Genomic DNA, 72,089 nt, shown 5'->3' with positions numbered 1-72,089 from the left:
TAATATATACATGTAGCGTGACAATATGTAGCCTATATGTTATATATATATGCCTGTAGCCGACCTCTAGTTAATATCGCAAATTTGAATTAAATTTATTCATTAGTTTATCCGCCACCGGACCGCACCAAAGTATCGCGCACTCGGTTGGTCATCTTCCTAACTATAAAAATATTTGTCCAAATGGTAAAAGTATTTTTTTGATATAAGAATCAATTTGGAACTACCCAATGTTTTGAAATAAATTATCAATTTTTATTATATTTCTTGTTTACTATTTTGGCGATACTGGCCTAAAAGATGTCTTTGTAAATTATAGAATCAGTGTTATTCTGATGTGTAAGCTATATTTGTAAAGTTTCATCAACATCCATACAGTAGTTTTTGCATGAAAGAGTAAGAAAGATTACTAAACAACTTTCGCGCTTATAATATTAGTAGGGTATATTAATGTGTTGTATTAATTAAGAACTGTCTGTGCGAGTTTATATAACTGACATGATATATTTTATGTGTCAGATTTTTAACAATAGTAAGTTAATCAATGTTACACCAGAATGAGAGCTTTGCGTAGTACATAATATATTGTGTACAGTTAGTCACACAGATTGCTTCAGACAAAATACTTTTAAAAAGATCGCGTGTCTATATTAGATATATAAACAAATAAAATAAATTTAATCTATGAAAGAGGAGTTCAAATAATGTTTTAAAAATACTTTTCTTAACAATTTAATAAGTATTTCATTTATATGTCTTAGCAAATAGCGTTAACAAAATAAAATACGACCTCGAAAATCCTTTCTCTGAAGTTGTCGCTAGAATTAATCATGTACTTTTGTATATATAAATAGAAATGAAGTGATAAAAATATGAATGCTTTACCGAAATGGCTGGACTGATTTTGACGGATCCTTCACTGGTAGAAAGTTCATTTTGTAAAGAGTTACGCTACATGGAAATGAAATAAGGGATAGAAGTATGAAATAAATAAATAAATCTGATGATCATATCATTGAAAACTAAGTGAGCTTAAGTTTTTTTTAAATTGAAAGAAAAACAAGCCTACGGGGTGTTCTGATGTTAAGTGATCACCGCTGCCCACATTATCCAGTAACAACAGAGAAACAGCAGCTTTGCCGACCTTTTTGGAAGTACACGTACTTTTTGTGACAGTAATCTGACTTTTACGGTTGAGTTTTTGTTTGGGAGTAGGTAGCAATAACTGTTTATATAACTGTTAATTTTGTATTGTTATAATTGAACCAAAAACTATTATTGCTACCAATCAAATCTAAATTTTAATGCCAACACGCAATTTAAAGGTTGCGCACTCCAAAATATAATACACTGCAATAGACAGGGGCGGATCTGGTTATTTAAGGGTTTATTGTACTGCAGCACAGGGTACCATGAATTTAAAGGGCCTCAGTGCCCTTTAAGTTACACAGTATAGGTGAAAAAAATAACTTCACAAAACCTATCTTCTATACTTTTGCAGTAATGTCTTATAGTTTCGTTTTTATATTATGTATAAGTTTTTTTATCGTAGTTGATTAATCAGAGCTCAGAAATTAGATAAGTTGCTAAGTAGTATTAGGGGTTAAAGTATGAAATTGCCGATTTGTACAGAAAAAGTGAAATTGGTTTTTTTCTTATTATAACATTGCCAACTTAATTTAATCAAAATAATTACCATTATTATCTATACATTACTGCCATCTAATAGGAAGCTCATTTATGCCTTTGCGATAGAACTGTGGTGATCTAGGTTCGACAAACAGTGTGAAAGAATTTTGCATTGCCTCCTGAGAAGAAAACTTTTTATCACGTAGAAAATTGTCCAAATCAAGAAAAAAAATGGTAGCCCGTTGGAGCAAGGTCTGGTGAATACGTAGGGTGACGGATAGTTTCTAATTGCAGTAGAGTTAAAACGGTGTCTCGTGCTGTATGAGGTCTCGCGTTATCATGGAGCAATAATCGTGGCTGTTTCACTGCTAGTTTTGCTATCATTGACCGGAGTTTGGCACAGTACACATCTGCCGTTATTGCTTGATCAGATCGGAAAAAGATATAGTGAATAACACCATGCTGAGACCACCAAACAGTTACCATTATCTTTTTATGGGTAAGCTTTGCTTTAGGACGCGGCGTTAGACCTCTGCCATTACATTTTTCGCTTACGGTTATCGTAAAGAATCCATTTTTCATCGCATGTCACAATTCGATCCAATATTCCTTCATTTCTGTATCGATTCAACAAGGCAACAAATTTCAAGATACGTTACTTTCTGCAGATCAATCAAATCATGAGGCACCCATTTTTCATATTTTTTTATTTTATTGATTTGACACAAATGAGTCAATATTGTTGGTAAAGTAATGTTAAACCATGCCGCTTATATCCGCTGCCACTCCTTCAATTCATTGTTATTCACCTGTGTCTTCCACGTGGTTCTTTCTTCAACTAAAAGTTTCCATCACAAAAGCATTTTAACCATAATCGCATGGTGCGTTCATTGCAGTCCCCTCTCCAAACGCAGCATAGATACTGCGAGCTGTTTCGCGTCGGAATTCGTATTCAAATATCATTCGAATTTTCGAAGTGTCCATCTTTCTTGTCTAAGCTGAATAAAAAAAACAACTGAAAGTCGATAATCGAATATTGCACATTTAAAAATAAACTACATAGGTACCACGTGAAAAAAGGTTCACTTAAAAATCTCAAAACATGAAGGTTCCATGTCAATTCGAAATACCTGTTACAATAAAACGGCAATATCATACTTTAACCCCTATTATTATCGCAGGGCCCCACAAATTAACAATCCGCCCCAGATAGTAATAGGTCATGTTGCCGTTTTGAGAGCACTATAGGAGCAAAACAGCTGTGCCTAGATATGTGAAAAGGTTTATTGGTTCATGTTTAAAGGTGACGCTAATATGTATGGTTTCAAACTCGCTTTATTACTGTGGGTTCAAAGTTGAAGTTCTTTGGTTTACTGATATTTGTTTCAAGTAATATTATTCAAAAGAAAACAAATCTTATGACAATATTTACAATACTATGACTACATTAATATAAAACTTCGATTATGGGGAAGTCTACCTAGAATACTGGCATCATTTCCGCATTGAATATGCCCTATTGAGGAGCATAAATAGTAGGTACTTTGTACATTCTCTGCGCTGATTGAAAAGTGAGATACACTGAAATACACCATATTTAACCGTTGTTTCAGGTCTGTCGTTCCAATGAACAACTTATTCACTACTTACAGCAAGTAAGGTCATTATTTTATTTAAAAAAAGTCCTACTGAGTTTAAAGGGTCTACCAATAAGTCACAATAACATTTAATAAAAATACTTGAATATGAATTTCAAATCCAAATTCTTTCGCAATTCTTTATAAAATTATAATTCAAATTATAAACATACTTGTAGGTAATGTTGTTATTGCCCAAGCAAGTTAACTTTCATAAAGAGACAAATTTAAATTTCTAACACACTTAAGCAATATGTTTGATTGATACACTTAATTGAGATTGATTGCAATTAAAATATTATCTACAAACATGTTGCATGAAATATTGAATTAAATTATCTTTAACTTAAAGTAGTTTTATAGAATATGATACTTCACTATATTATAATCATTTTTACAATTTATTTGCGTCTAAACTCACTATGTCATCCACATACAACTCGGAGATTTTCAGTGACAAATCCATTTTGCACTTAAATTTTTAATTTTATTCGGAAAAGCACAAAAAATACCAAGGCGTAGGTATAGGGCGGCGGTGATCACTTAACAACAGGTGACCCGTACGCTCGTTTGTCCACCTATTCCATAAAAAAAGTATAATATAGTTATGTGTTGTTATCGAGTACAAAATACCAAATCAATAAATTCCAAACACAGACAGAAGTATCCCGATTGAATGTTCGCACGATTTGTGAAGCTTCCGAGAGTTTAAAGTTAAAACAATAATTAGTTTTACGATACTTTATTACTGACGACCGATTTGCCCTGAAATCGACTAATTCTGTTTCATATGAGGCTGTACTAATGGAGACTGGATCTGAAAATTATATTTGATTTTATTGAAGTTATAAAAACCTATTTCTTTTGGCGCGTCAAAAATAATCACAGTGATTTTTCACGATCGATACCCAAATTCGACATCCTGTACGGTTAGTTGGTCAATTAAACGATACATACTTCAGATACCATAAACCTCAGACCACTTTGGTCAATTAGCCTCTTTTAATATTGAAGTAAACAAATGTACTTCAACTAAAATGTTTATGTTTGTTCCGGTAAACAATAGGCGAATGGAGAAATATAGAGGCAATGTTTCGGAAAAACTCTCAAACTTGTATTTGAATTATAACAGTACTACAAATGAGATGTATGCTAAATTATTCAAAATAATTAAAACAGAGTTTGCTTCTATATTTACTTCAAAGACAGTCAACTCGGGTGGTTTTTTGTTATTTAACAACTGGGCAACAGCTGGAATTCATAAGAGCAGACAACGGTTATATAGTGAGAGATCATCATGTAATCATGATGTATCTTTTCTTGTATATGTGAAAAACTATTCAAAATTATTTAAGAAAGTATGTACTATTGCTAAGTCAATGCATATTAGAGAAATAATTAAAAATGCTTCAAATAAAATAAAAATTACTCGGAAAGTTATTAACTGGGAATCTGGAATAGCGAAAGACTGCAAGTTTGAATATAATCTAATAATAAACAATACAAAAATCCACTCTGAGCAGGAAGTAGCTTCCATCCAGTTTCCATCTCAAGCACCCTTGTCTCCTCCACCAGTATGTAAACAAAATTTAAAATTCGGTGTTGTTAGCCCAGCAGAAATAATTAAAACTTTCAGATCCTTAGAAATGAAAAAAAAAACTGCTGATATAAAAATAATAAGTTCTGTTATTGACGTCATAGCACCATATCTAGCACTAGTTTTTAATAGCTGTATTGAAGATGGCGTGTTTCCTGACCTTCTGAAGTATAGTAAAATTACACCAATATTTAAATCGGGACTCACTTCTGACCCGAATAGCTATCGCCTTGTTTCAGTGTTGCCGACCCTAAGTAAAATTTTTGAAAAAAATATTTTAAGCCAAATGCTTACGTACTCTAACACTTATAAGCTACTTCATATAAAACAATTTGGCTTTACTAGGGGTCGCTCGACTACGGATGCAGGTGTTGAACTCATCAGGAATATTTTTGAGGCCTGGGAGGAATCACAGAATGCACTTGGTATCCTCTGTGATTTATCTAAGGCTTTTGATTTTATTCAACATTGAACGCTGGTCAGGAAGCTATGTCACTATGGTATAAGGATGTGCACTCGATCTTCTGATCTCATATTTAAATAATAGGATTCAGAGGGTCGAGATGAATGGCAGGAGATCTCCTGGGACTCCTCTCGGTATGGGGGTACCACAAGGGTCTATTCTTGGACCCTTCCTCTTCCTAATTTATATAAATGATCTACCTAACCTTGTAGAAAAAAAAAACACAAAGTGGTATTGTTTGCGGATGTAACTTCACTTATATTCAAAGTGAAACATAAACAATGCTCTATCTGACATCGTGTACTGGTTTAGCGCCAATAACTTATTGTTTAATAGTCATAAAACCATATTAAATTCACCGCGCCAAATGTCAAAAATGTAGATGCGAATATTTTATTAAATGGAGAGGTGATAAAACCAATGGAATCTGCTGTATTTCTTGGCATTACTCTTGATTCCAAATTGCAGTGGGGTCCCCATATTTAAGGATTGGCGAATAGGCTTAGTTCTGCAGCATATGCGGTTAAGAAAATTAGACGGTTAACTGACATAGATACGGCGAGATTAATGTACTTTAGTTATTTTCATAGTATTATGTCCTATGGTATACTGTTATGATGCAGTGCGGCCGATATTAATACCATCTTTGTGCTGCAGAAGAGGGCTATTCGCGCGATTTATAACCTAGGTCCTAAAGAATCATTAAGAGAAAAATTTAAAGAAATAAACATTTTTACTGTTGCTTATCAATACATTTTTGATAATGTTCTGTATTTTCATAAGCACATTGAGGAATTTTCTAGAAACTGTGACATTCATAATGTTAACACGAGGAACAAACATAAACTTGTTATGCCTACTACTCGGTTGGGTCGAGTTAGTGAGTCTTTTGTTGGGCGATGTATATGCTTCTACAATATGATCCCAGAAAATGCACAAAACAAATGTGTTACGAAATTTAAAAGAATTGTTAAAAAACGTTTGTGTGGGAAAGGTATAATATGCTATAATAATATAGCATAAACGATTTTCTTAACGACACCACGAACTGGGAATAAAGCGAACACCCTCAGGCTCTTTAATTATAAATGTTTATTGTACGATATCACATTTTAATCCATATTTTATATTAAAAAAAAAGCCTGCTGAGTTTCTTGCACCCATTCTTCTCAGGTCTGAGGCAGTCTCTTTTGAATGGGTGGTAGTTTTTGACGTTCAATAAGTGATTTTAAATCCTATTTTGAATAAAAAAAAATATTTGAATTTGAAATTTATGTCAACTGAAACACAAACAATGGACGAGAATTAAAAAAAATATATCTAAGTTGTATAAAAATAATTTCATTCTATATAAAAATATTTAAGTGCGATTTAAACAAGCGTTATTTAACAAAATTATGCTCATTTGTTGCATGTACCTACAATTTGTTCTTTTTACAAACGTAAAATAGCACTAGGAAAGAATTTTTTTAAAGGTTTTATGTTACGCCAAAGAAGTTATAACTTGTCAATTAATATTCCAGTCCATTTCAGGACCAACCATTTCGGTAATATAAAAATAAAACATTCAATCATTATTTTACAAATCACCGTTAACAAAAATCGTAGGTTATTTGACTGAAGAAAAAAGTCTTGGAAGTTTTACTTAAGAGAACAGCGCTTACCATTTTGACAAACTTATAGTCTACATTTGTGAGATGATTGCATTCAAAGAAAAACTAATACTAAGTATGTGACGGTTAGTTTTCTCAGGGTAAGTTGCATTCAAATCTATATATTAAGTACGCCGACAGACAATATTTATTCTAAGAACTATTTTTAGATCATTTATACGTCTAGATAGACTGTGACAACTGTGAGATGTCGTACGCAAGCATCGTGGTTGCCCACGCGCCGCCGAGCCAATTGCGGCGTTTGCAAGTGGTTCAGAATAGATTCACGCGCACGGCCACCGGAGCGCCGTGGTTCGTTCGTAACGTAGATCTCCATCGCGATCTTGAGCTGCCGAACATCGCTTAACATTTCAAGGAGATATCGCGACAGTACTTTGGTAAGGTAAGGTAAGGTAAGCACCCTAATATCTTGGTGAGGGAGGCATGTGCTTACACTCCTCTAGACAACAGTCTGAACAAACAGAGGCGACCTCGACACGTACTAGTCGACCCGGACGACTATATTACGATCGCGATCGCGAACGCGACACCATCACCATCACCAACACCGACACCAAACCAACCACACTGCCCTCGAAGACGTTGGCGCGGCCGTGTACATCAAACCGCTGCCACTCGTCACTTTGACGATTTCCAGCGGCCGCAACCTAATATAATACTATTCACACACTTTCATAGAAGCCCGACGAGATAGTCCTCGTCCTGTAATCGTTTAACACCACTCACACTCACATCACAAATCACACACCTACAATAACACTACACACAAATAGTCACACACTTACATACACTCACACATATTTACATACATATATCACCGCACTCGCCGGCGAGTGCGAAGTCTCTTCAAACCTAGAGTCCACTGGACTAACTAATATTAGATCGTTAGTGATCTTCTCTCCATCCAACCTAGTTATCAGGCGGTCCGAGGTTCCAGTCTCCTTCCGAGACGCTCCGCGCCTGTGAGCTATATTTTCGGCCTCCAAGGCCCCCAACGGCTTCTCTATAAAAGCCTTCAGGGCTATCAGCACAGAGGAGGTTTTTAGTCGGTAGGGGGTGTTTACACCCGAGCCCGACATATGGGCCCCGTTTCGCGGTCTTCAATACGTAAATGTATTTTACTCTGTCTGTCTTTAAGACAACTGTGAAAACGTCAAAACATTGAGGTTGGCATTTAGCCTCTATTTTGAGCAATACACGCACACTAACACAAAATTACATACAAATCGCGAGTGTAAGTCGTTACTTTGTCACGCACACGACAGTATTAAACCTAGCCTGTTTTCATCGGTTGTTTAGCAGCGAGAGGCTCTATCGGGACGTATAGATTATCTAAGTATTTTGAAAATAAGAATATCTACCTAGGTAGATTGTGTATATTTTTTTAATATTTAATGTATGAAAACAATACCAACAATATATGACGCAAATAAGCACGCTTACGATCTTCTTTTACAGTTCATTGTCAGTACATTTATGAAAATTTAATATATGTTCACAAAAATCGTCACCTTTTTGCTCTTAATAGTGATTTTCATTATTATAACACTAGAAATAAGGGATTGCTTGTAACTAATTCTAGTAGGCTTCATAAGATACATAATAGATTTAAGGGTAAATGTATACACTTCTACAATAAAGTCCCAGCCACTGTTCAGGCATTATCTATAAATAAATTTAAATGTTTTATAAAAAAATGGCTCTGTCGTAAATCCTATTACTCCACTGCTGAATATCTAAATGATCGGACAGCCTGGGACTAGATTGTGATTATTTTATAGCGATAGAAATGACTGTACAATATTGTATATTTTTATTGAAAAGAGCGCAAAAAAAAAGAATGCTGGGAGAGTTTCTTGCGCCCCTTCTTCTGTCTCAGAGCGCCATTTGTTTCCGAAGCGGTAGTAGTATACTAGTATTAGAATTCTTTTTGATGTCATTTCTTATAAGAAATGACATCAAAAAGAATTCTAAAGGAATTAATTTTGAGAAAATAAATGCCTTTTATGCCTTTTATTAAATGTTTAATAGGCGAGAGTGATTATCCATCACTATTGGATTTGATTCGGCTGAATCAAGTGGTCAATCCAAAACCGATCAAATTGTATTTATAGCCTATTGGCCCTAGTCGTCCAAAGATGACTAATAATAAAATAGTTGATTGCAGATCCATCTATCTATTTGCCGCTTAACTAACATCTATTAGTATTGAGTTCCAGTTTAGAGCGACACCCAATACAAATGTTTCATAGTCCGTGATTCATACATTCTGTAATCACAGTTAATGTGTACAATCACCACTAGATGGCGTTGTACACGAATGTTATATAATTATAGAAAACTTCATTAAAATCTATAGTATGAAATATAAATATGAAGTATGTGTTTGGAGTATCAAAAGGGAATAGGGTATATGATGGATGGTATTCATATTTTATTATTAACACAAATTTGGAAAATGACAACACATATGCTAAAGGTGGTGCTCAATATACAAGGCCGGCAACGCTCTTGTGATTCCTCTGGTGTTGCAAGAGAGTGTGGGCGGCGGTGATAACATAACACCAGGTGACCCGTACGCTCGTTTGTCCTCCTAATCCATAAAAAAAAATATACCCTATCTACAGATAGAGATAAATTACTGCCTTCTACTGTCAGTCATAAGTTGTCAATAATCTGAAGCTGTCCCAATATGATAAGTCATTCGAATCACCTCATATTGGGACGTGTAAATTGCAATTTCCATACAAACTTCTATCGCTGGTAAGCTATACGTCGTCCCATTGACAGACAGCGTGTACGGATAAGGTGAATTACCGTGGATAAGTTTATTGGGACAGACAAGTCAACGTTACGATTTTTATCTCAAGTAAGCGATAGACTGAATATTGGGAACGGCCGTAAGCGAATACGACAAGCTTAGATCATTTATACGTCTAAATATGGCTAGCTGTGGAAACGTTTAAAAAAATTGAGTTTAGTGTTAAGCTGTATTCGCACAAATCGCGAGTGTAAGACATAGCTTGTCACGCACACTAAAGTATTATTCCTGGCCTGTTTTTATCGGTTGTCTAACAGCAAGAGATCTATCCACGCATATTAATCTAAGAGGACAATTAGTATTGATGCCTACCATCCGATTTTATCACCAGATTATTTCGATGGTATTATTTTCATTAGAAGAACCGTTTTATTTAAGTATATTTGGTTATAAAAAGTTAAATTGGTTTATGTTAACACGATGATAAGAAGGTGGCTGATTGTGTTCTTGATACTTGAGTTACAACTTAGCCTTTTTAGAAGTCTGTTGTAAAGGCTTTGATGTTAGTGTATTGATTCCTGTTCGTTTTGTTCACTAGTATTTTCTAAATTCAAATCTTTTAATACGTTTCTCAACATTAGTCTTTAAAATGTTTAGTCTATTAATATATAAATATTTTAATGATTAAAAGTAAAATACTTTTTTATATTGCAAGAATAATTATTAAATACCGACCTTCTGCCTATATTCTAGAATATAACCCAGTAAATAAATATCAAATTTTGAATTTTCATTTCTTTAAAAAGTCTTTGTAAAGAGGTTTCATATTGGTTAAATAGCTATATATAACAAGGATAAATTAGTTTTGTTTTTCATAAAACTAAGTTCAAAGTAAAATTTACAGCTTTAAGTAAAAACACCAAATAGTTTGTAAACTGGATAATCTCAGATTGAGGATTGGTCTCCACTACGCTCCAATTAGATACTGGGATAGATATGCGCCAACTAATACTACGCCCAACTGGGCGTACTCGTGCCAGTCTCGAACAATGTGTGAAGTTGACGTGCCACATGTTCTGTTAAACTTTACTAATAATTGAAACTAAAATGCCGGGTTGCGAAGTACTATTTCATAATTATAATACTACAAGAAATAAGAAAGACACTGGGATCACATCATCATTAAGTACGATCATGAATAAGTATTTTATTAATTTCACTGTAAAATAATACCTAGTTGGAGCGCAGTGGAGACCAATCCTTAATCTAGTAAATGTAAGTCTCTCTTATTAAAAAGTTTGGACAAATAATAAAAAATAAAAAATGTTTTTTAAGCATTTACTCATGAGTTTATGCACATACATTACTGCAACATAAATAATATTAAAGTCTACAATGTAAGAGCTACCATTCAATTGGCATCTTTGAACATTAATAGTTGAGGTCTCGCCGAATCTAATGATGAACGGGGATGGGCCCATGATAAGGAGCTGGATGATGGTACGGCGGCACGTGGGCGGTCTTGTACTGAACAAGAGCGTTGAAACTGAAAAAAAAAACAGATATTTTCTTAGTAGGTAGCTTTGTAATACCTTAGATCTATACGTCTAGATAGACTATGACAGCTGTGAAAACGTGGAAAAGAATAGACTTTGGAACTAAACTCTATTTTGAAAAGTTCACGCACACTAACACAAAGTGTCATATAAATCACGAGTGTAAGACGTAGCTTGTCATGTAGACTAAACAAATATTCCTGGCCTGTTTTTATCATTTGTCTAACAGCAAGTGGTTCTATGTTTATCTATGTGCGTATAAATTATCTAAGATTTATACAAATTAAATTTTTAACCAAAATTTACGAACGGTGCAAAATTTTGGTACAGTGGTTACTCAAACGGTTGGCTCAGTTGGTAAGAGCGCTCGGACGGAACTGGAGTGGTCGCGGGTTCGAGTCCCGCATAGTTCATAAATTTTGGTTACAAATTTAATTTGTATATTAGCCCGAGAAGTGGGGGCTATCACTTTAAAATAGCAAATTGATAATAGTATTTAATGGTAATTATAACGTTATATATCAGTCACAATTTTAGCAATGTAATTGAAAATGTTCAATAAAATATAAGAATTGTATCACGAAAGAAAATTTGGTGTTTTGATTGCAGACAGTTGTGTGCGTCGACGTCTAACTGTTGAAAACCTGCTTTTAGCTTTATTTATTATTTTTCAAATTTTTCTATTAATTGGGTAAAGCAACTCCTAAATATCATTTATACAACATTACACACGGCAATAAATCATAAGACGTGATAACTGAGCGCGTTGATGTCTTTTCTTAGTAGAAACTTGTAATAATTTATGGACTTCAAGCTGTTAAAGTACAAGCTTGCAGCTTAAATTTTCTTTTCAATATTACTATAAATTGCGTAATATTAAACAAGCAATTACAACAAGATATCATTTACAATCATTTTATCAATCTCAAATTTTGAGTTTGGATAAAAAAATTAATTAAAGTAAATTAAGTTGAGTATCAAAGGTACATGTTTTTTCATAAATAATCAATTAACACGTTAATAATATTATTCATACAATGTTACAGACAGAAATATATTTATCTGACAAAATCTGACAGTTGCGCGTTGATGTCTTTTATTATGAGAAAATGGATTTAATTAAAAAAAGATAAATGTTTATGGATTCATTCCTACAAATTTACAAGCTTTTTATATAGTTTCATTATTCATTTCATATTTCATTATTTAATAATTGTATACATTAATGATATTTGTTGGAGGAGTCGGAAAAATAAGCCATCTTGGCGCTTTCAACGAAAACCCTTTGAGATATAACAAAATAATGCATGGTAGAATTGTGTCATTTATATAGGTCTACAGAAAAGTACGCGATGGCATATGTCTATCTCTTGAGGATAAGATAATATATCCATTTTAATAAATTTAAACTTCGCAATAATAAAGCGGTTATGTAAAAGCAAAAAATTCGAATATACTATCTACAGATATAGATAAAAAGCAAAAAAATCGAATATACTATCTACAGATATAGATAAATTACTACCTTCTACTGTTAGTAATTAGCTGTCAATAATCTATACGCTATAGCCATTGACAGACAGCGTGTACGGATAAGGAGAGTTACCGTCGATGAGTTTATTGGGACAAAAAAGTCAACGATAGTTACGATTTTTATCTCAAATAGGCCAAAACCGGAGATTGACTGAATATTGGGAACGGCCGTTAGACTACATAATTCCCAAATACTTAACTACAAATCTTTTTTCTAATGACACAACAGCGTATGTCGGGTTAGTTAATACATAATATATTTAACCGTATTTGAAGTTCAGCCTCGTGTGATCCTTGAGTAAAATATACATTATTTTCATAACAGTACACCGTACTACACGCGACTGATATAATGTGAACATTATTACGACATTTGTTACGTTGTTCATTATACTTTACTTACACATATGACGTGATTGTCTCATTGAAGACACAGTCATACAACTTGATGTAGTTTTTATAAAATTATTATAGCGTACTTAAAAATTAAGGTTGGAAGTTAGCAAATGGCTATATTTTTGTTTAAATTAAAAAGTGGGATGAGACGAGCAGGAGGTTTAGCTGATGGTAATACACCCTGCTCATTACAATGCAGTGCCGTTCAGGATTCTTGAAAAACCCAAAAATTCTGAGCGGCACTACAATTGCGCTCGTCACCTTGAGACCAGGATCAGACCGCGAATGATGTATCCTTATATGTGTAAAGAAAGTCATTGCTGCAACTTATACAAGTCTTCGTCTTCGATAATTTATACCTCTACATAGTGTGCGTGACAAGCTACGTCTTACACTCGCGATTTGCATGTCACTCTGTGTTAGTATGCGTGCATTGCTCAAAATAGAAGTTGACAGTTAACCTCAATTTTTTTCGATGTTTTCACAGCTGTCAAAGTATTTTTATACGTACAAATGATCTAAGATCTTCTTTAACAAAGTCAAGTATGTAAATATACATAGTCTGTGTAAAAATATATTTATCGAAAAAAATATTTACCCATGGTGGTCATCAGCAGTGTAAGTCACATAACGCACGCTGCCGTCGGGCTGCACGAGGTGGTAGTTGCCTCTCACCTGGTCCCCATGACGGCTCTCCTGTTGCGCCTTGTTGTCACCAGTGTGGGGGTCCACCACTGAGTAAGCGAAGTTGTATTCAGGAAACCTATCCTGCAAAATAAAATCAATAAAAACTACAATTAATTATTTCAGTAGCCTTGTAAATGTAATCTGAAATAAGAGATTCTAGAAAGTGGTATGGTTATTCCATGACGCCCAACTACTGGGTAAAGTCGCTTCATAGAACCCAGTCATTCCACAGGAGTGGTCCAAGATAGATTCCTGTGGAACACGGAAAGACATGGGCCGACTCTGAGAAAACGGTCTAGTCCTTGTACATGATGGTACACTCCTGTAAATAGTTTGCCACCAGCCACCTCAGGTACAGTGGCACTCCGTGATAGTGGAGTGATTCCCTAATGCAGCTGAAAGGCAGACTATTGAATGCGTTTTCTATGTCCAATTGAATTCAAATATTTTTTGTCAAAATAGGATTTAAAATCAATTATTGAACGTCAAAAACTACGGCCCTTACGAAATAGCAGAACTCAGATCTGAGAAGAATGGGCTCAGGAATTCCAGTGGTTTTTTTAAGTTTAGTTACAATATGTGTTGTATCGTACAATATTATTTATAATTAAATAGCCTGAGGGTATTTGCTCCATTCCCAGTCTGTGGTAGTATTATAGTAACCTTTACCACACAAACGTTTTTTAACAATTCTATTGAATTTGGTAACACATTTGTTTTGTACATTTTCTGGGATCATGTTGTAAGAGCATATACATCGCATAATACAAAACTTACTAACTCGACTTAACCGAATAGAATTTAACAATATACTGACTACGAATAAATTTTATTCAACATTTTCAAGCTTCTAAGCTCTCACTATAAACCTTGCAAACCACGTTTTTTTAAAGGAGGATGGCGAGAATGCATGTATTTCGGGACCCACTGAAAGAAGTTGCGTCATCATGGAAACTTATTAATAATCGTAGAACTTAACTTAACTAAGAAAAAAGCAAATCGTTAGTAATCGGTAAGTCTAAAAAAGTGGGAAAAAAAAGATATACCTAAAAGTAAAATATAACCTAAAATAATTAATCAATATCTATTGTTCAATCAATAATTGGTATGGTATGTCTATGCCAAAGTGGGTACTGTTTGTTAATAGATAATATAATATTTATGTGGAAGGTCGGCCAGCAGCTAATAATTGAAGATTTAAAATTCATTGTTTTTTCAAGCAGGTATCGAATCTCTTAAAGATACTTACCTACTGATTTTAGTATCAACAAACGATAATAATCTTATTGGATCTTATTTTGAATTACTACTGAATTACTGATTTGAGTTGGTACCTATAGAAAGTTTGATGGTATCGAAACATACTAAAAAATGTCAATTTCAAATGTCAATTGCGCAAAACGTTCCGATGGTGCAAAATGTTTTTTTTTTAATAAATTATAATAATTTATTTCTTTTGACTCCCATATCTTGGCGCCTCAATATTCTTTGTATAAATATCTTATAAACTTAAGTTTATAATTAATATAAACTTGTACTTGTACGATGCTTCCTTAATTTTTAAATTGTGTGGGTCCATTCTCGCCATCCTCCTTTGCCTTGTTTCATAGTATATATAATTATGTTTTGTGTAATGTAAAAAGTTTTTTAAATTACGCTATTACGTTACCTACCTTAGGAATTAATATCACCACGGCCACACATACGAGCACGAGTATTTATTCATACATATTAATCCAAATTACGCGAGGCAGTAGTAAAGTAAAAAGGAAGTTTCTATAATTGAAAGAAAGTCCTTCTCGTGAAAATTACTCCAATAAGGGCAAACACGATTAGGGTACATGATCTTATTTAAAAGTAACAATCTACCTTCCAGCTTTAGCAGCAGATCAGGTCAATGATTAAATTGAAATTACTCTCCTTAAAATTTGGTTGATACAAGACGCTTAACTATCTTGTCGCCTCCCGTGAAATACTATGCTATAAATATATATACCTCAATGAAAAATTTCGAAGTTTGTTGCCATTTGTGGTTTTCTTCATAATTTTGAGTTAACCAAGTTATAATTTATCAATACAAATGCATGGTTTGTTATTAAAAAAATGAAATGCTATATTTCAATTAAAAGAGTTCCCTTAATAAGTTATATATTTTTCATTAGATCAAAGGAAATCAAACAATCAAAAAGTCAGTTAATAAATAGGAACATAAAGGTAATGTTAGTATACAGGATGTCCCAAAGTTATGGTACATGAAGGGAAAGTACCTTAAATATCGAAGATAGGCTATTTTACTGAAAGAAGACTTTATGTTATTTTTAAAAGTTAGTACTTCTGCATTCAAAGATTTTCTAAAAAATACTTGCCTTCATCTGGGAATCGAACCGACTTAAATGTAAAAAAAAAACACCTCTACTCTCCGGGGATCTGGCCGGCCATCTAATCGGTCCATTCGGACCAATCCAAGTAGGAAAACATTTATTTTACGTTGTTCCTTTCTTTTAAAATACTATGTTACTAAAGAAGAGTTATTAGTTTTTAGCCATTCGTTCGATTGGCATTATAAAAGTACGGGTGTTATTTTTTAAATTTAAGTCGGTTCGATTCCCAGACGAGGCAAGTAATTTTTAGAAAATCGTTGAATGCAGAAGTACTAACATTTAAAAATAACATAAAGTCTTCTTTCAGTAAAATAGCCTATCTTCGATATTTAAGGTACTTTCCCTTCATGTCCCATAACTTTGGGACACCTGTATAAATATGAATAACAATTACAATTAGAATTTAGGACCAAGTTAAGTTGTTACAATAATTACAATTAGAATTTAGGACCAAGTTAAATTGTACTTACGTAGTTGGGACCGTGTCCGGGCCTTGGGTACACAGGGCCTGGGTAACCGGGTCTTGGGTGACCGTGTACTGGGTAGCCGGGGACTGGGTAGCCGGGGACTGGGTAACCGGGTACTGGGTAAGCGGGGACTGGGTAACCGGGTACTGGGTAACCGGGGACTGGGTATCCGGGGATTGGGTAACCAGGTCTTGGGTAACCATGTCCTGGGCCATAATAGGGAGCAGGAGGGTGGATAGGCACATAGTGATCCGAGCGTGATGTATACGATACGGCGTGGCCAATGCTCTGGACTCCAACGGCCAAAACGCACAACGATGCTAACTATAAAAATAAATAGAAGCGAATATTAAGCACTGAACACCGAGATATTATTATAATCATGTTAACAGCAATTACATAATATTCAAAAGCCAATTTCAATAAAATACTAACTGTAAACCACATGTTGTATATTATCACAGACAGCTGGTTTTATTTAACTATAATCCTTTTCGGTCGGCGCGGTATTTATATTGGTAGATTAACGATAATAGAAGCGACATTTGCCTAATTATATCCTAAAATAAAAACGAAAATCGATCATAACGAGGTTGATCCGAGAAACGTGAATTTCCTTGTGTCAAGGGCGGCGGATACTGTTGATCATCGATTCAGGATACGGACAGAACTCACGCGAAATATTTAGATTGGAATGCAAGATTGCATTTAATATTGTTCTTTATTCGATAAGTCATTAACAATCTTAGTAAAATAGGTCGTCTGTGCTAACTATGTCTCAATTATGAGTGATGAAAGTATGATCAAATATTACAAAACATGTACAAAATTTTTGATTGATCTTTATTCGATGTTGATTTAAAAAAATATGTAAAAGTGCTTATATATGTGTGTACTATATGCTTAATAATATGCAATATTATAAGATTGTTTTTTGTATTTGTTATTGAATTATATTTTGAGTTTTTAAACTTATGTTAAAGCATTAGTTCATTTATTTAATAAAACAAAATTAAAGAATGTCTAAGATTTTCACCCCATTAATTTAATATTTCGATTTTTAATATTATAAAAAATATTAATATAATCTGTGCAAAGTGATGCAACAATAATAATCAAAATATTCCACTCAGTTAAGAAAAATAAACATGTCATTACAGAAACTCAGTGTGAAGTGATTTATTGGGTCTGAATATAAGTAATCGTTTGCCTATAAAAATAAGAAGTAATCTACACAACAGATATATTATAAACCTAATATTTATAATAATAAATTAGAATAGAAAGGTTATAAAAATAGAAATTCTTCAGCACGAGAAATTACGCTTGTGTAAATAGAAAAATATTTTTCATAAATAACAATGCCGCTTAATGTTTTGCTCTGGTAAAATTTGATACCTTAATAAAGAATATGTCAATAAGTAATTATCTTGAACGATAATGTTTTCATGTTTAATGATAATTAAAAAGCATAGATCATTTCTACATCTAGATAGACTGTGACAGCTGTGAAAACGTCAAAAAAATGAGGTTAACATTTGAGCTCTATTTTGAGCAATGCATGCACATCAAAATGAAGTGACATACAAATCGCGGGTGTAAGACGAAGCTTGTCACGCATACTAAAGTAATAAACCTGGCCTGTTTTAATTAATTAATTTTAATTAAAAGTAAAATAATATATTATGGTAGTATTTTTTTCAGTTAGGGTGGAAAATAAATCACTTTTTATGTGAACACTGTAGACATTTTTCAACGTTTAATTATATTTAAATAAAGTATATGTGTGCCATTTTGTTTGATGAATTTTTGCCATCTTGTAAGTATTGATATGATTCAGTTACTGTTGAATTTTTTGGACATCTGATCAATAAAATGCGTCAGATATTTTTGAAAGATCTCTCTTGATTTGAACCTGCTAAACAGGTGGAAATCTTGAGTGGTACATGGTGAATTTATTAAAACGTACCAGCCAAACTGTCTTGAATTTTTCTGAGTGGCTAAAAATGTGCGTAGTCTAGCGTTATTGTGATGAAAGACCAAATCTTTGGATTGATTAATTCCGGCCTCTTTTTCACAACTTTCTGCTTTGATCTTTTCAGTTTTTGGCAGTACATAGCAGAATCGATGGTTTTTGCCCAGCGGTAAATCTCATAATGAATGCTGCTCACAATGCCTCTCCAATATCACCATACTCCGAGCATCACTTTGCCACAGTCTGTGGAGCCTTACCGACCTCTGATCACGCCTTTTTCGAAGGGTCTTATCGTACATGATCCACTTTTCATTACCAGTTATCAATATCCATAAAGGTTGCATTTTTTGATGCGGCTTATGTTGCATCTTTTCCGCACTCATTTTGAGAAAGTTCTAGAAACACTACAACAGTACAGCCAAAGATTTTTTTTAAAGTTACTACTATCACCCGACCTATCTAACCCGACAGACGTTGTTCTGTACAAAATAAAAAAAAATACTGTTTTTTATGAATTTCTCAATAATATTTCATAATATGAAGAATCATTTCGTAAAATATGCTACCTTTTGTTATAAATGAAATTGTTTAACAGCAGTACTGTCAAACCGTGCGTCAATAAATTCAATCATAGAAAACATGTCCATACAAAACAAAATTAGAAAAAAAAAAATTATAAAATCGAAATAAAACTATTCTATCCTATCTCTCAAATTGGACTAAACTGCACTCCATGAAGTAATCCCCATTAAAATCAGTTCATTCGTTTAGGAGTTCACTGGAAACAAACATCAGGACACTGGATTTATATATAAAGAAGACTATATGCGAAAAGACCATTTTCCTGACGTATTATTTAACTTTGTATTATTTAGTAGCTAGTTAAAAAAATATGTAGGGCACGATGTAGGGTATATTATCACTGAAAAATCATGTTTGTGCAATTGTGAGCTGAGTATAAAATGTCCTGATAAATAGTATATATCTTCATGTACTTATTATAACTTAGTTATCTGACAAAGCAATTTAATTAGAATCGTGTAAATATTTTGGCAAATTTTTCTCTGTAAATAAATGCCACAATGCCTATGAAATTACATGTGCGGTTGTATGTGTAACTAACTTAAAGATCTTAATCTCAAAGAACGTCAATATAAAATTAAATAAAAATTATTGTTTTTATTGTGACAAAACAAGGAAACGTTTTTATGCTTGTCAAGCATAACTGTGAACAATATTTACATCACTGTATGTCAGTATCTGCTTTCCCTCAGTTCAGCGAAAAAACTAGTAAAACGCGATCGCAGTTGGCAGCGCACACAAATTATGTTGTCTTTAATGTTGGTTGTTTTCAGACAATGTGGAGCAAAAAGTGAAAATATTGAGGTATTTTCGACCTGTCGAGATTCTAAATGAAAGTTCAAAACATATTCCTACATATTATAAAACAAAGTTCGACGCTGCGTCTGTCTGTCCGCGATGAACTCAAAAACTACTGCACCGCTTTTGATGCAGTTCATCAATGGATAGCGTGACTAACGGGAAAGGTTTTAGTATATAACATGTTTAGTTGTTATATACATTTTTGTGTACATTAACGATATTTGTTGGAAGTGCCGTAAAAAAAGAAGCCATCTGGGAGCTTTCTACGAAAATGCTGTCTAAACAATTTGTGATATGACAAACTAATGTACGGTGGAGTTATGTATCGCATATAGTTCTACAGAAAAGTCTGCGTGTTCATGTGTCTATCTCTTGAGGATACCATAAACATACTATATCCATTTTAAAACTTCAAAAATTGGTTATTATAAAGCGGTAATTAAAAGCTGTTTACACAAGTACTTTATAATAATCCTTTTTATTTTAATACTACATATTATAATGCCTTTATTTCCGATAACTTTAGACTAAATTAATCCTGAATACTTAGGTACATCATTTTTTTTTCTGTTGACAGACAGAAATAAAATGAGTTTTACTGGAACAGCTGATGATGAGAGGCAAAGTAGGTGGCAGGCATTCCAGAGGACGCAGTCCCACGAGATGGTCGGTCCAAATACGATCTGCTCTAAGCATCAACTTCCATGATGCCCTTCATAAGGCTAAGGATCGCAATAGATGGAGGGGAATCGTACGGGAGAAACTGATGCAGCGGGGAAGTCACGACCCTCAGTAATGAGGAAAACGACGCGAGGAGGAGGAAGCGAGTGGAACTAGTAACATCAGACCATCTCTCTCGTGGACAAGCGTGACTGAATGTATTGTATTGTAAATCGTAGTAAATATAATTTCTTGATTTTGATTTTATTGGGACTCAAATAAATACTGTTTTATATCAGCCATCAGACGCTCATGTGGTCATTTATGATGCGCTATCGACTGAGTTTATTGAAAGGAAAAAAAACATTTATTTAATTAGTTCAAAATGACACTTATGAATGTTTTAGTTATTTATGCAACTGTTGTGTAATAAGGGGTATTAAAACACGAGTGTGGGTGATAATAGTATCACATGAGTGTTTTATTACATAATTATCAACAGTTGCATACAAGACTTTATCTACACACATAAGATGAATCCTCTAAAAGATTCTGAAGCAGTTAGCTTACTGCTAACATTAAAACAGCCTGTCCTAGTAGTAACCTAATATCATCCATTACTGATCATATGCAAATAAACTAAGTATAATTGAAATGTCCTTTGCAGTTTAACATAATTGGCAGCATACCGCCAATTTCTAAACTTGAATCGCTAATTTTTTTGTTCGATGTTCTGGTAGTGTGGAACGCGCGTAAACAAAAATAAAAAACTTTTTTGAAATTCATACAGATACCACGCTTCGAGCAAGAAGAATGTGGCTGTCTGTTGAAACTCTTTGCGCATGAAGGCATCGAAAGAAAAACAAAGTAGTGTTGTTATGAAATTCAGTGCAACATTACATCATCTGTTAGGGCGATGTAATGGTTATTAGGACATTGGGTGTTTTAATGTCGGCAATAAGCTAACTGTTTCAGAATCAATAATAGAGGAATTAAAGCATGGGTGTGGATAAAAAAAGAAAAGTTATTAATCATGAAAAAACTAAAAAGAGTAACGAATCTAGTAGTGATCCGATTGGCATCCTAATAAATTATTTAGTTACGGCTATTTCTAATTATAGTTGATTTTAATATTTATCTACGATGAAACTATCGAGATGTTTAGTCGGCAGTAGATCTGGTAATGCGGTTCGTAGCCTACCACGTCTGGGAGCTGCCTTGGCAGCTCAACCAATTGGCAATACGGTCAATGTAAAATTATGGACAGATCGCACTGCGTACTTTGTGGTGCGGGACCCAAGCCATTCGGGGTTATGCCTGTTGAATTCACCCAACTGCAATTTCAGTGGAGGGGATCAGTAATGGCGACAGCAGTACCTCCCTAACGAACCCCGGCATGAGGAAAAATTATGCTCAATTTGTGTCTGGGGTATTTTAAAGATGCTGTGTCACTCGTTCGAGCTATTTGCGTCTCCGTAAGTAATATCAAGTTCGCCTGCACCACCTCAATCAGAAAAAAATGTTGGTGGGCACCGTTTAAATTTTAGTGGATTCCCCTAATGTTACAAAAGTCCACATTAAGCGTGCAGCGGGGTGCTGTGGTATTCGTGCCTCGTTTGTTTTCAGAAATGTGCGACTCTGTGTCCACCTCAGAACGTAAATGCTTGGGGAGGGAATTTCCGCCGGTAAAATCTCCTCTGCTCCCCTGGGATAAAATTTTCCCGCTTTCATATTGTGGGGGCTCTTAACCTCTTTGTGCTTTGACAGAACTTATTCTGTATCTACCTTGGTCTTGTTTAATAAAGCAACGATTGTACTTACAAATATTGTAATGTGGTATGAAGTCTGACTTTAAATTAACTATTAGAGTAATCTGTAGATAGATAGTAAATAAAACTATTAATACTGAATATTTTAATTACTTTATTCAAGAACGAAATCCAATTAAAAATCATTTATCATTTGTAATTCACACGTCATTTATGATGTATTACTGTATGATAGCTGTAGAATTTTTCTTCACTGTTTTTTTCTCCGCTGACTTGAGATTCTTCATTTTCATTGTTGTTTGCAGTACTTTCCTCATTTTGAGAACTTCCATTACTGGCATTAGCCTCCTCACTATTATTTGATCCGTTTTCATTTTGTGATTCATTTTTTTCCTCTTCATTTTTACTATTTTCACCTTCATCTACATTTTCGATTACTTGGTAGCCTTTGTAAGGTTTAATTCTTTGGTAATGCCAATTTCCCATTTGATTCTTTTTGTTTTGACGACCATTTTGTTTTTCATTCATTTCACTTTCCATCGTTGCCGCGTTAGATTTTGCTTTATTATTTTTTTGAGATTTACCTTGGCGGCTACTTTTTGCAACTTCTTTTATCTGGCCACTTTCATTATTTCCTTCACTACTGCCATTTTCTTGGCTTGCTGCTTGTTGTTGCTTGCCTTCGTTGTTCTCCATATTTTTTTCCTTTTTTGGCCAATGACGATGATTCCACTTTTCTTTTGGCTTTATTTCTGATTTTGCCTCTTGATCACGATTTTTACTTTGTTTCATGCTACTATTCTGACGTGTTTTTGGTTTACCACGTTTTGTGTCTACTTCATTTCTTTGACGTTGAGCTGTGTTTTGATCTTCATTTGATGAATTTTGTTCACCTGAAGAAGCTTCTTCATTTCGGTTTTTCTTAGTACGTTCGGCATTTCTATTTCCACCTCGTACTTGAGTTCCTTTTTTACTGTCATTATTATTATTTTGCATAGAAGTGTCTTCTTCCTCTTGTCCTGACTGGTTTGAATTATTATTATTTTCTTCATTACTCTCTGCGTTTGCTTCTTCGTTACTTGTCATCACTTCACTTTTATTTTCGTTCTCTTCCTGAGATTTTCCTTCAGCCTCTTTATTTCCTTCATTAGATTTTGTTTTGGAATAGTCAACAAGAACCTTAAATCTGAAAAAAGTTAAGCCATTAAAGTAATATGTATGTGCATTGCCTTAAATTGAAAAAAACTACTACTTGACAACTTTAACATATTACTTTTTAATGATATATAATAACTAAATTATTGTAAGTTAACGATTTTAAATAGGTTGATAACAAAATGATTTTAATTAAAATCTATTATTTTTTACCAAACAGATAAAATTATGAAAAAATTAAATAACAAGAACGAAGACTAAATACATATTACCTTATAGAAAAAGTAATAAAACAGAACAATGTACACTTTGCTATCAATAGTGTTCAGGCTCTACTAAATTTGTTTTCAAACAATGTCTCCAATATTATAAAATAATAAATATCCATTGTCAGTATTTTTCCTTTTTTTGTGGTATGAGACCTTGTTCTGAGAAGTAGTATTCTATCGGTTCTTCCAGTGTGTTCAATTATTACACCTTACACGCATATATCCTCGAGTGTTTAATTTAGAAGCTTAATTATTTAAAGTTTTTAAGTATTTATAGTTAGTTTCAACATGATCCCTCCTCGCATTTGAAAAAAAAATTATTTGATAGATAGATAGACACATAACAACAAGAAAATGATCCTATAATTTAAATTTTCTTTTAGGGGTATTAAATCTTTATCTGAGTCTTAGGATTTGATTCATCTCTAACAAAACGAATTAAAAAGGAATCTAAATCTTCAACATATCTAAAATTTCATTTCAAGACATATGTGTACTTCCCTTATCAATCTATTTAGTCTTATTTGTTCTATATTTAAACATTATTTTAACTTACCCAATATTGCCATTTCCATGATATTTTACCGTCCTTGTACGTCCGTCCGGTTGTTCAAGCCAATATTCTCCATTGACTTTGTCATGTTTTCTCAATTCGTGCTGTCCTTTGATATCATGAGTATGAGGATCTAGGACCTTGTATGAGAATTCGTACGAGGGATATGGCCATACCTAGAAAATATTACAGACATTGTATCAATATTATAGATGAAGTATTTTTGTTAAATATATCACTTACATATTCCTCTAGATGCTCTCCTCTTTTTTCATTCTTAGGTTGTTTAACAGCCTGTTCGATTCCATCAAAATAATTAGTTATCTTTTGTTCTGATACAGCACGTCGTGGTAGACCATGAACAACACAACTAGCAACAGCTAACAGGATAAACACCTGAAATTATCAACAAAACACCATAATTTCAATAGAAAACTTAAATTATTTTTTAACCAGAATGTCACTAGAAGATAAAGAAGACCGCGAAAATACTTGTAATACGTAGCCAAAAACTTTTTTAGGTATTGATGAACTATAAACGAAATTAAATCCCTTGTACCTTTAAGACCATTATGTGTCTATTCAGTTATATTGGGTGGAGTAAACTTAGCTGATAACATCAAACTAGTTGTATTTATACAAGTTATTGTATTTGAGTCAAACATTCAGTTTCCTATATGTAACGAACGCATCTATGACCAATTATGTTGTTTCACGCTTTAGCTGTTATTGGGCGTGCCTGATTGACGTAATTGATAAATAGAAAAAAACGAAGCGTCTTCATTTACATAATAACACTTGTTACGATTTCATAATTAAAATTATCTGTTCATTATTCACACCCATTTTGTTTCAATGATCTAGTCTCAGAAAGGTCAACATGCAAAAGCTAATCAATTTCAGTCTCAGCTAACAACGTATCTCTATTATTTCTCAAAGGTGCTTTTTTTTGTAAGTTAATGCATAATTCTTTGTCAAGTGTAATGATTGAAAAATCATTTAATAATATAAAAACCACTGTGAATAGTTGTAAAATAATGGATAACAGTAAGTTCGATCTAATAAAACGGTTTCATACTTGTACTATGTTTCAATCTATGTTCTACAATACAATATATTTATACAATACATTGCAAGAATAAAGTTATAGTCATTGTATTGTATATTACTATATTACTTTATATTACTATATATGTATTGTATATTACTATATATATGTTCTACAATACAATATATTTATACAATACATTGCAAGAATAAAGTTATAGTCATTGTATTGTATATTAGTATATTACTAGCTGACCCAGCAAACGTTGTATTGCCGATATTAAAATCGCGATACAAAAGTAACTGTGGATCGTAGATGAGTGAAATTTTGAAGTTGCACGTATTTTTTAATTCTGACTCATAATCAAACAAATTTAAAAAAAAATGTCAAAATAAATAAAAAATAAATTTCATGTGGACCTAATTTAAAAAGACCTAAAAATTTTCTTTACAAAAAGACGCGATACAAAAGTAACTATTGATTGTAGATGGGTGAAAATTTGTAGTTGTATGTATTTTTTAATGCTGACTCATAGTAAAACAAATTTAAAAATAAGTTTCGTGTGGACCACGCTTAACATTTAGGGGGATGAAAAATAGATGTTGTCTGATTCTCAGAATTTACAGAATGCACTCAAAATTTCATGACAATGGTTTAAGCCGTTTCGGAGGAGTTCAATGTTTAACACCATGACACGAGAATTTTATATATTTGATTATGACCACTACCCAGTTCTTTTCCAGATTCCTGAAATATTAAAGAAACAAATAAAAGTAAACAAGATCATTTCCTACAAAAACATTTCAAGGGATCTATCTAATTATGAATGGTCACAAATCACAAGCCTTACTAAACCCACCGAGGCGGTTTCATTATTACTTCAGACTGTCGGAGATATTATGAAAAATAACACCAGTATTCGTACTTTACCACAGTCCAAAATAACTTAAAAACCATGGATCACTCCTGGTCTTCTAAAATGTATTCAACGCAGAGATCTACTACATAAAAAATGTAAAAAGTATACAGGAAATTTAACCTTGCTTGCTAATTATAAAAAGTATAGGAATATATGTAATAATACACTAAAAACTATTAAACGTGCATATGAGCGAGTGGAAATAGAGAAACACTCTAAAAACCCAAAAGAACTTTGAAAACTTATTAAGAAATTTAGTTACTTAGAAAAGGATAAAAAAGAACCTATAGAACTATTAACAGCGTCACCCCATCACCTGGAGGCACTTAACTCAATAAATGAATACTTCACAAGCATAGGCAATACATTAGCGCGAGATATCTTGATAAGAACAAACTCATCTGAATCTCAGTTAGCCAAAGATTGTACTCTTAGGGAAAATAAAATTGATTCTTTCGTCATGTTACCTACTGACTTTAACGAAGTGGCTAATATTATAATGAATTTAAAGGCGGAATGTGCGATGGGGTTAGATGATATATCGGGAAAAATAATTAAAGATAATGTGGACATCTTAAAACAACCTCTATCATACATTTTTAACCTTTGCTTAGATGCTGGCGTCTTCCCGGATATATTTAAGCATGCTATAATTCGACCGATTTACAAGGCAGGTTATAGAAACGTAGTCAGCAACTATAGACCGATAGCCATCTTACCTATACTATCAAAAATATTAGAACGTTTGTTAAATATCCGTTTAGTTAAGTACTTAAACTCAAATAAAATTATTTCATGTAACCAATTTGGTTTTCGAAGTAAGATCTCTACTTTTGATGCAGTCGATGCACTAACTGACTTTATTGTCTTAAATACTGATAATGGACATAAATGTGCTGGACTATTCCTGGATTTGGTGCGCGCATTTGATACTGTTTCTGTGCCAATACTGTTATCAAAACTTGAACGGCTAGGAATTCAAGACAATGCACTTCTTTTCATTCACAGCTATCTTAAAAATCGAAAGCAAACAGTTAAAATAGATAACATGTACAGTAACATGAAGCAAGTAGAATTTGGCGTACCTCAAGGCAGTATCTTAGGTCCAACCTTATTTCTAATTTATATTAACGACCTTTGCCCCCTGAATATTCCAAATTGTAAAATAATATCATATGCCGATGATACAGTTCTGCTCTTCACAGGTAGAACCTGGGATGCTGTCCAGGAAGTCGCTGAACTAGGACTTAAAAATGTCACTCTATGGCTCGACAAAAACCTTCTTACCTTGAATTTAAAAAAGTCAGAATTCATAACATTCTCTCCAAATGTCAAATCACAACCAAATAAAAACTTCTCAGTTAAAGTGCATTGTTGCTCATCTTTAGACCAATGCAGTTGTATAAAACTCGAAGGTGTTCATCAAATTAAATATCTGGGGGTTGTCATAGACAAATATCTAAGATGGGATGAACATATTAAAACACTTTCAGGGAGAATCCGAAAACTTGGAAAGGTTTTCAAAACTATAAGACATCTAGGTGATCTAAAATTTTGCAATTTTACAATGCCTTAGTCGGTTCTGTTTTGAGGTATTGTGTAATTGTGTGTCCTGGGGAGGAGCAAATAAAACCCATTTAATACGTCTTGAAAGAGCCCAACGCATGCTTCTAAAAATAATAGCATATAAACCTTTCATGTACCCTTCTCATATGCTCTACAAAGAGAGTCCTTACCGTTCGACAATTATTTCTACACTGCTTAATAATCAACCAGCACAAAAAGCCCGGTCGCCTTAAAGAAAATTTGGCTATACCTTCTCTTAGATACAAAAATATTTACTGTGTTCCGAAGTTCAATCTTGTCATGTGTCGAAATCATGCTAACTATCTAGGACCTTCAATATATAACCAAGTAAATAATAAAATAAAAATTGCGGACCTCTCTTCTTACAAAGTAAGATCTACAGTACGAGAGTGGCTTTTACAGTTAAGCTATGATGAAACCGAGAAAATTATTAACTCAAAATTAATATAACTTTATGTATTTAATTATGAATATTTGTTTATAACTTTGCTTTATCTATATAACTATTTGCTTTATCTATTATTATTAATTTTATACAGTTCTTATTATAAGATAGGTATGCTTTAAAGTTAGATAAATATTGTTTAAGTGTCAGTCTTACTTCTATTTCATTAATTATTAACATTATATAAAATTACATAGCAGACGGTAATCACTGGTTGGCTCTGCACAGGGTTTCCTAGTGAGCCATCCAGAGGAATTTAATTTAAAGGTGCCTCTTTGTTTCTGTTTTTGAGATTGAGACTGTAAATTTATATCAGGCATGTAGAACAATGTATTTAATTATAATATATATAAAAATATATAAATTATATACATTTATATATAATTTCCCCTGTGCTTCCCCGGCGCATAAAAAATCCAAGGCCCAAGGGCGTCGTAAGAGGCTACTATGGGTACCACAACGGCGCCTTTTTTTTTCGCCGTGAAGTTACTACTTCACATTACTATGTGTAAGCATTATTGTGTTTCAGACTGAAGGGCGTCATAGCTAGTGTAATTAATTTGCAAACGAACATCTTATGTCTCAAGGTGACGAGCGCAATTGTAGTGACGCTCTGAATTTTCGGGATTTTCAAAACTCCTGAGCGGCACTGCATTGTAATGAGCAGGGCGTATTAATTACCATCAGCTGAACTGTCCTGCTCATCTCGTCCCTAATTTTCATTAAAAAAAATCCCTTTATAACCAATCTAAGGTATAAATATGTATGTAATACGGCACATAGTTTGCTTTAGTTAATTCTATCATCTTTTTAAGCGCGTTTGCTCCAAAACTTTGTCTTTTAGCCAATTCTTCAATATGTCGCATTTGTCGTCGATGTAATTTGAATCAAACCTTCCAAATTTGATTCCTCTTTTTTATCACCTCTCCGTTTAACAAAACAATTGCATCTATTTACATTTTTGACGTTTGCAGTAAATTTGATATATTTAGTGTTCTTGTTACTTAACAACAGGTTATTGGCGCTAAACTGGTACATAATGTTCTTGTTTACAGCGTCATATGTAACTTGGTTTCACTTTAAATATTAGTGAAACGTCATCCGTAAACAATACTACCTTAGATATAAATAAGGAAAAGGAATGGTCCAAGAATAGACCCATGTCTTATCCCCATATTCATGGGCGTACCAGGAGGTTTTCGTGCCATTTACATCGAGTTTCCGAATTCAATTGTTCAAATAACACAGAAGATCTAGAGCTGTTCCTTTATGCCCCATTTACGTAGCATTCTGACCAGCGGTGAATGTTAGAGACAATAAAAAGTCTTACATAATTACAGAAGTGATTTTTGTTTTTCTTATTTTTCTCCCCGGCCTAAAAATATTCTTGATTAGCTCAAAAACTCCGTAGTTGAACAGGCTGATGAAGCCATACTCTTTCAAATGAGTAACTTATGAAAAATAAGCATTTTTATTAAAATTATCATGTTACAGTTTTTTCAAGTTTAGAGATTTAAAGTTTTAATCATTTCTACGGGTTCAACAAAACTGAATAATTTAGTAATATAATTGGATTGTCATTATATTGAAGGAATACTTGGCTAGCACTAGCTAGTACGTACACATATTAAAACAAATTAAACAATGAAAATGCTTAATAGAATGTTTAAATGAAACTCCAGTTATAAGCGCTAAAACGTTATTATTTCAAGATTTGCATTGATCAGCTTAACTAATTTTAAACATATCGTTGAGCTAGATGTGATGAGCAATATGGATGTGGTGATGGGGCGACGAATGGTGAACGACAGCATTGAATCTGCAACAAAATTATTTGGCTCATTAGTTTACAGAAATATCTTTCCTATAAATACTTATCTATAATATGTTAAACTTCTTCTTTAATGGTAATAACATAAATAATTTTAATTTTTAAGTATAAATTATTTTCGCTTTGAGTTCTTTATGTATTTGATATTGAATGGGACGATACGACATGGGTATCTAAAATAATACGCGTTCACTTTCCTCAAAGGCCAGCAACGCTCCTGTGACACCTCCAGTGTTGAAAGAGAAAGAGTGGGCAGCGGTGATCACTTAACACTAAGTTTAGTTTAAGACCTACGCTGGTTTGTCCGCCTTTCCGTCTAACTATTGTGGCTTGTGAAATACAGCACGTTGACAGACAGGGGGACGCACGGATGAAGGGCGGACAAGTAAACGGATAGCGGAGCCTTCATAATAAAAATCCACTATGTCATTCTAAATTAAATCAAATCAAAATCACTATTCATGTAGGTCACCGAAATGAAACTTATGAATAAATATTTTTTTCTTATTGAATCTACTGCTACTTCGTAAAGGGTTGAGTAAATGAGAAGAAGTAGCAAGAAACTCATTGCCACTCTTTTAAATCAAGATTTACATTTTAATCGTTTTACAAATCATTTCACAATATAATATGTAAAATGATGCAACAAACATACTCAAACGTCAAATAGTCAATACCTTACACGAGTAAGTCAAAAAAGTAAATGTAAATTAATACAAAACAATAGTTATTGAGTACAGTAGCTGCTTCATCACACAACGTAAGTAAATAAATAAAGGTATTCTGTGAGAAAAGAAATGGTACAGAACCCTTAAATATTACGATGAGTTGAAACAATTTTGCACTAAAAACCAAAGATGGACAAGCTGTGAGAAAAAATATCTTAGTACGTATATAATATATTGATCGTAAAATATTTTGACAAATATGGAAGCCAGGCATTGTATCGCATGTAAATATGTTAAGAAACACATTAGCAAGATCAAATGAGCCTTGTCGCCACTCTGCTTAGGCTGACAGGCCATAGCGAATTTATAATGTTATACTATTCCTTTGTTTCAAGTGCCCAATAAATTAGGTACACTTTGTGCGGCCAGCAATACAACGCATGGACGTTTTTGTTAACACGTCTTTTTATAAAAATTCATGTACATGTTTAAAGAAAAATGTGTCAATAATAAAATGTAAGGAAATAAAATATGGTTTGTACTTGTTTACTATGCGTCATTTCTGCGAATCGCCTGAATTTAATCCAATCCTATTCAGCCGGTTTTGCAAGACTGAGAGACAAACGTATAAACGTTTCATACTAACTTTACAATTCATCATAAAAGTACATGAATTCACAGAAGTGTTCCAGAGGAGTGATCAAAGGTTGGGCTACTCACTTCTATTTGCCTCTGTCTGGGAAAAAATCCGTAGCTTTGTCACTTGCATCCTCTTTATGCCTTATCTACCCAAAAAACTTACCCGGTATGATCATCGGCTTTGTATTCAACTTTTCTCGTTCTGCCATCAGGTTCGATCAGCTCGTACCCTCCCTGCACCAGGTCCCCGTGTCGGAACTCATGTTGGGACTTCACGTCACCGGTGTGATGATCATGGACGGAATATGCGAAGTTGTACTCCGGGAAAGTCTAATCAAAGTACAAATAACGATTAAAGAATGTAATTTTTCGTAAGCTAAAGCACAGGGCAATTGAGATGGATTTTGAATTTTTTTAAAACATAGTACTTAATAATAACATAACATTTAAGTCGGCCTCATAAACTAACGACCAGTAAAATTGTCAAAATAACATACATTATATTATGATATGTATGAAAAGACCTGCACTCATTATGAATAAATAAAATCATTATAGAATCAGTGTAATAATAAAAAACCGTGTATTTTTAGATCACTACGATCCATTTTTAGTAAACTAATAATCTAATTGTGTTAGTAATTATAACTACGAAGGGACATTTTTATCATATGGCCAACATACGGACAGTCCCCGCTGTCGGCTTTCGCCCTCAGATAATAGTTACTGCTGCTTCGTATTCGCAGAGCAGGTCACTTTTTTGCATAGAACTGCGCAATGTGTATTAAAAACTATTTTTTGAATTTATTTTTTACTAATAGACAACGCACTGGCAATACATTTTTCATATAACATGTTATTATTTTAATGTTTAAAACTCAGATTGACATTTCACAGAGTTGTCAACTTGTCAGTCAGAACTTTAGAAACTTCAGAAATTGATAAGCTAATACATTATCTTGTTCACTCAGTCTACGCATTAGTTACTATATAATTATCTTTAAGGCGACGTCACCAAATGGCCCAACGGAAGACCAGCGCTGGTTTTCAAACCAGCAAATATGCTGAGTTGGGACCACTTTGTGACGTATAGAAAATAATATTTCTCAATTTTGTGTTATGTTTTATTGTACTATATCGTCATGAATAAACTTTTTTTCTTTCTTCTTCTTTCATTTAAAGTGCGAGTTTCTATTCCAGTTGAGCCATCCGAAACGAGTCAATTTCTGACCAATGTGAAAACCGCCGTTTTCTGCCTGCGGAATGAAGTTGTAACCCTGTCAATGTATCTTTTTTTGATCCTTTGTATGTAATTGTAATTTTAACTATTAGACCGACGGATGCTTTAAGTCTAAAATTCTCTAGTTCCGGTTGCATGCAGACATTAAAACTCGCATATTCAATGCGGATTTTGGAAATCACAATTTACTGTATGTGTATTAAACATCCGCTACGAATGTACTAGGAATGAAACAAGAAGAATTCAGGCGAGCGTGAAGTTGCCTGCCTGAGCGAAATGAGAGCCGGCAACATTCAAGAGCAAATAGTATTTTTTTAAATATGAGACATAATTCATTTCCATTTTTGTGATTATCTCACACAAATGTTTTCAAATAATAAAAACAAGAACAAGCCAAGCAATGTATTAATACTTACATGATGATCGTGATGAATAGGTATATGGGGAATATGGTGTTGATGATGGTAGGGAATGTGATGTTCTAGTGGGATGTGGTGATGAATAGGTATTGGGTGATGTATTTGAACAGGGTGATGAGGGCCGTCATGTTTCTCTATGTGTTGATGGGATATTGCAGGTGGTGGAACATGGTGATGATGATGATGAAACGGGAAAAGCGCGTGACTTGCTGATAGAAGAGCGCAAAATGCTAGAATCTGAAACAAAACAATATTTTTTTAATTGTTACCAAACATATTGTTATAAGCACCTCACTATGTTCTACGCGTTTTTAAATAAAAAGAGACATATGCGTTTCCAACTTAGGCAACGCGTTTTTTAATTAAGACCGGCGTTAAGACCCAAAGCATGTAATGCCACCAGGTAAATTTTATCTAACCTTGTGCACCAAGCACCCATGTTTCGTGGGTGGTTTCCTTGGATAGGATGCTAAATAGATTAGACACCAAAGCAGTGCCTTGTTCTGCCGTGAAACTCTTGCAAGCAATATTGTGTTACTGACTCCCTACCAAAAGGGCGCCAGCTAGTGACATCACTGGCCTCATGAGACTTAACAGCTTATATTTTAAAATGTTAAAAATTTGATTTCAATCACCATCACTTACTGTCAGGTAGGCCTTGCTCATCTCACTACTTTTTCTCATAAAAAATCTTTAATTGTTGTTGCAGGGGACTATTTTGCAGTGGTGATTGGTGATCATTTACCAACAGGCGACCCAACCCTTACGCTCATGTAGCCACCAATCCCATTAAAACAAATACATGTAGATTTTACTTTTAAGAATACCCTTATTGTTGAGACGAGCAGGACGTTCAGCTGATGGTTATTGATACGCACTGCCCATTACATTGCAGTGCCGCTCAAGATTCTAGAAAAATCCAAAAATTCTGAGTGGCACTAAAGTTGCGCTGGTTACGTGAGATGAGATGTCAAGTCTCATTCATGTTAAGGCGCCCTCCAGACCGAAACACAATAATGCTTACACATTACCGCTTCACGGCAAAAGAAGGCGCCGTTGTTGTACCCATAATCGGGCATCGTGCAAAAGAGCCTCCCACTGTATTTAACAAGCATAAACAACGAAAAAAAATTGAGTGGTTTTGTGAAACCATGAGCAAGTCACACCTTTTTTTCCTCATCGAAAGAAAAGAACTAATTTATTTATATTATGCTATAATTAATTAATTTATAATATGCGTAAACATATTATGTAATAAAAAAAACCTTTGTCAAGTGTGAGCTTCGAACCCACGCTCCCTCTCGTGAGCCAGAGCTTGAAAATGGCGCCTTACACTATTCGGCCAACCGGACTCGAAAGTCGTAATTGAAATTAATGACTCAACTTTACCCCTACTTCACGGCGAGCTGTCATGTGACATGCGAAGGATGGTCGACTAAATTTGAGTCATTGTAATAAAAGTTTCACCTTTAACAAAACTGCGGAAAATAAATCACTTACCCTATTCATGTTGCTCTTTTCACTTTAACTATTGAAAGTAACTATAATCCAATCCTATATGGGATTGGAAACACGAATGCAACATTTAGCTACCATTATTAGCTTATATACAAGCATTAATTATTGTGGGAATATTAAGCGCGAAAAATGTATTGATTTGTGTCACAAGAGTTTCTTAACGCTTCTAATGTATGTGCAGGTATGGATTCCAACATAATAGAATTCATATAAGAAGTCATTTTATTTTTACGGAAGAGTAGAACAATCCTTGTATCCTTTGGATAACATCTTGACTGTTGCGTCTCAATATATTCTTGATAATGTAATGTATGTTCATAGGCACGTAAGTGAATTTGCCAGAAACTGTCATAACCATAATGTTAACACCAGGAACAGACAAACTTATAATGCCTTCTACTCGGCTAAGTCGAGTTAGTAAGTCTTTTGTGGGGCGTATATGCTTTTACAACAAGATCCCAGAAAATGTTCAAAACAAAAGTATTACGTTATTCAAAAGAATTGTTAAAGAACGTTTGTGTGGTAAAGGTTACTATAACATAAATGACTTTCTTAATGATACCACAGATTGGGAATGGAGTGACCGCCCTCAGGCTATTAAATAATAAGTTTAATTGTACAATATTACTTTGTAAACATATTTATTCGATGAAAAAAAAAGCCGGCTGAGTTTGTTGCGCCCATTCTTCTCAGGTCTGAGGCATTCATTTTGGAATGGGTTTCAATAAGTGATGTCACATTCTATTTTGAATAAAAATATTTGAATTTGAATTTGATGATCCCTATAACTAACTGGTCATTATGTGATTCACGAAGGTCGTTATATGATTTAAGAAAATACTATAATTTGATTTTTTAAGTTTCACCCGTCAAAATTGACAACAACCTTTTTGTTATTACCTCTACTTTATATCATTGGACTGGCGGCTGTCAAAGGGCTTTTGTGACTGTTTGTTTTTTTTCATTTTGGGGCTATTGGCTACGTAGCCAGATTCTGCGGGACTACAACTAGTGATGACAACCTAGTGGACAACATAGATGGTGGAAAACTATTGACAAAAAAAAATGTGTAGGTACTTTATTACGTTGATTCTTGAAGACGTGGAAAACGAATGAAATTAATTCAAAATGTAAAATTACAAAAGTACGTTCCTTCGCAGCCATTTGTATTATACGTAAAAATAAGTTCTGTGAACGGTCGCGAGTGGCACTTCAAATAGGCAAAAAAACTTCGCTGTCAAAAATATGGAACAGCCTGTCCAGTGGTATTTATACAGGTCAGTGATTATTAGTCTCTAATTGTTTAAGTTTTCATATTAATCAAATAGTTTATTGTGTGTGTGCTTTTTTTTTTTGGAATAGGAGGACAAACAAACGTACGGGTCACCTGGTGTTAAGTGATCACCGCCGCCCACATTCTCTTGCAACACCAGACGAATCACAAGAGCGTTGCCGGCCTTTAAGGAAGGTGTACGCACTTTTCTTGAAGGTACCCGTGTTGTATCGTCCCGGAAACACCGCACAAAGAAGCTCATTCCACAGCGTTGTAGTACGCGGAAGAAAGCTCCTTGAAAACCGCACTGTGGAGGATCGCCACACATCCAGATGGTGGGGATGATATCTTAACTTGTGAGTCGTGCGAAAGTGGAATTCGGCGGCAGGAATCAGGTTAAACAGCTCTTCGGAACACTCCCCGTGATAAATGCGGTTGAAGACACACAATGAAGCGACGTCTCTACGCAACGCCAAGTGATCCAGCCGTTCGCAGAGCACTGGGTCCCCGACAATTCGAGATACTGGGGTGCGCCAGACCAGAGATGACAGCAATACTCCATGTGTGGCCGGAACTGCGCTTTGTAGAGCGCTAGAATGTGGGCCGGCTTGAAGTATTGCCGTGCTCTATTAATAATTATTTATTATTTTTTAAGCAAATAATAATACAATAATTGAAATAAATATAAATTTATTGAATTATTGCCAATTAACGACCTGCAGACAACTATGTATAAAATTACACTAAATATACTATATTATAAATCATTTGTACTTTGTGCTGAAAGTCTAACGTGAAAGTCTGTTATAAAAACTGAAAAATAGTTTAGTTTTTACCCCCATCTATCGGTTAACTGTCGTACTGAAAACACTATATGTTTTGCTTTTTTCATTTTCTATTTTGTACCTTTTTTGTATTTATTTTGTATCTATCTTGTACTAACAGAGGTTATCAATGACGTTCTATACAATACGTTAATCCCTACTTTGTGCCTCTACCAACTAATACTATTCTATCTTTTTTATAAGAAACAGGTTAAGTGCGAGTTGGACATCAGACATATTCGCAGTTATTTTTATTATATTTTATTTGAAGTCATAATAAATATAAATTAGCTTTTCGTTAGCGTTAATTTATGGATTTCATATTTTAGTCTCTTTGTGGTCGCGATATTACTACGAACAAACATAGCACAAACAGCTGGCCATAGTGTTTTGGATCTTCTTTGGAAATCAGTGGTGTTAATATTAATATGTTAATAATAAGTTAATTTACGATGCAAGTGCTGACCCGGCAAACGTTGTTTTGCGATATAGGTTATAGGTTATCACGGGCTATTATCTGCAACTCGACGACTACAGCGCGCCTATTTTGCGTGGTGAGGTGGGCGGCCAATCCTGCCAACCCAGCTCCTCGAGGAATTGTATCAAACCTCTGATGTCACCCATGACCTCGGAGAGAGTCCTTGTTTTGCCATATAAATAAAGTACCCGCGCCCGCTCACTGTATGATTTTTCATGTGTAATGAAATGTCATTGAGTTGAATATTTGTATTACGAATATATGCGGTATTTCTGATTAAAATAAATTTGGTTCCGGATAAGTTATCACCAATATATCATATATATAGTTTAATGTACTAATTCTTATATTAAATAAAACAAATCTTATAACTATATTTACAATACTACGACTACATAAAATTAAAACTATCATTACGTGGAAGCGTACCAAGAATACTGGCAGCATTACCGCGTTGGATAGCAAGGCTGATCCGTTGACCGAAATAGCTGCCAGCGCTTGGGTTTCCAGTAGCCTTATTGAGGCGCGAAGATAGTATTTTGAATATTCTCCGCGCCTCTGGGCCCCACGGGCCAAGTGTCTCGACACCAAACGGCACAAAGATGTATGACTCACTAAGACCAACATATTTGCGACGCTTGCTGTCTTCGGCAGTCGAAGCCGCAGCCCCAGCACCAACTGACGTAACTTGGACATGAGAAGGAGCCAGAGTGTCGACGCAAGTAGCGTCCCACACCAGCGCCCTTCCCCGTGCCCAAGCCACCAGCGTCATTCCATCAGGACGCTTGCCATCGCGGCGGGTAATACCATTTGGCTCTAAAACAGCTGATATATTAAGAGCAGCAAATGCCCTGCGGATGACTTCATTAATGCTGGCGTGACGACTGATACGGCCTGCCGATTTTAGGCAGGATAACCCGTGGCGTCCAAGAGCATCTACCTGAACGCCACATCTACATTGATGTGTTTCATTCAGTTTTATATCTAGCCGGAGTGATACGCATATTGACAATGTCATATTGTCAAGTAGCGTTCCAATCGGCGCAGAAGGCAAGGCTTGTAACCAAAAGCCCGACTCATTTTGTGTCACGGCCAAAAGACGAGCACGCTCTGTTATGTCAGTAGATGAGATCAAAAGATCATCAAAGGCTGACTTACAAAGAAGAGCGTCCCATGCTTTATGACACTTTAAATCGTCTGGAAAATTTTGAATGTTTGCAATATTTAGCCAAGCATTGTTAGCTTCGTTCAAATACAAAATCTCTGAGTTACCTGGTACATGATTTACAATTCTAGTAACCAAAGGCTGCGCACTATGAACTGAAGATAGAAATGCTGGTAAGGCAACGCCCGAAACTTTGCGAGTACCCAAACCACCAATCCGTATCCGTAAAGAGGCTTGAGACCATGCACGATCTGTAAACGCGCAATTCAAAACGGTTTCTAAAATATTTTTAAGTGAAATATCAATCACATCAAGCAAATTTGGAAATTTCCATAACGGGCTAGACCTTAAGAGGTACGTATATTTTGGAACAAATAAACAAGACCGAATAATAGTTAAGGCCATATGAGAATTAATTTTTAAATAATCTGTCCGAAACGTTATTAAATTTTTTAATGTGATCGTTTAAGATCGTTGGAATTGAAACAGGAAATAATGGAGCTGTAAGAAGGTGAAGTGAATTCTTATCCAAAACTTTAATATTGGGGGCCAGAACATTAAATTTATTGGTAATATCAACCCGGTCTGAAATTTGGAAATTTTAGCCGATAAAAAGCTCGCATTTCGAAAAATTTAACTCAAGGCCGATTGAGCTAAAACTTTCTATTACAACTTTCAAAAAATCTAAAACAGAGTCCACTTCACCACCCAAAGTACCATCATCCAAGTACCAAACATTAAATTTTGATTTTAGTTTTGTTATGGCGGAATGAATGGCAAGGCTAAATATTGCTGGAGCAAGAGGGTCGCCTTGCTGACAGCCAACGGAAGACCAAATATTATGATTTTTGAATAATAATTTGGATGGTTTACTATAACATTGCCAAATATAATGATAGATTGAAGGAATTGAATTTTTAACTTCTCTCAGCAGAGCTCCTCCCCTATCAACAGAGTTAAAAGCATTTTTCACATCTAATTTTAGAAAGACATCACCAGAGTTCCTCTACAAAAAAGTTCGCGCAGCGTGGACTGCAGCTTCGCAACCACTTTTGCAGCCGAAACCCAACTGAGTTGGAATGAATTTAGTTGATAGGAAAGGAGAAATATGTTTATAACAAATTTTAGAAACAAGGCGTCGAAATGTGCAGCCCACGGCTATAGGACGAATACCAACATCTTTTTTCTTAATCTTTACATATATTCGCACCATATAAAATTTCGGTAATTTCGGTATTAACTTTTCCAGAAAGCATGAGATTTACTAAGAGAACAATGTTCTCAAGCAACGCTCTACCCGCATCCCCTGTGGAAGGACATACCAGATCTTTAAGATGCTGGGGTGTCAGTCCATCGGGGCCGCCGGCAGAACCAGTCTTAAAGGACATTATTGCTTTTAGTACATCACCATCATTAGCCCGTAGATCATTATCGGAAAAATATGGTTCCGGAATAACACAATTAGCATCTGGTGATGGGTGTTTACTTTGTAAAGCCAAAAGTGTTTCATTTGAGTCGGGTGCCAGGATATCATTTGAAAAAAGTATAGATGCAGCACCTTTCGCGTCACCGTCATTAACTTTCTGTTCTACTTTTCGAAAAATGTTGAATTTTGGTTACTATTTAAAATATTGCCAAAGATATTTGGGTCAGAACAATTTGATTTTATTTTCTGTGTGAGTGAACTGTGGTCATCTTTTTTTGCATGTAAAGTTGAATATGCGAACATGAACAAATGCTCCCAACTTTCTTTTGAATTTTGGTTTACTGTAGATCGAATGACTTTGGAGAGTGCAGTTGCAACAGTAATGCGAGCCCCTTTTGGAATTTGCTTTTCTTCTGGAACCGAATTCCTAATAATTCCGAAAAATTTGTTGTAACATGATATGTGTTATTTGGCAAGGGCAAGGTGCTATGATGTATATCCGAAACTAACGCGGAACTGTGCTTTTTACCGGTTTGAATTTTTAAGCCTCTTGCACCTCTAAAATAACGTGTAGGAGAGCATAGGTCACATTTCACAAGATCACTGGCTTGGTTACAAACATTGTTATATATCATATTATACTTAATCTTTCTTCGAAACACGCTCCATCTTATGGTATAAGTAATTACTATGGGTAATAAATATTTATTACTACGGCTCTTCATTTATTACTTTAGATACTTATAATAATTTAATTTATAATACTCGATTCAACACATAACAAATGAGTTAGGAAGTATGTAGTTTGAAATAGTGTCGATAGCTTCGATAATCATAGCGATCGTGAGAATTTCACCAAGGTGCCATAGTAAAAAATCTACAAGGTTTTTGCATACGCTTGCATGCTTTTGTTATGAAAAGCATTTATTAATATTTAATGTCAAGCAATAGGTTTATCTATAAACAAAATTTGTTTAAAAAAGCGTAGATAAAGTTTAACGTTTTAACGGTTAGTATTTAATGTAATGTAAAAAAATGAATTTTATACATTTAAGAAAATTTATTGAATTAGGCGTTACTTTGCGGAAATCCATAATTATACAAATGATTTAAGTTTTCTTTAGTGTAAATTCCGCCAATACTTGTTTTTAAAACAATTTGACACGTGTTTCGCCTCTACACGAGGCATCCTCAGGACGTATTGTCTCGCCAAAATCTGGCAAGATTCAGATTCTTAAATCATTTGTAGAATTTTATACATTAAATATTTTTTCAAGTAAAAAGTTTGTCCAATTTGATTTTATGTGTATACTAGCTGACCCAGCAAACGTTATATTACTATGTATAGTAATAAAAAACGATTCAATGATTCAAATTTTTGGGGTGTAAAAAATAAATAATGACCGATTCTCAGACCTACCAAATATATTGAACATAAAATTTATCGTAGTACAATAATCATTATTTTCGCTTGCGATCTTGCAACTCTATTCCGTAGGTATCTGTGGATGGAATAGAATAATATTAAAATCGCGACGCAAAGACTAGTGTTGATCGTAGATGGGTGAAAATTTGAAGTTGTATATATTTTTTAAGTTTGTTAGAAGTTGTATTATTTATATTTTATTTTAACATAATACGAGTTTTATTTAATATCAATTATCTGTATTTTCAATTATCTCAAACAACATATAACGAGGCGGTACTCGAACGGCTAGCTCAGATGGTTAGAGCACCGGCACGGAACGCCGGAGGTCGTGGGTTCGAATCCCGCATTGTTCATAAAATTTTGTTTTTCAAATTTTATTTGTGTCTTAATCCTAGAAGTGAGGGTTATCACTTTAAAAAACATAACATATTGTATAGATTTACAAGAGCTACATCTCAAGTCAATTTCCTAATATGCAAATATTGGGGTTGAGCAGGTTATCAACTGTAAAGTATTTACCATATCAAAGACCCAAAAAAAACATGGAATCTTATTGATTGCCTTTCCAACAACAAACTAAAATCAAGTTGTGCTCCCTCAAAACTAGTAATTAATTCAAGGGAAATCTCTGACGTCCATGAAATATGCAATACGTTTAACAATTATTTTGCTACTATAGAGTCAATATTAGCTAACCAAATTCCGGCCCAGTTCCATAATAATCATACCACTGCCCACCCAAACGATACCTCAAATAACTCAAAAAAACTCTCAGATATAAGCCCCTCCACTCTAGATGAAATTACAAGGATAATTGACAATTTGGACCCAAATTCCAGCACTGGTATTGATGGTATCAGTACTAAGGCCCTAATATGTATAAAAAACCTTATAGCTCCAGTTCTTACCGAATGCATCAACAAAGTTTTCGAGGAAGGACGATTCCCAGACCTACTTAAGGTAGCCAAAGTCAGTCCCATTCACAAATCTGGCTCCAAAACTGATACCGGCAACTATAGACCAATCTCTGTGGTTCTAGTACTATCTAAAGTAGTAGAAAAAATATTGCACAACCGTCTTGAATCTTTTATGGAATCAATACAATACATTACAGAGCGCCAATTCGGTTTCAGACCAAAAAGTAATACTGTAGCTGCGACCGTTGACTTAGTGACAAAAGTGAGACGAAATATTGACAGTAAAAACATTGTGTTGGGCATATTTGTTGATTTAAAAAAGGCGTTTGACACAGTAAGTCATTCAAACTAAACTTCAGAACATAGGAATAACCGGCAATGCATTTAAAGTTTTCCAATCGTACCTCAGTCATCGACAACAGATTGTAAAAATTGGCGACTACAAAAGTGAACCCCTTCCAGTTAGTTTTGGTGTACCACAGGGATCAATCCTGGGGCCCCTACTCTTCTCAATTTATATAAATGATATCGTTAATTTAGGATTACATGGTCATATAACCTTGTATGCAGATGACACCTGTCTTTTCTATTTTGGGGCTTCCATCAATGACATTACCCAACATGCGCAAAAGGATCTTAATGTTCTTTCCAATTGGTTACAATCAAATCTACTTACAATTAATGGTACAAAGACTTCTTATATTATCTTTAGTGCGAAGAACAAACCAATACCTCCCTATAAACCCTTAAAAGTAAATGATGTTCCCTTAACAGAAAAGCACGTTGAGAAATATTTGGGATTTCTATTGGACAGTAAACTGACATGGGGCGCCCATATTGAATATGTTAAATAGAAACTCTCTTCTCTGCTGGGTTCACTTCGTGGCATAGTTCGTTCGATACCCCGCAAAGTTAGAATACTTATCTATAATTCATTAGTTAAATCACACATTACATATCTAATTGAAATATGGGGCAGTGCTCAAAAAACCAAGTTAGCTGAATTGCAAACAATACAAAATAGACTAATAAAAATGTTATTCCATTTCACTTATTTAACACCTACTTCTAAAATATACAAACAAACAAACCTCATGAACATAAAACAACTTTACACATACCATACATGTATACTGATACAAAAAATTCTACATAATTCCATCCATACATCAATCTTACTCACCCAAACTAAACATGCGTCTAAACGCAGCACGAGACGAGCCAGCTACTTGATACTACCTAAGACAAGAACAAATTACGGCAAGCGTATGTTTATTTACGAGGGCGCACAACTTTTTAATAGTCTACCTTCATCTCTCAAAAAGATTAAGTCACTAAAAACATTTAAACGTGAGCTATCAGACTATATTGTTTCAAAGTTTTTATAAAACACATGTCTGAAATTGTTTGTTATGTGTCAGTGCCCTGTAAAAGTGTGTAATCTTAAATTTTGTGAAGAAGAATAAGTACTATAATGTGTAATATGTATGTACTGAACATCTAAAGAACGGCGGATAAATTATTACATCATATTTTTATGTTCTCATGTAAGTGACATTATTATGTTTTTAATGAGAAATAAATATCTTTAAACGTAAAGTAGATCCTGTAGATGAAGCCACAACCTGAGAGTTGAACAAAGCAAACAGAATTTTATAACGAGGTGGTACTCGAACGGTTAGCTCAGTTGGTTAGAGCACCGGCACGGAACGCCGGAGGTCGTGGGTTCGAATCGATCGTACATAAAATTCAAATTTTATTTGTGAATTTTGTTATTATTATTGTGTTAACCAGTGTGGTTGCAGGATAGTAACAACGAATATACAGAATAATAATAATAATAAATACTAACAGAATAAATACTAGAGAATATCGATCAATCAAAACAAATGATTGAAAGTAGGTATATACAATACACTTTTCCACGTCATAGAATAGTTTGTCTTTTGAGAAGCACAGAAATGCATGTAAAGTCACATTATGTCCAAATGTTATGAATAATCATGAAGCTCTTTTCATACTTTCATGAAATACAGCAAAGTTATACCTTTGTTTAAATCGGGCAGTTCTTTTGACCCTGCTAATTTCAGACCTATTTCAGTGCTGCCTGTTTGTAGTAAAATTTTTGAAAAACTTTTGCTTCAACAGCTACAAATGCATTATTGTAAATTAATGACCAAAATTCAATTAGGTTTCACTAGGGGCTTATCAATAATTAATGCGGGTACTAGACTCATTGAGCACATCTTTGACGCCTGGGAAGAGTCACAGGATGCATTGGGCATTTTTTGTGATTTGTCCAAAGCATTTGACTGCGTCCACCATGAAACTTTACTCCTAAAACTAAAGCATTATGGAGTGAAAAATAGAGCCCTAAATCATAATGCTATATTATATAGCATGGCGTTCGCATTACGTGATATAATCGCAAGTATTTATCGTATATGGAAAGCTCAGTTGCCGCTATCTTTGAAGAGTGTGCACACCATCGACATAATAGTTTTAATACGGGATAGGGGCAAATACGGGTAAAGCGGAATGTTACTTAAAAGAAGAAAAATGCCCGAGAATGATGTAAAGTTAAAGAAGAACGTGGTGAATTGAAACTTTTTGAAGATGGAAGAATGAGGAAGTGGGCGGCTCATTATATTTTTTTGATCACCGCCGCCCACATTCTCTTGCAACACCAAAGGAATCACAGGAGCGTTGCCTGCCTTTAAGGAAGGAGTATGCGCTTTTTTTGAAGGTACCCATGTCGTATCGTCGCAGAAACACCGCATAAGGAAGCTCATTCCACAGCTTTGTAGTACGTGGAAGAAAGCTCCTTGAAAACCGCACTGTGGAGGACCGCCACACATCCAGATGGTGAGGATGATATCCTAACTTGTGGCGTGTCGTGCGACGGTGGAATTCGGCGGAAGGAATCAGGTTAAACAGCTCTTCGGAACACTCCCCGTGATAAATGCTGTAGAAGAGACACAATGAAGCGACATCTCTACGCAACGCCAAGTGATCCAGCCGTTCATGATATTTTTAAGAATCCTGAGCGGCAATGCATTGTACTGGGCAGGGCGTATCAATTACCATCAGCTGAACGTCCTGCTCGTCTCGTCCCTTATTCTCATAAAAAAAAACCTTAGATGCATGCATTCGTTGCAGTGAGTATATTGATTTCTACATGGAAACATTTACCAGTAATTAAAACTCAATGATAAATTGCTAATTTTCATAATAATACGATATTCCCACGAGAAAATGTAATGATTTACTTCCACATCGAATCGTGCTTGAGAATTGAATTTCGTATTACAATTGATCACACACGCGCGGTCGATGGAATGTTTAAGTAACTTTACATTTGTACTGTGTTTGATTTGGGTGTGTGAACAACGTTGGTTAAGTATTATTTTGTGTTTGGCATTTCTTATAAATATTCAATGAAGCTATATAATTTTTCAATGTAAACAATAAAAACATAATTTATAAGCATCCGCGTTAACTTATCTCACTCAACATAGAACATGTCAAAAGATAGACAGCATTATTTGGGTGAGATATTTTAAAATTTCTTTATTTTTCGATAGCATAAAACGTAGCTTAATAACATAATAACCGCATTAATAGTATTGATTTGTTTTGATTTGAAATGTCTTTATTATGATAATTATTACAGTTGTATGTTTCCAGTGTACATTAAAACCTATAAATACAAGTAATAACAGTAGTAACACGCTTTTTAACAGATATCGCCTGTATTACAAAAACTATTTACAGGAATTTAAAATTACAAATACTTAATTTATATATACTTAATTATTATAAATAACAAACAGGTAACTTATATAATTATATGTATGCTTCAGTACCTAAGCAGCATTACATTTTCTACAATATAGGTAGATAATCCAAATTATACACTTGTCCATAAAAAACAGCAAGAAACAAAGGCATACATTAATAGTGTTGTTGTATCGGTAGTTATTACTATTTATTAGTAGTAAATTAAAAGACTGAACATATTATATGCGTTCGTAGTGTCCAACACTTTATATTAACCAAATTCTATATCTGCAGGAATATGTTTCGGTCTGAAGGGCGCCGTAGCTCACTAGCTAGTTTCACTAAACTACTGGGCAAATGACACGTGACAACTTATATCAACTCAAAGTGACGAGCGCAATTGTAGTGCCACTCAGAATTTTTGGGTTTTTTAATATCCTTGAGTGCATTACAATGCAGTGCGCATTGTAATGGGCAGGGCGTATCAATGACCATCAGCTGAACGTCCTGCTCGTCTCATCCCTTATTTTCACAGATGACATAGTATTTGTCTTTCATCAATTTTATGTCACATCAGCTAAGATCTAAATAAGAAAACGCAAAAATATAAATAGTTTGTGAATTATTGTAGAGCTCATGGTCAGTTAAATTCGAATGACGATGCACGATTGTAGTTGTGGAATGTGGGTAAACCTTTAAATTTTACAGATTTTTGTACGAAAAGAAAATTTGCAACGTAAATAATTACACACATACATACATACACACTCACGCCTTGTTCCCGTCGGGGTAGGCAGAGACAATAGAATGCCATTTGCTTCTATCCTTACAAACCTCACGCGCTTCCACTACATTCATTACTCTTTTCATACATGCTCGCCGGTTGCGGGTGCTTCAGACCTCTCCTTTTCTCAAAACCTCCCCAATTTGGTCGACGAATGTTCTACATAAATAATTAAGGATCATAAATCGAACAATCTTCCCTCTCTTTCAAGTTGGATAGAAAAAAAAAATAGATCCATTGAGCGGTTTCGGTGTCTATGCGTGATAAGGAACAAACACAGTGATAAGGAATTTTATATATGTATCACAGATTTGAAGGCATGTTTTCTACGTGCTGACAAAAAAAAATGCGATCATTTTATTACCAACGTTTCTCGCCTGCCTCACATTTGTTGGCCAGTTCTCATTTTCAAACATCCATTCACAAGATTGCTATTTTTTCCATGGTCAAAACAATAAATCCATGTTTCGTCTCCTGTGACAATGTCATAAACAGCATTAAAATGTCCGTGGTCGTACTTCATTAGCATCGGTGAGCACCATTTCACGCGAGCCCGCTTCTGCTCCACTGTCAGTTCAGGAGGGATCCAACGACATCAAAGTTTCTGAACTTTCAATTCTTCGTGTAAAATTTTCTGAATTTGGCTGATACCAATCCCCAATAGTCCTCGAATTGTCTCATAGGTAATCCGCAAGTTTTCTTCAATTAGCCGCTTAACAGTAGCCACATTATTTTTGTAGACGGCACTTGAAGGCCGCCCTTCACGAAATTCGTCATGTAAAAAAACCCGACCTCTCTCAAATTCAGCAAACCATCACCTCACGGTGCTCAAGCAAGGTGCTTCTCTCCCAAAAGCATTTTGAAGACGAACGGCACAGTCCTGTGGAGAGAGAACTTTTAAAAACATAAAAAAAAATCGCTCTAAAATCTTTTAGACTTATTCCATTTTCTTTGCATACGTTAATTACTTTGATATGTGATAAAAAATAATTGACACATGATTTCCCGCCCATTTTTTTTATTAGTAAGAAAGGTGCAACTTTTTAAAAATATAACATTCGAAGTTCAAATAGTTCCGATTAGCTAGAAGTGCAAAACTGTTTAACCGACTTCAAAAAAGGAGGTTCTCAATTCGTCGTTTTTTTTTTTATGTTTGTTACCTCAAAACTTTCGACTGGGTCAACCGATTTTGATAAATCTTTTTTATTTGAAAGCTGGTGCTTCCCGAGTGGTCCCATTGTAATTTGGTCCAGATCTGACACTGGAATCCATGAGAAAACCATATAAGTCTTAAATTTTGCTATACATATGTATAGCAAAGTGGATGATAAATTTACGAATTACTCAATATCACGCCAACCTATTTCGATGATTCTTTTATTACTACATACATAGTTTTTGGTGAGATGTGCTTGAGTCGTGAGGAGGCGAGAGGCGAGAGCTGGTTGCAGCGAAAGGACACCAATTCCAAAAATAACAATAATCGTGACTATAATTAGATTGTATAAAAATACGCAATTATTTTTATACTTCTATAGTCACATTATATATATTGTTTTGGAATAGTGTTTTTGAAGGCGGTAATTTTTGATAAAAATTTTTTTTGAGTGCCTTATGTACTTAAAATACATAGAAATTTAAGGTAGATAGAGATAGAGGTATATATTTTTTTAAGGTGCTAAGTTTTTTTATAGAATGTCATTCTACGTAACGAAATCTAATTAAAAAAATATTTACATAAGCAAATATCTTTGTTCTCAAAATACAAAAATTAAATACAATTATTGTGAACTTAATAATACTCGAACAATAGCTGTTGATACGTTGTACCGAGTCTAGCATTTCGAAACATACATAACCTTCACAACGCACAGGAAATTGGCAGCAATTTGTAACTTTTGTAAATAATGGTGTGGGTTCGTTCGACAGACACTAACGCATACTTTTGTATAATGATTGTCTTTAAATTGGTTCTGTTTTGCTTACTTTTGAAATGCGACGTAAAATAAGCGAAATACAAGCTTATACTTGGAGTATTTATTGAAATTATCACCGAAATAATTATGTACCCAAATAACCCACCTTAAAATAGTGTAAACTTTGTTCTAGTTGTCTTAATCTAATATATAAAATTCTCGTGTAATGATGTTAAACTTTGAACTCCTCCGAAACGGCATGACTGATTCTCATGAAATTTTGAGTCCATATTTTTAACCACCATCACCCACTTTGTATAGCAAGTTTAAGACTTTTATGGTATTCTCATAGATGCCATTGTCAGATCTGGACCAAATTACAATGGTACCACATGGGAAGCACCAGCTTTTAAATAAAAATATAAGATTATAATAATAAGAATTATAATAATCGGTTCACCCAGTCGAAAGTTTTGAGGTAACAAACATAAAAAAAAATACCGACGAACTGAGAGCCCCCTCCTTTTTTGAAGTCCGTTAAAAATTATCCAGACTGTTATTAAAGCTCGAATTATTAGAAACTAAAATTTTCAACAAACTGTTTTTTTAGCTTTATTTATATTGAATAGCTACAACCGTTTATAATTATCATAACAAGCATCGTGTGAGTATTTGATGTATGTGTAATTAAATACAAAAAAACATTACACGTTTACAACCAGGCTTGCACGAAAGCCAAATAATAGCTATAATAATTATTTTGGGCTGCCGCGTAACGCAACATTTCAAGGGTAATGGGTAAATACATGTTTTAGAATTAAGAAACTGTCTGATAATATTATGAGGCTTGCATAAAACCTTATGTACCGCTTTGTTTATTGTTCAACGTCGTTTGTTTTAGATAAAATAAATACAGTAAACTATTATTGTTTTATATAAATTTATTTGTACCGAAATATATGAATGACGTGTGACAAAATATATGGATGATTTAAGGGCGGCTTCGAATTCGCATCTATGTAGATTACGCCCCAATGCTAAAACTTACGAATAACACACAATCCATAAGTCTTGGTTTAGTTTGTAAATGACAAATTATTCTTATTTTTTTGTTGTTCTGCATCCAAAATTTTGCAGTATTTTTCAAATGAACTATTAAGGTATTATAATAAATTGAGATTCTTTTATCTTCTTTTAGGGACTTTCATTTAGGGTTAGAGATTAACTACTAATGAATTTCAAAGTTTTACATTAAACCATTTACCACATCGGAAATGTTCAGCTGTTATGAGAAGAAGTGGTAAATGGTATTGCTATTATATTAATCAACATTTACAGCTTTACAATTGAAACAAAAATACTCAAATGTTTTGACTTACAAATGTAAACGAAAATCTAAATCATATTAAAACAAATAAGTTTTATTTTGTGGAAAGAAGGACACACTCGGTGATGTTAAGTTAATTCTCCTGTAACACCTGAGGAATCACAGGAGCGTGGCTTTTTAGGAAGGTGTACTCGCTTTTTTAAAGGTACCTGTGTCGTCCTAAAATTATGATTACAGCAATCAATCGACACTGGGATATTGATGTGAAATTATTTTTAAGGAAAAGGCGACTTTAAACTTAACAACGAAAGCAGAGTCCTCGATTACAGTCTGGAGTGGGTCCACAGCATTGCCTATTCACGAGCATAATGCATATTTCAGGGAAGTCACCACAAGACCGCCACAGGTAATAAAAAAACTTAGAATTTCATGAATAAATGAAACGAATTAATACTGATCAGCATACTTGAGTTTATTTACAAGTGAGTATTATCATATTAACATTTAACATCATACACATAAATATCACAATATTCAATCATTCATCACGAACACGATACTTTAGCCTAGTCGATTAGTAGTAACCATGATGTCCATGGGCAAGAGGAGCGTATGAAACATGCGCGATTGGGGCAGCGTGGACAACTGGGGCGGCGTGGACAACTGGGGCTGGGTGGTGGCCGGCGGTTTTGTGGACAACAGCGTTGAAACTGTAATTAAAAATGTTAGCTTTAATATACTTTGTTCTTTTCAATCCCTGAAATGGCTTGCGGATAGGTAGGAACGATAATTTCCTCACATATTAATTTTATTATCAATTTAAATGACATTAATTTTGAATATTTCATCGACCTTATTAATAAACCATTAGCAATTATTGTGATTGTTAATTAGTTCCAAAATATTCCTTCTTTTTGTTATGAAAAGTATATTTTCTAGGATTAGTAAATAATTGCTGAAATAATGATGTTGTTACAACGACGATATATAAATATTTATTGAAGTATAAATTACCCATGGTGGTCATCAGCGGTGTAGTCTACTTTACGGACTGAACCATCAGGCTCAACCAGGGAGTAGCTTCCATGTACGGCACCACCGTCGCGGCTCTCGTGCTGGGACTTGTGGTCACCGGTGTGGGGGTCAGCCACGGAGTAAGAGTAGTCGTATTTAGGGTGAGACTGAAATCAGTGGAAAAATATGTAATAGCTGTGTACGTTATGGAAATTTTACTTAAAAAATAAAGATATTAATTAAGCTTACGTATTCAGCGTGAATTGGGGCAGCGTGGACTACTGGGGCGGCGTGGACAACTGGGGCAGAGTGGTAAACGGGAGCAGCGTGGACAACTGGGGCAGCGTGGTAAACGGGAGCAGCGTGAGCGTAGTAAGGAGAGGCGTAGTGAGCGGGCGAGTCATGGCGGACTATGCTTTGGGATGAAACAGCTGATGCATGGTGAACTGGCAGCAAACCTGCGTTTGCGGCAGCCACAAGAGCGCTGAGGGCGAAGATCTGCAGAATAAATAAAACACAAGTATTAGTAAATTAACTTGCCTTTCCTTCAAAAGATAATAATACAAGTCCGTCAAACTACTCACTTTGGAAAACATTTTAATGTTTGTATTCAGAGCAGGTGACTGATAAAATTATTGTCGCTGCCTGGACTTTTATATCAAAAGCTAAACTTGCTAGTCGGTCCTTTGAGTGGTGGGGCCTACGGTCACTTTAGTTCCGTAACTTTGACACAGCGAGGTCATTTGTTCGCGCCTTCGATTTGTCGCCTATAGCCGATGCTTTTGTAAAGTTAATAATTCACAGAACTAAAACTTTCATTTATAAAACGTATATATCTAAACATATATAACTATAAACATTTATATTTGTACAATAAATACACTAAAAATATATATATATTTGCTGTTAGTTAGTGTCGCTAAAATTCGAGAAAAGCTGGACAGATTTGGTTAATTTTGGTCTTAAATTAATTGTGGAAGTCCAGAAAAGGTTTAAAGATGTATAAATATGAAAATGCTCGGAATTAAATAAAAACAACGATTTTGATTTTCCTTTGATGTGTCCCCCGTCGTTCAGAAATCAAATTAAAATAATAGTTTAAAATGAATAACTGATTAAGTTTTTTGTATCTTTCTAACTTACTCAGGAAGTAAAAAATAAACTTAATTTTAGTTAACTATAGTTGGTAGATTAACTACAGTTGTTAATTATCTATCAGATTATTTTTATGTAGATTGATAAATCTTAAGTTTTCTCACAAATTAAATTTCTGAATGCAAACAATATTATTTGACAACAAACTATATATACTAGATTGAAAAATCTTAAGTTTTGTCAAAAACTTTGTGAACCTAACCAACAACAAAACAAAACAAAAAATGTAGTTTATCAAAAAGCTTTAAATTGATTAACAGACTGTATTATAACTGTCAATATCAAATTGAAACCTTATAAATAGCCAGTATTTCAAGAAAACTCTGTTTTGTAAGTAAGCAACATCATGTGTAAAAATTCATTGATACTGAGCATTTTTTTTATTTCTTTAAAAAAAAAAGGATTCCTTTTGTTTGTTTTATGTTTATTTTATACAAAAGTTTTGGTCTTTTATTTATCGATTGAGGCGTTACGAAGTCTGCCGGCTCAGCTAATCTATATATATATATATAAATATAAATGAATTGCTTTTCGTTAGTCTCGCTAAAACTCGAGAACGGCTGGACCGATTTGACTAATTTTGGTCTTGAATTATTTGTGGAAGTCCAGAGAAGGTTTAAAAGGTGAATAAATATCAAAATGCTTGGAATTAAATAAAACAACAATTTTGCTTTTCCTTTGATATATCCCCCGTCGTTCAAAAATCAAATTGAAAGAAAAGTTTAAAATGAATAACTTACTAGAATTTATATCTTTCTAACTTTCTCAGGATGTAAAAAATAAAATTTTATATACAGAACAACGTCTGTCGGGTCAGCTATTATAATATAAATGTTTTCTAGACGTAAATCGAAATAAAAACCTAAAAGTTAAATAAATGTCACTATTCATTCATAAATATTCAAATAAAATATGCCTAAAAATTGAAAGTAATGTATAACATTGACCTTCTATTATAATTGGAGCAAGCTGTTAAGTCAACGCATTTAAGTTTAGGTAGCCTTAAATGTATACCGCTTATCTAAGTTACACGACGCCTTTCGCAAGCCAAAGAAATGCCCGCAAGTGGCAAGTGTATAAGTGACAGGTTTTTCGCAACGCAAATTATTATTAATTTCCATAAATATAAATATATGTGAGACATTAAACTGTGTTGTAAATATCTTGAGCTCTCGTTAATATTATCGATTTAATAGTTGTATCTTAATTATTTTTTGTTGTCCTTTACATTTAGTTATTGTTTCGGCCTTTATTAAACAACGATTACCAATTCAGATTGGTAGTAAGATAATTATGACAATAAGTAATGTGTGTTGCCGATTAAGAACTATAGTTACATATTTAAATGCTTTAATACTCGTATTTGAATGATTATATTTCATGGATTTAAAAAAATCGGCCCAGAGATCTGATCCGTACAAATTTCGAACAACCCCATCATATGTTTTAGGAGCGAATTATTACTCAAATTATTTCTTGCTTGTGATAACTGTTTAATTAATTTTATAGATTTATTAATGTCATGAACGTTGGGCACTTGATGTGTAGGAAATTACTTTAATATGCAACCGATTGAATTTTTTATTGACCTCAAAATTCACAAAATAAGGCCGAAACGTGCAATCTGAACTTTACAGCCTATACATGTGTGAACAGTTTTTTTATGACAATAAAGGACGAGACGAGCATGACATTCAGCTAACGGTAATTGAGGTCCAACCAAATCACTGTCACAACAAAATAGACTCATGACGCGCGAACACACATTAATAATGATAATTCAAACGCTTGTACCTCTCTGATTCGAACCCAGGCCCCCAGATCCTGTGACTAGCTCAGTCGTCACTGACACTAACCACTGGGCCAGTCATGTTTTAGAAACCAGGTTTCAAGAAATACATCAAATACAAAAGCTTTGAATTTGAACACAATGTATGAGCAAAGTTGATCTTATCGTATTATGTGATTTCAAAATAGCAATATGTTGTACGTTATTTGACAAATAACACAACGGTCAACCAAGCTTCTCAACGAAATCATGTTATGATTTCTTAACCTGCGTCCATGCTGCGGTCGTACAAAGCAGATATTTTAAATTAGATTGTTCATTAGAATGAAAAGAACATTGTTAGGATATGATCTATACGAGGCTACATGCTGTGCCGCTGTGGGCCTATATTTTATCATACAGGTGAAGGACATCTAATTTATTCATGATTTAATATATCGAATGCATTGTTTAAGTCAGTATTGCGTTTGTGTGATATCAGTATTGTGTTTGAGTTAAATCTGACTTTTTTATCTTCATAATTAGTCATAAAAATGAATATTGAAAAATTCGGAATTTATTTTCAATTATTCATCATTGACACGAGACTAAAGTGATAAATAGTAGCATAAAACAATCTATTCGTGTTTTATGTATAGGAGTACCTGCAGATAATAATAAATGAATGAATAGCTGTTGCTTCTTTTTAAATTAGGTTCAATAGTTATTATTAAAATTAAATCAGGGAAATATCGCGGTGTGCTTCTTATTTTTGCTTGGTATTTTTTTTTATTCTTAAAGATATATCAACAGTAGGTACAGATATTATATAACAAATACATATATAGTTTTTAGGAAGTTCTAAGAAAGCAAGTTACATATTGGTAGGCCCCCCACAAGAGGGACCGACGATCTCAATATCGCCGGAATACGTTGGATCGTCGTGGAAATCTTTGGGGGAGGTCTTTGTCCAGCAGTGGACGTATTCCGGCTGTTGATGATGCTGATTAAGTTACATTTTTAACTTTTAACTTTTTAATGCTGATGTTACAATTAATTACCACATATTATATATAACTTATGATTAACCAATATTGTGATATTAAATAAATATTTTAATTCTTAAGTGTACCATGAAGTTAGACCTATGACATACTATGAACTATAGTGAGTGAATCTATATTTTCAAGATTGTTCCGGTATTTCTATATACACAAGTTTTATATCGATATTAATTTATTTACCAAGACTTTATTTTTTTATAATATTTCATTGTTAATAATCTGAATATTTAAATGAATAATTTGATTCCTAAAACATGCCTTACTTTGTTGAGTCAAGTATCCGTGTAATCCTTATAGGATCACTTTTTTGTCCGTCCGTCCCTCGTTTGTCTATCTGCCAAGACCCTGAATCTGGAAACGTGTGGAGTCGACATTGACTTGAAGCTGTGGATAAACTTCAAAGTCAATGTAAAAAAACAACGGCCGTTTTTCCGCAAAAACGTGTATTTCGACACTGAAAAGAATCAAAATGTATGCGTATAGTCCGTTGACCTAGAACTATGAAATTTAAACTATACATTTGTAATTAAAATCATAACAAAACAGGGTCTTTATGCAAGTAACGCCGATCCTTAACAGTGTCGTGTGGGGTATCGTATGAAAGGGCTTCATTGGCTTGTGCCAAATTTTGACATAACGTAGGCATAACGTAGCTTAAACAGATTTTTGTTAATTTTTATTACGTATAGTTTTCGATTTATGACGGAGAATCAAAACAAACCTTTTCCCCTTTTTTAATTGGTAATAACAAAATATACATTATTATTTTGTTCTACCTATATGGTACCCTCATCGGAAAGTTCGACTCAGACTTGTCTATGTTTTGGTTGTTCCCATTTCGATTTCCCGTTTCGCTGGGAGTTTTATTAATAATATAAAGACGATTAAGTCCTATTTTTAAAATATTACAAGTATCCTTCAATCAATTGAGGCCCACACACATGTGTTGATGACTGACATAGAAAATTACAACTCTCCGTTTCCTTTTGGCCTTTAAATAATTTTTACAACGTTGTTTGTCAACTGTTGTTAAGTAGGCGGCGTATTGCAGTTCTTGCGAAAACGTAATAGTGAGTTAATTTAGATCGGTTTGTTTTATTTTTTTATTCAACGTTTAAGATAGTATGTTTATTTTTTCTTATGTTCACTGTCGATCGTATGATGAAATAAAAAGAAAAAAGATTTTAAATTTAAACGGTGTTATTGATAAAGTAATTGAACACTACAAGTGCAAATGACATGACGATAATGAATGTTCGTTTCAAACTCAAACAATCTTGTAAAATTATTAAAATTTATAATTATTTTGCAACCATTTTTATCTTCTTTGTCAATCTTTGTCAAAGAAGTCTCAGCGAGTCCTAAGATACTGTCCCGTATTTTGTTGTAACATTAAATGCCGAGACCTTTGAAAAAGTCCTTAATCTTACCTGGCCTATTCCACGTACAGTTTAATCTTTCTCTCTGGAATTAAATGAATTCAAATCGCAACTTTTCTTTTATTGAGTTATGAATCTTCTAACATAAATAATAATTAAAAATATATTACCTTTCACAATCACATAGTATGCATAGTTTATTAAAATCTATATTTAGACATTGTTTTAATTGTGAGAGACCGGTGCCTGAAATAGGTAACTAATACCTTTGCTACAAGTCACCGGGCCCCCAAAGCACATGATTGTAATGATGTAAAGGATTTACAAAACATAAATATAGTATAATAAAACTTCATTAAATATAGTAAAATGTACATGTATTGTGAGGGAATGGCTAGGATGTTTTCTCAACTTATTGTTTTCCGAAACGAGTATCGTCTGGTCGCTTATTACAAATTGTTCTAATAGCTCTCCTTTGGAGCATAAAAACTATGAACATTCGCAGCATTTCCCCACGATAACAAACCATATGACATAATACTATGAAAGTACACAAAATAGACTAAGCGAGCTGTCTTCACAGAGCCAAGTGTGAGATTTTTTAACTATTTGATCGCGTGAAAGTTAACTACGATCTGTATGGCGTCGAAAGAGCGCTATGATGTTTTCCTCTACTGTCTGTCACTAGATGTCAACTACCTGATCGTTTTAGCAGCAAAATCTGCAGAACTGTTGATAAAATATTAAGCGTAAATTACCGCTTCTTTTGAATTATATGACAGACATGGTTCATTTTTTTTGTTGAGATTTTTGGAACCCTTAAAAATACTTTAATATTTATATTGAAGTTTTAAGTTTTTTTTAATGAAAATAAGGGTCGAGACGAGCAGGAGCAGGTTGAGCTGATGGTAATTGATACGCCCTGCCCATTATAATGCAGTGCCACTCAGAATTCTTGAAAAACCCAAAAACTCTGAGCGGCATTACAATTGCACTCGTCACCTTGACATAAGATGTTGTCTTATTTGCCCAGTAACTTCACTAGCTACGTCGCCCATCAGACCGAAACACAGTAATGTTAACACATTACTGCATCACGGCATAAATAGCCGCCATTATTGTATCCATAATATAGCTGGCATCCTGTGCAAAGGAGCCTCCCACTGGTAGGTTGTGTTGATTGAATTATAGATTTTTTTACTATTAATAATTATAAAAATTTTTCATTGATTGTTGATTAATTCTGAAATAGTCTTTTAATTATGAAGTTGATTGAGAGATGTTGGCCGCTATATAAATATCCGCGATTGGAAAGATAGTTTCCAATAAGGGAAAACGAATGGCTATCTGTCTTGTATAATTATATTTGCATTGTGTTGGTTATAGAGGTAATTATAGGTTTGTTGGGCATAGACATTCCTTATTATTTATAACCTCCACTGGAATGAAAATACAAAATTATATCTCTTTCAATTTCGACTTTAACATTCAGAGAAATTTGGTTGAAACAAATTAAAATAGGTTACATACAAACTTAAAAGAAATACGATAATTGTTATAGAATATTAATTGTTGATTTATTTATGTAAAATATGTAATACATTATTATTCTATCTGTAAATATTTGGCATATGTTTAAGGTATAGAAGTTAGATGCATCAGGTACTGTTATGAAATAAACATACATTTAACTTTGGTGAAGTTAAATAACGGAAGCCGAATTCTCACATACAAACTGAACGTCATATTGCGAAATTCCACCCGAATCATGTCAATATTTGGCGTGACAAAACTCTACGTTTCACAAGAAACATATTGCCCAGAACTGAAATGACTTAGGACCGTTACTTTCAGGCTAAGGGTATATATAGCCAACTCTCATATAACTCTTATAAATAAGGGTTAATTCATATTAAATTATTGTAGCAGATTCAGCTCCGTATTCCCTACATACCCTTATGGAATACTCTCTTGGTTGTATTATACTGATTATGCTAATTGAGATAACAGTTATCAGTTATTGTTTTTTACAATCCATTATCATTCCGGCCAATGTTATGTACAATACTATAATTACTTGGCCATTGCGCTACTGCTGTCGCAGTTGCTTTAACTGCTTCAAATTTGCAATCATAGCATAATTAATTCAAATAAATTGCTTTCGTCACCTCGGTATGTGGCGCGATTTTGTTATATAAAGATCCAGTTCTATACTACTCTTACTACCTAGCCTATAAAGTTTTCTCTTTAAAATTGCCTTAAGTACAAGGGCTGTTAATAAATCGAAATATTTAATTACCTAGGACCGTTTCACAAGACACACAACCATGATATCCAGTATGCTCTTGCATCCAAATCATATTAGAAGACTCAAGAATACCTATGTGCTACGTAGCTAACCAGAAATTGAGCCGTGGCTCCACTTCCCCAAACCACAACCTCTTGCAACTCAACTCTTTATCATTTTTTTTAAGGAAGAGAGGACAAACGAGCATATGGGTTACCCGATGTTAAGTGATCACCACCGCCCAGATTCTCAACATCAAAGGAATCACAAGAGCGTTGCCGGCCCTTTAAAAAAGGAACCCATGTCGTATCTTCATGGAAACACTGCACAAGGGAGCTCATTCCACAGCTTAGTTGAGCGTTTAGGAAAGTTCTTTGTAAGCCGCATTGTAGAGGATCGCCACACATCCAGAAAACTGACTTGATTATAGTCTTGACGACTGATCGTAGGTCGCAAAGAGAAAAATAATTATCATATCATCCCCATAAATGTCTATAATTTTATGCATATCATTACGTCATTCTCACATAAAAATCATTAATTAATAAAAGCGGGTCATACATAAACAAAACACATAGTTTTAATTATTTCATTGACTATATTCATATTTTGTACTTGGTATCATAGTTGTTATCAAGCTTAATGTTATGAGATCTAATGGTCTAATGGTGATGATGCTGGGAAGAATACACATGATGACTAGGTCCGGAGTTGTGGACGACCGCATTGAAACTGAAACAATAACATTATTTACATTAATTTATAATGATTCACTAACAATCCAATTCTTAATTAATCAAAGCTTTAGATCATTTACGGCCGTTTTCAATAAATTATCTTTACATTTAAACTATCTTTACGGATAGACTGCTATCCCCGTTTAATGATTATCTACAATATATAAACAAAATCTTATCTATCCATGGTTTGCGATTCACAATTAAGGACAAGTGCTATCTAAATTGAAACAAATAACTTGAAACTTTAATTGAAATGCAAGTAAGAACAATCAGTATGTGAGGTCTATCTTTAATAGTCTATCCATCCTCCTAATGATAGATAGACAACTTAGGTAGAAGATGCTAACTGGAAATTAGGTTAGGTTATTGAAAAGTAAGTAAGCGTAAAAGGATAGATTTGTCTACCTAGTAGTCTAGTAAGTAGAACTAAGGATAGATAGGTTATTGAAAACAACCGTAAGACATCTAGCTGTGAAAACGTCGAAATAAATTGAAATTGGCAGTTTACCTCTATTTTTAGCAATGCACGCACACTAACTCAAAGTGACATTTAATTCGCGAGTGTCAGACGTAGCTTGTGACGCACACTAAAGTAATAAACCTGGCCTGCTTTCATCGGTTATCTAGCAGCAAGAGGCTCTATCTAGACGAATAAATTATCTAAGACAAAAGATTTTCATTGCCATCGCTTTACATATTTATTTCTTTGTAAACAATTGAAGCTTTCTGTAATTATTTAATACTTATATACTACTATATCAGTATTAGTATTAGTGGTAATGTTAAGGTGAAAAAGTGGTAATGTTGAATCACTGTATATTTTTACGTCCGTTTGTTTTCAAATAGTTATTGATTGTGGTGTAATGCTTAGACATTTATGCGACATGTGTTACTTTTAAATCTTCTCTATTCTCGAACAAGTAGTTTAATTAAATTGTTGGATGACATAAGAAAATTAGGGGTTAAAATTGGAAAATTATGCGTACCAATAATTATCAACAACTGACTAAAATAAGAGGTGGTTGTGCTATAATGTATACTATACGTTGCCAAATACACAGTTCAAATTATCTACAGTCTTAGGTAATGCAAATTCCAATTCATATAATGGCGTTTAATATGCATTAGCAATGTAGTCATTCAATGTAATTATGGTCACTATTTGTTTTGGTCCTAACACACCTCCCTGGCACATTCCACTCGTAACAACCCTGACCAGATCTTCTATTATGGTATTCTTGATGTGGCCCCTTTTCAAAAGATCCCCGGTTTGATCGTGTTATGCTAAACTAAGTAAATCTTCGCCAATATGGAAGTATTATTCACATTTGTTCAGTGCTATGCGTTCAGTATACTTTCATCTACCCTCTGTACATGACCAACTCTATATTTAGTATTGTATATTTTTGTTAAAGACAAATATAGATTTTAGTATATAGATATGTATACAGGTTCGTAACTGCAACACGATTCTAAAACTATAAACTTAACCTATCTTAAAAGATTAAATTAATTAACAGCAAAAAATGACATTATAAATTCTGAAGCTGCGATTGCAAAAATACCATAACAAGTTCAATTCATAATGCCAATTAACTGCCACATTCTATTATCATTGTAATTATTGACTGTATATAAAACCAGTGAAACAGGTTAGTACCTGTAGTGCTAGTTATGAATGAGTGAACTCAGAGGTCAGATGAGTTCGTTTCATTTACGAGAATACAAACTGGTTGAACCACCACATGACGTGTCGTATGCCATCTTCGGACTACTTCCTTATATGTAGCGATTAACAGTTGCTCCAAAGGTCTATCAATGAACAAAACTGTACCTTATTGGCCATTCAAGTCAGCATTGTTATGGACTTGACTTGTTATTTTATCTAAGTTTTGTACTTATTGGAAACCTTGCTATACGAGAAATGGTTCACGGGTTTCACTATTTCAAATTATTTTATCTTTACCCTTAAGTAAAGATAAAATAATTTTTTACAAGTAATTTTATATTTATTTCTTGGTGTTTTAGAGAACTTTAGAACAAGGGATTATTAGACAATATTAAAATCGCCACTTACAGGATATTCTCCATTTTGTGGTAAGTTTGTAGTGAATGAATTTTCCAGAAATTGTGATAAACATAAAACAAATACTCAGATCAAATATAAACTGGTTTTGCTTATTACTCTAGTTGATCGAGTAAACAAGACTTTCGTTAGGGGAAATATATGCTCCTATACCAGGTTTTCAGAAGACGTATAAAATAGAATAATATTACAATAAAAATTAACATGATTTAAACATTTAATTTTGAATGTAAATATTTATGTTTGAATTTGTTCATATCATGGGAAATCTTATGAAACTCACCAACCCACCTTTCCTTTTTCTAACAAAATTGTATTACAATAATTTTATTCAATAAGTCTACGTGTTGCACTTGCACTCCATTGCCAAGATGTGATATCATTGAGAAAATCATTCCTACCGATATTAATTAATGCAATAAACTAGTATAAAAATTGAAAGATCAAAAAAACGTTGATCAGAAATAGAAGCCTCAGGACTTTTTTTTGGCGTTATGGTTTCTATGCATTCGATCAATTCAATGAGAATAATTATTTATCTACATTCAAAATATTTTTATATAATTATATTATTTATATAATAGCATACTACATATATAAATTATTAAGAAATAACTTATATTAAATTTAATGCATCTTTTTATAGTATTTACGCTGTAAAATAGACATTTAATACAAATATTTTGTACAAAAAACTATTTGATTAAAAACCTCCTTCATGCTTCATGCAATAAGTTTCCGCATGCAAAACACACATGGGAAGCTTATTTTTGAGCAATAGTGTTGTCATTGATACCCATCGTTAAAGCTCAAAACTTTTTTTATGACTAAAATTATCATAACACATACCCGTTTTTGTCGTCAGCTGCATAAGATACCTTCCTGTAGGAGCCATCGGGTTGCAGAAGTGAGTATTCTCCTTTCACTACATCGCCGTCGCGGCTCTCTTGTTGAGCTTTGTGGTCACCGGTGTGAGGGTCCTCAACCGAGTAAGAGTAGTCATACTTCGGATGACTCTGAAAATACATTATTTTACATTTGAATTTCAGTTTTGTTCTGTTTTACATAAAAACCTAAGATCATTTAAACATATAGATAGAATGAAACTGCTGTTAAAGTGTTTAAAAAAATTGAGGTTGACAGTGAGCCTCTATTTTGAAAAACTAATAATCTAAATATGTCTAGGATAAAAACCTTCAAATAAGTCGTAAAACTAGCTTCTTCTCATTTAATCCGCACCTAATTTCGAATCACGCGGTGTTAAAGAACCAACTGATTCAAATTTGCATTGATTATCTTGGTTGGAATTTTAGAACAAGGTTAAGGTAAAAATAGAAATCTACTATATTTTGAATCTAAGTTATTAAAATGATCAAATATTGTACTATTTCAAAAAATTTTTTTTTCTTAGTTCATAAACGACGGAGTTCTGAGAAATACCAAAGATCTACAATAAGAATCCATAATAATAAGAAACCACGTTATTTTGAAACTTGAAGACAGTCTCGTAAGTCTGTAAATATAACTCTCTACTTACGTAGTAATTCTGGGTTCCTGCGTATTGTCTTGCATATCCATATCCGCCTAAGTGGCCAAGAGATCCAGCATTTGCCAACGAAGGTAATGGGTTGAATGAATTGTGAGCATTGTAACCTAGAGGAGAGGCGTGAGACAAAGGCGCAGCGTGAGCTAGAGCAGCAGAGTGAGATAAAGGACCTGCAGGAGATAAAGCAGGAGAATACTGACCAATGGGAGCTGATTGAGATACAGAGGTTCTCTGAACATGAGAAATAGCGTGTGCTTGTGATTGGAGTGGTGAAGGGACGGGACCAGCAGCACCGTATGAGAGAGGAGAGCCGTGATTGTAGACATTATCATATGAAGATTGTAAGCCATTGTTAAAATAATTTCTAAAATGTCCCGCGTGGGCCAAGGCACCCTGATGATCCAGCGGACTCCCATATGCTGATGGATTTCCAAGCCCAAAAGATCCAACATGGCCTAATGGAGCCGCATATGGTAAAGGTGATGCATGTCCTAAGGAAGCAGCATATCCCAAAGGAGCAGATTGAGAGAAATGGCCACCGTAGGAGAAAGGTCCAGAAGAAGACAATTGGCCAGTATGTCCTAAAGGAAGCCCTGGTGCTGCAACTCCATGGAGAGGAGATCCAGTACCATATGGGTAAGCACCAGGTTGGGAGTATCCTGCACGTCCCAAGAGACCAGCTTGCGCTGCGACGAAGATTGCGCCGAAAGTTATAATCTGAAATACAAACAATTGATTTGATCAATGTAACTATTTGTACTTCACTTATTTTTTTATTTTTAAACAAAACTCACTTTAGCAAACATTTTTGTGTTGAATATGAAGCTGTGACTGACATAAATTCAATTAGTGATCGTTGGTTTTATAAGAAATGTGATGAGTGACCCGAAGCCACCGACTGGTGGGGAGATTGCTTCTCATCATAAGTTCATCTAAGCATCGACAAGGTCGGTATTCTTTGTTTTCACCGTTCTCGCATCCAAATGATGCTTACTTAACAATAACAGCATGTGAACCGTGTAATTAATCGTTGTATTCGGTCTATTCTGACCATGATAACGTACTATTATTGTGTTTGTACCGCAATCTTACGAATAAGATAAGAATATAGAACAGATCGTAGATTCTTTTTTGTTATGGAAAAGGAGGACAAACGAACCTTATTTTGAAGGTACCCATGTCGTATCATTCCGAAAAAGCCGCACAAGGAAGTTTATTCCACAGCTTTGTAGTACGTGGAAGAAAGCTCCTTAAAAACTGCGCACATCCAGATGGTGGGGATGACATCTTGTGGCGTTTCGTTCGAAGGTGGAATTCGGCGGCAGGAATCAGGTGAAACAGCTCTTCGGAACACTTCTCCTGATAAATACGGTAGAAGATGCACAATGAAGCGACGTCTCTACGCAACGCCAAGTTATCTAGCCGTTCATAGAGCACTGGGTCCCCGAAAATTCGAGCTGCTCTGCGTTGCACGCGGTCAAATGGATCGAGCTGATAGTGGAGTGTCCCAGACCAGAGATGATAGCAAAACTCCATGTGTGTCTACATTGATTGTACGACAGGTAGTGTTCTTAACAGTGGGAGCACCTTAGAGGGTTCGATTTTTCTGTCATAAAGCAGAAAATGTTGCTGTCATGAAATGTCTAGGCTATAACTGTGTTTCGGTCTGAAGGGCGCCGTAGGTATTGAAATTACTGGGCAATTGAGATTTAACATTTTATGTCTCAAAGTAACGAGCGCAATTGAGATTCCGCTCAGATTTTTAGGTTCAATCAAGAATCCTGAGCAGCAGTGCATTTTAACGGGCAGCGCGTATCGCTTGCCTTTGAACGTCTCGTCACTTTTTCTCATAAAAAAACCTAGTAAGACCGACTTCGCGACGTGTTACGAAAATTATTTGCGATCCCTGAAGTTCTCTCAAGTTACAGTACTAAAAAACTCCTTGGATATTAATATGTAGTTAAGATCCTCTTTACTAAGTTATACTTCGTATGGTTTTTGTATTGGTTACTTGTTGAAATTAAAAAAAAACTCTTTGTAATTTTACTATAATTACAGTTCTCTCAATTCTTCATGGATTTCATCATCAGATCTATTTATTTACAATAGTCTTATTTGGACGCATATACCCTTTTAAAATCGGTTCATTAAAGGCAGTTTTAGTAAAAAAAAAAACAAACTGTGAACATCCTTTCTATTTCAAAGTTACTTGAAAATAAAATTATTTTTTTCGAAATATGGATTTGTTTAGTGACCTTCTTAAACTAAGATTCTTGAGAGATTAATTAATATCGTTTTACGTTCCGCTACATAAATGCATAAAGATCATGCCACGATAGACCGTCAGTTGATAATTTCAAAGTTTGCATCATAGAGTTTTTGCGTACGGATTTGCTCTTTTGATGTTCGTTAAGAAATTATAATTCGCACACCTGTAACACAAAATTAATGTTACAGCAACGTGCTTCGGATTACTTTTTGTGGGAGGTCCTGTGCCAACGTTGCCCTTAATTGAAATACAACAGAAATGCCATATCATTAATAATTTATTGCTAGGGAGTATATAATAAACTAACGCAACGATTGGTCATCAATTCAGTCTTGAATTTCAAATGACGTACAAGATCATAATCGTAATTAATATTAACTGAGACTTCGTGCTAGTGAAGATTTTGACGTATTATATCAATATCTAATATATAAAATTCTCGTGTCATGGTGTTAAACTTTGAACTCTACCGAAACGGCTTGACCGATTCTCATGAAATTTTGAGTGCATATTGGGTAGGTCTGAAAATCGGACAACATCTATTTTTCATCCTCCTAAATAAGAAGCGTGGTCCACACGATGTTTTTTAAAATTTTTTTGACATTTTCTTTAAATTTGATTGATTATGAGTCAACATTAAAAAATACATACAACTTCAAATTTTCACCCATCTACGATCAACAGTTACTTTTGTATCGCGATTTTAATATCGGCAATACAACGTTTGCTGGTTCAGCTAGTATTTTATATTTTTATTAAGAAAGCGATTTCAATATAAAAATCTATTACATAATTCGAGAACTTGTCACATAATATTAGAGAAAACAGCTTTCAAATCTGTTTCTGCGTCTGCAATTGGACACACAAACAGAAAAAAAAACGAAAAACTATTTTCTGCTCTCCTTTTTTGGGTATTTTTTTATGAGAAGTAAAGAGATGAGCACGACGATCATACGTCATAAATGATATGCCCCGCCCATTCCATGTAGTGTTGATAAGAATTATTGTATAAAAAACGATGCAAAGTTAAAGTCAAATAAACTGTATTCATATTTGCATATATACTAAGAGTACCGTGATTAAATGAAGTACTTACGGCCGTTGCCAATATTCAGTTTATCTCCGGTATGGCCTACTTGAGATAAAAATCGTAACTATCGTTGACTTTTCTGTCCCAATAAACTTATAGACGGTAACTCACATTATCCGTACACGCTGTCTGTCAATGGCAGGACGTATAGCTTACCAGCGATAGAATTCTGAATGGAAATTGCAATTCACGCGTCCCAATATAAGGCGATAAGAATGGCTTATCGCGTATATTGGGACACCTTCAGCTTATTGACAGCTAATTACTGACAGTAGAAGGTAGTAATTTATCTCTATCTGTAAATAGTATATTGGGGACGGCCGTTAGTGGTTATAACGCAAGACAAAACCGTTCTATGTCAAAGTCAAATAAATTTTATTTACATAGGCTTAAACCAAGCGCTTTTGAATCATCATTATAAACAAATGATTTAAGCCTTCTTTAGTATTAATAGAGATATAGTTAGATTAGTATTAATAGAGAAAAAAGTTTCTTGCGCCCATTCTTCTCAGGTCTGAGGCAGTCTCTTTTGAATGGGTGGTAGATTTTGACGTTCAATAAGTGATTATAAATCCTATTTTGAATAAAAATATTTGAATTTGAATTGCAACAACATTTGTTTTTAAACAACTCGACACGTGCTTCGCCTCTACACGAGGCATCCCCAGGACGTGCTGTCTCGCCAAAATCTGGCTCGTTTAAAAACAAATGTTGGCGAAATTAACACTAAAGAAGGCTTAAATCAATTGTATAATTATGGATTTCCGCAAAGTAACGTCTACTTCAAAAATTATCATTATAAACAGTAAATTTAAATGTACCTTATCTTCAGAAAAGGTAGAGCTTGTGAGAAGAACTTACAAGATATTAAACAGCCTGTCTTAGATTATTTATTAAGATTATTTTACTGCTATGAAGCCATTAAGCCAATGCTTGTAGTTTGTAAGGTGATGCATCCAATATATGAAACGTGTTCAAAGCTGAATGCGTTTTAAGTATCAAATATTTCATAAGAAGTAATAAAGAATAAACTGTATAAATATAAATTATCGTATATTTGATGCATAAACCTTTAGAGTTTGAACTCATTGTTTGTGTAAGGATGCTTCGTGAACATGATGGTCGTAATTACTGTCATAATTAGTAATACCAACAGATACAATGATTTTTTAACTATAACAGGTTGACCTGGCACTACATGCAGCACTCGTTCACGAGTTGACGCATGGATCAGCCATCGTTCCCTTCGCACATATTTGAGGGAATGAGGGGATTTTTTATTTTTTGTTTATGAAACTTGAGCCACCTTGAGTCTCGTTAAAATTGTAACAGCTGTGTCTGAGATAAGCCTAAACAAAAAGATATATAGATAGGTACACATGTTTTATCGGAATATTTTTTATTCATATGAGTTCCCGACACTGGCTTTGCCTTTTTTGTTTAAATATCATTGTTTATCGTGCCGTGGTCGTTCCCTTTCCTAAAATATGGTGACGGGATCGATGGCTAGTCCATGCGTCATAATTAAAGATTTCCGGTTTTGTGTTTAGCAAAAAGTTTAATATAATCATGTTTCTTAAAAATCATTTCACTTGTTGACAAGTTTTATAATATTCCATGTAGTGCAGGTTGATGCAACTACACAATCAACATTAATTTTGAGGTCTTTAATTTACTTTATTTAACTTATTCAATTAAGCGAATCGTTTCAATATTAAATGGCATATATTTGCATAAACTATTAATATTTTTAAAATAATGGGGCTAGAAACATTGATTTTTAAGAGTGGCAATAGATTTCTTGTCACTACTTCTCATTAAAGTTTGACTCCCCGAAGTTTGTCATTTTCTGACATAAATGAGTAAACCATTTGGATCATGTTAACCAAAACGTTGTTTGATTATGATTATCTATGCGTTATACCAACGTGTTTTTGAGTCTGTATGTGGAGTTGAAATTGCTATTAATATAAATGTTTTTAATGAATAGTCTCAACTAATTAATGCTTTCATTGTTTCATAGTTATACACTGTCTTGTTAATATAGTGAAATATATTATAATTATATGATTTTAATAGGGTTTATCATCCACCGTACAAGATATTATCTATAATTGATGTATGTAAATTATATTTCCAAAGGTATGAGGAAAGTTATCACAGCTTAATTTTATTGCCTCTTGCCTCCGAATATATTCTTGACAATTTTATGTATGTAAAAAGGTATATAAGTGAATTTTCTAGAAACTGTTATTATAATGTTAACAAGAGATATAAACTTGTTATGCTTATAACTCGGTTAAGTCGAGTTAGTAAGTCCTTTGTAGGGTGGATGTATATGCTTTTATAACATGAGCCCAAAAAATTTCAAAACTAATGTGTTACGAAATCACACGTGTAACAAATCTATAACATAAATGACCCTGAGGCTTATTAAATTATAAATTTGATTATAACTTAATTTTATAAAAAAAGAAGACCGCTGAGTTTCTTGCGCTCCTTCTTTACAGGTATAAGGCATAAATTTTCGAATGAGTGATAGTATTTTACTATCATTAGGTGATTTCATAACCTATTTGCAAAAATATTAAATTTGTTTTGTTTGTTTTGTTGTTAAGTTTTGTAGCTATTATTGTTGGATAACTGGGCTTTTAAGGCTACCGGGCTGTACAACAGAATTAGGACACTCATGTCTTTATGCCCAACCAAGAATAACACGGTTTGCACAATCCAAATAAAAAAGTGTGTGTGTACTTATGTATGCACGCAAGAAGTTATACATCAATGGCCTAACAAAGCAAAAACCCTTAAAATTCTATTCCTCGTGCGATTCTACGTTTGTAAAAAGAACAATATTGTAAAAATCTTCCAACAATGGCTTTGACAATTAATTATTAAATAACGAAAACGGCTGTACGTGCTTGAACCCATTGCCTCCCCTAATAATGGACGAAGAAACCAAAACAAAAATAACGTATGTCGCAAACGTCAGAAAATTTTAGGAATCAACTTCACCCTGTTACAGTAATTCGTGCGCATCTTAAAATTTATTCTTACTAGGATACATAACTTAAATATAAAACAAGTAAATAATTTGAGATGTTTTTAATTAATAAATAATGGTTGTTATTGATTGAAAGAAGTAAGTTAGTTGTCAGACTATTCTAGTAGTAGTGTTGGTATGGATGCTGGGGATGTACAGATGGAGCTGAGTTGTGGACCACAGCGTTGAAACTGAAAAATAAAAAATATTAATTAAAATTAATTTGGGTTATGTCGAGACCATATGGCCAGTGGTATGCATGTATGACAATTCGATCCTCGTTCGGAACATTGAATATATTATAAAATCTCCACGTATGGATGGATATTGTGTTGTCACTAATTCTACTGAAACACGACACAACCATACAGCTTATTAATTTTGGCTTCTGGTTATCAATTTCCTCAGTACTCGAGGGTAAACAATAAATCAAATTCTCCCCGCATTAATAATGATGTAATGAGCAAGTGTCTGTCACCTACCATCCAGTGTGACCTATTATCGTCGAGTTTTGTTTAGATTTTGCCTAAATTTAAATTCGAAACATTTTTTGTTCAATACACTTTAACTGTACTGTTCGGAATTAAGCCTAGTCGGTTAGTAAAATTTGCCCGCTTTTATTTTTAAGTAAAAATTAACTAACCGACACTTAATTTCGGAATTAATAATATTTTTTAAGAAAATTACATGCCACAATGTGGATATATAAAGATGCTTTTTATATCTGTAAGAATTGCATCTTTAGGATGGTTACAACGTTGATTATGATTTTTTTTTTGAAAATCCGAACTTTAAGCTGTTCTGGTGTAAAATTAGATCCGTGTCGCTTAGTCAACTTCTCCTTTCAAGCATCGATATGTATAGATATTAATAAAATTATTAAGACTCTCGTGAGATATTATAAACTTAATTTGTCTAAAACGGCTTTATTCTCGGTTTGCTGGAGTTGGTACCGACTAGTTTCGGACCATTCGGAGGTCCTTTATTAGTAACGCGGTTTTAGATAAATATTGATATTAATGTGATTAATTGGCATAAAAAAATAATAAATTACCCATGGTGGTCATCAGCGGTGTAGTCTACTTTACGGACTGAACCATCAGGTTGAACCAGGGAGTAGCTTCCATGTACTGCACCACCGTCGCGGCTCTCGTGCTGGGACTTGTGGTCACCGGTGTGGGGGTCAGCCACGGAGTATGAGAAGTCGTATTTGGGATGCGACTGTAACAATAAATATTTGAATTCAAACACCGCCCGGAAAATTCGGTCATCGATTCATAACCTTAGCGTTGCGCAGGGGGATATATACCGTCCGATCTTACGCCGTAAAAAAATAATTCGCAAACTCGAACAATTAGGACTCAAGAACAAAAATGTATTCCTCTCAACTAGAGACAGAAAGAATAGTGCTGTTGGACACATTCTTAGATATACTATTTTACAAGGTTAAGTCTTTAAATTATTATTTGAATGTATGGTTTATGAAATATTTGAGTTGGATTTTGAACTTGTCTAACCGATATCGACTGATTAGAAATATAAATTTATATTCTTTTAATAAATTTAAATTGTTTTATTCCAAATTATATCCAAGGCAATTTTTCTGTGATTCTTTTAGAGCTACAAAAGAGGATGGACGTCATCAAATGACTTACATGTTCGTCCTTCTATTCCATAAAAATAAACTTACATAAGTGTCATGTCCATCGTATTGTCCGCCGTAGTTGCCTGCATATGCTGCCGGAGCATATGCAAGAGGAGCACCATGGTAACCAGTATTATGTTGGACCACACTGTGAGAAGACACTCCGTGTCCTAGAAGTCCAGCTTTGGCCGCAGCCAAGAGTCCGCCGAATGTGATAAGCTAGAAATAAGAATAAATATTATACTGGCTTTGTTCTCTAATTACTAAACCAGGCCAACCAACATTACACTCAGGCCCTACAACTCAAATCATAATAGTAATCCTCTATATAACGATAGGAAAATGTTATATATTAAATTGTAAGCACAACGAAATGTGTTTCACAAGATTCTTTAAAGTTTACTAAAGCTGCTAAGCAAATTAATAGCTCTACCTTGAAAAAATAATTAACTTACTTTGCTGAACATATTTAAAGTTATGTATTGACGGAGAGGTTGTTAAATAATTGATATCAATATCATGCAGCCGCTAGTTTTTATATTACAACTCGTATACAGACACGAGTGGGGTAACTTTTGATAACAGCCATAAATGACCACGAGGGACAACAAATTAAAGGCCGTTAGTATTGCAGTAATGTATTTCGTCACGAAATCTATCTGTATATATCTATTGTTTTACCATTAATTAACATATACTTTCAAGGCTCCTTAAAAATAGATTATATGAATATACTTTAGGATTTGTATTTCTAAAATTGCAGTTTCAATTTTGACCTTCCAAGTAGTACATATTGACTATTTTAAGGCAAATCTCGGTAATTTGT

General features: G+C 34.1%; 4 protein-coding genes across 4 annotated transcripts; all 4 read right to left on the bottom strand.

Annotated features, from left to right (window-relative positions):
- Window positions 1-22,774: 22,774 nt before the first annotated feature.
- On the bottom strand, window positions 22,775-25,139 carry LOC126968184 (GATA zinc finger domain-containing protein 14-like). Its single transcript, XM_050813043.1, has 4 exons — window positions 25,104-25,139; window positions 24,788-24,940; window positions 24,548-24,720; window positions 22,775-23,753 (listed from the first exon to the last, which is right to left on the bottom strand). Exons 1-4 carry the CDS (start codon window positions 25,113-25,115, stop codon window positions 22,775-22,777), a joined length of 1,317 nt encoding a protein of 438 aa, XP_050669000.1. The 5' UTR covers window positions 25,116-25,139.
- A 25,489-nt stretch (window positions 25,140-50,628) lies between these two features.
- Window positions 50,629-51,894, bottom strand: LOC126968243 (cuticle protein 7-like). The gene is made up of 4 exons (XM_050813124.1): window positions 51,776-51,894; window positions 51,441-51,689; window positions 51,192-51,358; window positions 50,629-50,887 (listed from the first exon to the last, which is right to left on the bottom strand). Exons 1-4 carry the CDS (start codon window positions 51,785-51,787, stop codon window positions 50,752-50,754), a joined length of 564 nt encoding a protein of 187 aa, XP_050669081.1. The 5' UTR covers window positions 51,788-51,894; the 3' UTR covers window positions 50,629-50,751.
- A 7,528-nt stretch (window positions 51,895-59,422) lies between these two features.
- LOC126968222 (pro-resilin-like) lies at window positions 59,423-64,040 on the bottom strand. The gene is made up of 4 exons (XM_050813091.1): window positions 64,011-64,040; window positions 63,208-63,933; window positions 62,520-62,686; window positions 59,423-59,576 (listed from the first exon to the last, which is right to left on the bottom strand). The coding sequence occupies exons 1-4, from the start codon at window positions 64,020-64,022 to the stop codon at window positions 59,507-59,509; spliced, it is 975 nt and encodes a 324-aa protein (XP_050669048.1). The 5' UTR covers window positions 64,023-64,040; the 3' UTR covers window positions 59,423-59,506.
- Window positions 64,041-69,739: 5,699 nt separating this feature from the next.
- LOC126968183 (cuticle protein 7-like) lies at window positions 69,740-71,730 on the bottom strand. The gene is made up of 4 exons (XM_050813041.1): window positions 71,719-71,730; window positions 71,309-71,482; window positions 70,673-70,839; window positions 69,740-69,809 (listed from the first exon to the last, which is right to left on the bottom strand). Exons 1-4 carry the CDS (start codon window positions 71,728-71,730, stop codon window positions 69,740-69,742), a joined length of 423 nt encoding a protein of 140 aa, XP_050668998.1.
- Window positions 71,731-72,089: the final 359 nt, after the last annotated feature.

Source organism: Leptidea sinapis, chromosome 15 (assembly GCF_905404315.1).
Source record: "Leptidea sinapis chromosome 15, ilLepSina1.1, whole genome shotgun sequence".
NCBI classification, from domain to species: Eukaryota; Metazoa; Arthropoda; class Insecta; order Lepidoptera; family Pieridae; genus Leptidea; species Leptidea sinapis.
The sequence above is the reverse complement of the archived record's forward strand: the minus strand, read 5'-3'. Positions and strand labels throughout refer to the sequence as shown.

Excerpts from the sequence above, each read along its gene's own strand:
- LOC126968184 (XM_050813043.1), bottom strand. Across the intron at positions 24,721-24,787 it reads GAGAGCATCTAGAGGAATAT|GTATGGCCATATCCCTCGTA; the intron begins GTAAGTGATATA and ends AATATTTTCTAG. Across the intron at positions 23,754-24,547 it reads CATGGAAATGGCAATATTGG|ATTTAAGGTTCTTGTTGACT; the intron begins GTAAGTTAAAAT and ends AACTTTTTTCAG.
- LOC126968243 (XM_050813124.1), bottom strand. Across the intron at positions 51,359-51,440 it reads CCCCAATTCACGCTGAATAC|TCTCACCCTAAATACGACTA; the intron begins GTAAGCTTAATT and ends CACTGATTTCAG. Across the intron at positions 50,888-51,191 it reads ACCGCTGATGACCACCATGG|TTTCAACGCTGTTGTCCACA; the intron begins GTAATTTATACT and ends TTTTAATTACAG.
- LOC126968222 (XM_050813091.1), bottom strand. Across the intron at positions 62,687-63,207 it reads CAGGAACCCAGAATTACTAC|AGTCATCCGAAGTATGACTA; the intron begins GTAAGTAGAGAG and ends ATGTATTTTCAG. Across the intron at positions 59,577-62,519 it reads GCAGCTGACGACAAAAACGG|TTTCAATGCGGTCGTCCACA; the intron begins GTATGTGTTATG and ends TTATTGTTTCAG.
- LOC126968183 (XM_050813041.1), bottom strand. Across the intron at positions 70,840-71,308 it reads ACGATGGACATGACACTTAT|TCGCATCCCAAATACGACTT; the intron begins GTAAGTTTATTT and ends TTATTGTTACAG. Across the intron at positions 69,810-70,672 it reads ACCGCTGATGACCACCATGG|TTTCAACGCTGTGGTCCACA; the intron begins GTAATTTATTAT and ends TTTATTTTTCAG.